The 54,282-nt window shown below is 43.1% G+C and overlaps 5 protein-coding genes and 1 pseudogene across 10 annotated transcripts; 2 read left to right on the top strand and 4 right to left on the bottom strand.

Annotated features, from left to right (window-relative positions):
• Nucleotides 1-2,562: 2,562 nt before the first annotated feature.
• LOC311104652 (kelch-like protein 3) lies at nucleotides 2,563-13,577 on the bottom strand. 2 transcript variants are annotated; one of them, XM_084146517.1, is made up of 15 exons: nucleotides 13,444-13,577; nucleotides 12,657-12,779; nucleotides 12,007-12,113; nucleotides 11,676-11,797; nucleotides 10,325-10,487; nucleotides 9,786-9,895; nucleotides 8,971-9,087; nucleotides 8,069-8,218; nucleotides 7,419-7,536; nucleotides 7,108-7,305; nucleotides 6,888-6,989; nucleotides 5,471-5,599; nucleotides 4,563-4,703; nucleotides 4,304-4,447; nucleotides 2,563-4,116 (listed from the first exon to the last, which is right to left on the bottom strand). In XM_084146517.1, the coding sequence occupies exons 1-15, from the start codon at nucleotides 13,461-13,463 to the stop codon at nucleotides 4,088-4,090; spliced, it is 1,773 nt and encodes a 590-aa protein (XP_084002643.1). In that variant the 5' UTR covers nucleotides 13,464-13,577; the 3' UTR covers nucleotides 2,563-4,087. The 2 variants fall into 2 exon arrangements, with proteins under 2 accessions (XP_084002643.1, XP_084002642.1); XM_084146516.1 differs by lacking the exon at nucleotides 13,444-13,577 and having other exon boundaries at nucleotides 12,657-12,847.
• Nucleotides 13,578-19,673: 6,096 nt separating this feature from the next.
• On the bottom strand, nucleotides 19,674-22,228 carry LOC311104654 (heterogeneous nuclear ribonucleoprotein A0-like). The gene has a single exon (XM_084146522.1). It carries the CDS (start codon nucleotides 21,757-21,759, stop codon nucleotides 20,905-20,907), a length of 855 nt encoding a protein of 284 aa, XP_084002648.1. The 5' UTR covers nucleotides 21,760-22,228; the 3' UTR covers nucleotides 19,674-20,904.
• Nucleotides 22,229-22,871: 643 nt separating this feature from the next.
• Nucleotides 22,872-29,407, bottom strand: LOC311104653 (heterogeneous nuclear ribonucleoprotein A0-like). 4 transcript variants are annotated; one of them, XM_084146519.1, is made up of 3 exons: nucleotides 28,225-29,406; nucleotides 26,959-27,091; nucleotides 26,270-26,626 (listed from the first exon to the last, which is right to left on the bottom strand). In XM_084146519.1, the coding sequence occupies exon 1, from the start codon at nucleotides 29,330-29,332 to the stop codon at nucleotides 28,400-28,402; it is 933 nt and encodes a 310-aa protein (XP_084002645.1). In that variant the 5' UTR covers nucleotides 29,333-29,406; the 3' UTR covers nucleotides 26,270-26,626; nucleotides 26,959-27,091; nucleotides 28,225-28,399. The 4 variants fall into 4 exon arrangements, with proteins under 4 accessions (XP_084002647.1, XP_084002645.1, XP_084002646.1 ...); XM_084146520.1 differs by lacking the exon at nucleotides 26,959-27,091 and having other exon boundaries at nucleotides 26,270-26,380; nucleotides 26,525-26,626; XM_084146521.1 differs by lacking the exons at nucleotides 26,270-26,626; nucleotides 26,959-27,091 and adding an exon at nucleotides 22,872-23,777 and having other exon boundaries at nucleotides 28,474-29,407.
• Nucleotides 29,408-31,294: 1,887 nt separating this feature from the next.
• On the top strand, nucleotides 31,295-34,028 carry LOC311104787 (protein Spindly-like). The gene is made up of 5 exons (XM_084146702.1): nucleotides 31,295-31,589; nucleotides 32,271-32,426; nucleotides 32,710-32,886; nucleotides 33,228-33,323; nucleotides 33,489-34,028. The coding sequence occupies exons 2-5, from the start codon at nucleotides 32,271-32,273 to the stop codon at nucleotides 33,513-33,515; spliced, it is 456 nt and encodes a 151-aa protein (XP_084002828.1). The 5' UTR covers nucleotides 31,295-31,589; the 3' UTR covers nucleotides 33,516-34,028.
• Nucleotides 34,029-38,391: 4,363 nt separating this feature from the next.
• Nucleotides 38,392-44,391, top strand: sil1 (SIL1 nucleotide exchange factor). The gene is made up of 9 exons (XM_084147022.1): nucleotides 38,392-38,651; nucleotides 38,799-38,937; nucleotides 39,543-39,651; nucleotides 39,797-39,908; nucleotides 40,066-40,248; nucleotides 41,020-41,141; nucleotides 41,277-41,373; nucleotides 41,566-41,730; nucleotides 41,809-44,391. Exons 1-9 carry the CDS (start codon nucleotides 38,547-38,549, stop codon nucleotides 42,169-42,171), a joined length of 1,395 nt encoding a protein of 464 aa, XP_084003148.1. The 5' UTR covers nucleotides 38,392-38,546; the 3' UTR covers nucleotides 42,172-44,391.
• LOC311105040 (serine protease inhibitor Kazal-type 1-like) lies at nucleotides 43,604-46,902 on the bottom strand (annotated as a pseudogene). The gene is made up of 4 exons (XR_014615828.1): nucleotides 46,793-46,902; nucleotides 45,915-45,955; nucleotides 45,703-45,812; nucleotides 43,604-43,775 (listed from the first exon to the last, which is right to left on the bottom strand). The product of XR_014615828.1 is annotated as a serine protease inhibitor Kazal-type 1-like (transcript).
• Nucleotides 46,903-54,282: the final 7,380 nt, after the last annotated feature.

Genomic DNA, 54,282 nt, shown 5'->3' with positions numbered 1-54,282 from the left:
CAGTATGACAAGTGGCTTGAAATGTAATGTACAAGGCCACAAACACGGCTGCTGAGCTGATGGCATTCACTAATAAAGTCACTGACAACTACAGATGTCATCCTCATACACTCCCAGTCTGAGTCAAACACACACACACACACACACACACATCTCCTACCAATCCACCTTCCTAACAACATCTTACAATGGTGGCTCACATAGTCAGCTGCATAGTCCAAGTTAATACAAATCCAGGTTAGTTTCAGTAGCAATGAAAGTGTAAAGTAAAACTGCTCATGGTGATTTGGAGGTGACCTTCGTTCTATGATGAGAGGCGGATTTTCTATACATTAAAATGACAAATGGAACCACCATAACCATGTTTCCAAATACAACCACCATAACCATGTATCCTCATAGAATCACAGTAACCATGTTTCCAAATAGAACCACCATAACCATGCACCCAAATGGAACCACCACAACCATGTATCCAAATGGAACCACTGTAACCATGTACCCAACTGGAACCACCGTAACCATGTACCCAAATGGAACCACTGTAACCATGTATCCAAATGGAACCACTGTAACCATGTACCCAACTGGAACCACCGTAACCATGTACCCAAATGGAACCACTGTAACCATGTATCCAAATGGAACCACTGTAACCATGTACCCAACTGGAACCACCGTAACCATGTATCCAAATGGAACCACTGTAACCATGTACCCAACTGGAACCACCATAACCATGCACCCAAATGGAACCACCACAACCATGTACCCAAATGGAACCACCGTAACCATGTACCCAAATGGAACCACTGTAACCATGTACCCAAATGGAACCACCGTAACCATGTACCCAAATGGAACCACTGTAACCATGTACCCAAATGGAACCACCGTAACCATGTACCCAACTGGAACCACCGTAACCATGTACCCAAATGGAACCACTGTAACCATGTATCCAAATGGAACCATTCCCTGAACAGAGGACTGATGCTCAAGAGAATTCTAAAGGTGGTACACACAACAACGCTCATTATAAATGCTATTTACTATAATTTAATATCCACAATAAAATCGAAAATATTTCACTGACCTTGATATAATATTTAATATACTTAACATTATACAAGTTGCCTATGTCCTGCATATTTCAACATTGCTCTGGGGTGGCTAACCATAACCATAGTAAACTTACAGATTGTGCAGTAAATATAATAAATGAAAATACCAGAATCTTAGTGAACAAAATGACAGTATAGGCGTAGAAAAAGACAGTAGGGGTCAATTCCATTTCAAGTCAAGAGATTCATTATAATTCAAAAAGTGAACATTTAATCGTGGCTTAATTCAAAGAGGATTTTTCAATTCATGAATTGAACTTCAATTCACTTCTTGAATTGATGAGAGTTGAAATGGAATTTAACCCAACCCTGGTAAAAGATGTGCTGAGCTTGAAATAATGTTAACCAGAATATTTTGCCTGATCCAGAAGTTGTAAAGTAGTTTTTTGGTCATGTTACAGGAAATTAGCTTTATACAAAACAAAAGGGTGCTTATGCATTCATTCTTGGACATGGTGTTCATTGTCTAAAGTAGTTTTGCATCAATTTGGCACGTCTCCTTCAGAGAGAGACAAGGTTTGCGAACAAACCCCCAGACACATTATGAGAACATTATGGCACATAGAGTACACCAAGAGGAGACTGACAGCATGTTGGTTATCACTTTGCAGTTGTCTTTACAGTGCATTTAAAACACTACATTAACATGGTGCCCCATTGCAGCCAATTCCAATATACAGGATCGATTCAAAATTGGAAATTGTACTTGAGGCATGTGGATCCTGATGAATGCTGGTCCAGGTTGGTCCTCCAGTCCGCCTGCTAAGTTCTTCAGACCAGTAGTCCAGGTGGTATTAAAAGGGAGGGCCCACTCAGGCTGCAGACAGAGTGAAAGCCTGTTGATTTCACCTTGGTAGTGACCATAGCCCCTCAGTCCTGCAGTCCATAGGTCTCCAATAGAGAACAGAGAGACTGACCTGATCATCAGTGCATTTCTACATCAGTAGTCGAGTCACTAAACCTCGAGTCCGAGTCGAGTCCCAAGTCCCCTGTGCTCGAGTCCGAGTCAAGTCACGAGTCCCTATGGCTGAAGTCCGAGTCGAGTCCAAGTCCGAGTCACCAATGGTCGCGTCACGAGTCGAGTCACTAGTCCATCAATTTATTATAGGTCTTATTATGCAATTGTTTCTAGTTGCTACCAGATGGCAGTATATCACCACTCCCTCATTTTAAAAAAACATCTCACTTACTAATTATCATTACCTCACAAGTTCTACTCAATACCTGTGTTTCACTACTTATTTACTACATAAATTAATGGTAAGTCAGGCTCTCAGCTACCCCACACTGATATTTGAGTAGGTTTTTATTGCAGAATGAAAACTAAAGGGAGACTTGTCAGAACCAGGGGTATAATCATTACACCGATTCTGTTGCAAAACTTTTCATTTACATTTACATTTTAGTCATTTAGCAGACGCTCTTATCCAGAGCGACTTACAGTTAGTGAATACATATATATATATATATATATATATATATATATATATTATTATTATTTTTATACTGGCCCCCCGTGGGAAACGAACCCACAACCCTGGCGTTGCAAACGCCATGCTCTATCAACTGAGCTACATCCCTGCCGGCCATTCCCTCCCCTACCCTGGACGACGCTGGGCCAATTGTGCGCCGCCCATGAGTCTCCCGGTCGCAGCCGGCTGCGACAGAGCCTGGATTCGAACCAGGATCTCTAGTGGCACAGTTAGCACTGCGATGCAGTGCCTTAGACCACTGCGCCACTCACTTTTCCAAACCGTTTATTCCAAACGGAAAATGCTAACGAGAGTTTCTATTGGACAAATTCAGGTAGTTCCTTCCCCGTTTCGTTTGCTCCGTTTGGTTCTTAAATGGTTTCCGTAATGAATACACCCCTGGTTCCTAAACGGTAAACGGTTTCCGTAATTAATACATCCCTGGCTATGGGATGCGGGGGGGAGTGGGCGGCTAGAGCGAGACGACAAATTCAAAGACAGCTTACTTTTCTATCCTCAAGGGGAGAGAGAGACAAATAGCTAGACTGTTGTTTACTATTAAACTCAACACTAGTATTGTTTTATATTTCATAAAGCAGTTTGTGTTTCTTAACCAGGCAAAGCTAAATAGTAAGCTGGTGACTGGTGGTTACGGGGAAGCAAGAGTGTTGCTTGCGCGATGTGTAGCGGGCAATGATCGGAGGCGGAGCCTGCCTTCCGGTCTTGCTCCTCCGCAGCTCACCAGCTGATGTAGGCTGTGTGTGGCACGTCCTTCCCACTGCTAGGGAACAGAACCCTTGCTGCTCTGCGCACCCAGTGTTGCTAATATTCTCCTTATCATAGTAGCCTATCCAGTCCTAGTGCAAATACAAGTCACAAGAAGGCAATTCCGAGTCACAAGTCATGAAAATCAGGACTCGAGTCGGACTCAAGTACTACAACACTGCCAGAGCTCATGGTTGGTTTGAGAGGCCCGTGTTAGCACAATGTGTGTCTGCACGGTCACAGTCTCACAGGCCAATCAACAACCACCTTCTTGGTCTTAGTTCAGTTAGTCTATCCCTTAAAACAAGGTCAGTTTATTCCCCCCCTCTGTTCAGTTGTAAGGAGTCTGAGGAGAGTGAGGCCCTCCTAATACTAATGTAGCTAAATGGCCCCCTGTGAGGCTGTAGGAAAACAGCCCCCTCCAGTCTTAAGACACTTTGCTCCAGGCAGCTTTGTTGAGTCTTGGGGTCATTTTGACCATGGAAGCCGATGTCTCTCTCAGGCCCGCTCTGCCTGGAAGGAATGCGGTTAGAGTTACAGGGCTGAGACTGCAGCGCTGCTCTGCAGAGCTCTGTCTGGGCTGGGGTCTCCCTCTCTCCCTCCCTCCCAAGCCACCTGTCAGGCTAGTGTTATTCCATGGAGTTGACTGTAAAATCAGACGTCTGTGTGGCTCCCTTTGATTGCTGCCTGTGGCTGTGGGGTCCTGCTGCCGTCGGGGGCTGATAGTCATAAAGGCTTGTCTATAACGGATACACCTGGAGTGGATATAGCAGGGTACATCAGGACATAAATTAATAACACACTAAATGAACCATATCACATTAAACACCAAACCATCTCACAATCAACATGTCTTAATTCTTCAAAGGAGAAGGTTCTGAGTTTGGATGCAGAGACAAGCATTTGAAAGGTGGTATGAAAGGTCAAAAGGTGAAAGGTTACCTGCATAGCTTCGGCCATTGCTCATGTTGGTAGGGAGGAGGCTCCACTTGTCTGTGGCAGGGTTGTAATACTCCACTGAGGAGAGGTTACAGGAGCCGTCATCTCCTCCGATCACATACAGCAGTCCGTTTATGGCGCATACTCCTGCATGAACACAGTGGGAAGAGGTCAGACACACACACACACTCTAGAGACAATGATATGCAGCAGGGGGTCATATTTGGGCATAGGGGAGTGTGTGTTGCATCAGGCTACTCACCAGCGTTCCTCCGACACATGTTCATGTCACACACCTGTCTCCAGTTGTTACTAGGTGGGTCGTACACCTCCACACTCTTCCTCACCAGGGGCCCATCATGACCCCCTGCTGCATACAGCTGCCCGCTTAGCACCCCAACACCTGCACACACACACACACGTCTGGTTAGATCTATTCCCATATAAACACATATACTGGCAGTGCATTAAAACCACATCCTGTGAGTATTGTCTTATTTGTACTGATATGGTTGTGCTGTTCCCTCCTAGCTCCTGCTGCCAGTAAGTTAGTTAGCAGTAGAGTACTGGATGAACCCAGGCAGTCTGTAGGAATCAAGGGGCTGCATTGTGTTGGTGCTACTTCCTCTGGCCAGCTGAGCAGACTACACAATGAGCACAGGACACTCAAACACATCCCGAGCCAGGAGGCTCACACACAGAGGCCTATGGACCTCCACCAGATCACATTCACAACAACAACCTTCACTGAGACACAGAGACACTCTCACAGAACCAACGTAACAGAATGGGAGGGAAAAAACACAACAGAACCCTTTGAGAAAGAGAGATATCATCCCAAGAATGTTTTTATTTACAAGACATTGGGTCTTGGGACACCTTGCCTATTTCCAGGAATCTCTGTAGGCAGTAAAAGTTAGTGTGTGAGGTTAGTTGAGCCCTTTACAACTCTATATATAGTCCTATACCACATATCATATTGCACAGCTCCATTCCACATTCCCTGGACTTAAAGTCACAGCACTCCCATGTTACCATGTCTCTGTGGACACTGACAGTGTGAGTGTAGTGTGTCCGCAAGCCACAGAGGTAGCATTGCCTGCTTCTAAACATGTAGGATAGCTAGTCTGTGATAAGGAGAGGGTTGTTGATGGTGAGGAGTGTCTGTACCTGCTCCGCTGCGTCTGGTGCTCATGTCAGCCATGTAGCCCCACTGGTTACTGACTGGGTTGTACTCCTCCACCGTGCTGAGACACTGGCGTGAAGCCCCGTCGTAGCCACCCACCGCATACAGCTTCCCTGTACAACACAATACACACCGACTGAGGAATACAACGAGGAACACATACAAAGAGATGCTCAATGTACAACCGCAGACAGGAAACCAACACACGCCCACTGACAAATACACAGGCACAGAAACACACAGCTCTATAGACACTGAGTGGACAAAACATTAGGAACACCTGCTCTTTCCATGAAATAGACTGACCAGGTGAATCCAGGTGAAAGCTATGATCCCTTATTGATTTCACCTGTTAAATCTACTTCAATCAGTGTAGATGAAGGGGAGGAGACAGGTTAAAGAATACGTTTTAAGCCTTGAGACAATTGAGACATGGATTGTGTATGTGTGCCATTCAGAGGGTGAATGGGCAAGACAAAAAATGTAAGTGCCTTTGAATGGGGTATGGTAGTAGATGCCAGGCGCACCGGTTTGTGTCAAGAACTGCAACGCTGCTGGGTTTTTCACGCTCAACAGTTTCCCGTGTGTATCAAAAATAGTCCATCCAGCCAACTTGACATAACTGTGGGAAACATTGGAGTCAACATGGGCCAGCATCCCTGTGGAACGCTTTCAACACCTTGTAAAGTCCATGCCCTGACAAATTGAGGCTATTCTGCGGGCAAAAGGGGGAGGGGGGGGGGGGGGGGGGGGGGGGGGGGGGGGAGGTGCACTCAATATTAGGAAGCTGTTCCTAATGTTTGGTATACTCAGTGTATACTCTGATGAGAAGCTCTATATAGACTCTGAGGAGAAGCTCTATATAGACACTGAGGAGAAGCTCTATATAGACACTGAGGAGAAGCTCTATATAGACACTGAAGAGAAGCTCTATATGGACACTCAAGAGAAGCTCTATATGGACACTCAAGAGAAGCTCTATATGGACACTCAAGAGAAGCTCTATATAGACACTGAGGAGAAGCTCTATATGGACACTGAGGAGAAGCTCTATATAGACACTGAGGAGAAGCTCTATATAGACACTGAAGAGAAGCTCTATATGGACACTCAAGAGAAGCTCTATATAGACACTGAGGAGAAGCTCTATATAGACACTGAGGAGAAGCTCTATATGGACACTGAGGAGAAGCTCTATATGGACACTCAAGAGAAGCTCTATATAGACACTGAGGAGAAGCTCTATATGGACACTGAGGAGAAGCTCTATATGGACACTGAGGAGAAGCTCTATATAGACACTGATGAGAAGCTCTATATAGACACTGAGGAGAAGCTCTATATGGACACTGAAGAGAAGCTCACAAAAAGCACTGTTGACACACACGATTCTTCTCTTACCGTCCACCACTCCCACTCCGACACTACTGCGTCTCGTGTTCATGGGAGCAACAAGAATCCACTCATTGGTCTTATAGCTGTAAGCCTCCACTGACGACAGGCCTGAGATGGAGGGAGAAAGGCTCTTAACAAAGCAGCTCTAATGTACCTTCTGAAAGCAGGGCACAACACTGGGCGAGGGGAGGAGAAGAGGGTTAAGAGGGGGGTAAGGACTGGGTACCTGTGCTCCCGTCGAAGCCCCCCACAGCGTAGAGCAGGTCCCCCAGCACGGCTGCCCCCAGAGTGCTGCGTCGCTCTTGCATGCTGGGTACTGTGGTCCACTGGTCTCTCATCCCGTCGTACATGTCCACCGTTCTGACTCGCAACGAGCCATTGAAGCCTCCCACAGCATACACCCTCCCTGCCATGAACACCACACCTGAGAGAGAGAGAGAGACGTTAAAGGCTTTTAGGTTTCCCCAGTAGAACAGACAAGTCAGAGAGGAGTGTGTGATTTCAGAGGTAGTAGTGGCCAGAGGGAGGTGTGTTTACCTGCCCGACAGCGTCTGGACGGCAGGTCAGCCACCTGGTACCAGCGGTCCTCCAGGAAGTCATAGCACTCCACACTACGGATGGCCTTAGGAGCCTGCCCACCCACCACTATCATCACCTAACACAACAATAGGGCTCCGGTTGGTTCAGATAATGTCAAAGTCAGAGGGTATAAATAACTTTGTGTGTGTGTTTTTGGCCTTGTATTACTCTCCTCGTGGGTACCGGAAATCCCCACAAGGGTAGTAATATAAGGAACATCCTCCCTCCCATTTCCCAGCTCCAACAAGTAAAAAATATTTTAGGCTTAGGGGTTAGGTTTAGGGTTACAATTAGGGTTAGGGGTTAGGAGTTAGGGTAAGGGTAAGGGAAAATAGGACTTTGAATGGAAATAAATGTTTGGTCCCCACAAGGATAGTAATGTGTGTGTGTGGTTTGGATTTACTATCCTTGTGGGTACCAGAAGTCCTCACACGGAAAAATGCTATTTTAGGCTTAGGGGTTAGGTTTAGGGTTACAATTAGGGTTAGGGGTTAAGGTTAGGTTAAGGAAAATAAGATTTTTTATGGGAATAAATGTTTTGGTCCCCACAAGGATAGTAAAACAAACGTGTGTGTGTGTGTGTGTGTGTGATGCACGTGTTGTCTGACCTTGGGCAGGCTGATAGGCGTGCGTGGGCGTGTCCGGTCGGTCTTGATGAGGTGGCGCTGGTCAGCGGGTAGGAGGTGGTACTTCATGGCCTCGATCAGGAAGTCCTTACAGGAGTTGTTGTTCTTAATCAAGGCCTCCTTCTCCACTATCTGCTCCACAGGACACAGCACAGTGAGCAATACAGACACACGAAACAAGCACAAAGTTCACCATCTGTCAAGTTCACCATCTGGAATAAAACAATGCAGTGGGTTTTCACATATCACAGTTTGATTTGTATGATGGAGCATGTGGGTGCTTGATTAATTATTAATGCTATGTGACAACAAGGTGAATGGTGGTGCTGAGTGACCCACCTGTACTAGGAAATCTCTGGACAGAAGGACCCACCTGTACTAGGTCATCTCTGGACAGAAGGACCCACCTGTACTAGGTCATCTCTGGACAGAAGGACCCACCTGTACTAGGTCATCTCTGGACAGAAGGACCTACCTGTACTAGGTCATCTCTGGACAGAAGGACCCACCTGTACTAGGTCATCTCTGGACAGAAGGACCTACCTGTACTAGGTCATCTCTGGACAGAAGGACCCACCTGTACTAGGTCATCTCTGGACAGAAGGACCTACCTGTACTAGGTCATCTCTGGACAGAAGGACCCACCTGTACTAGGTCATCTCTGGACAGAAGGACCCACCTGTACTAGGTCATCTCTGGACAGAAGGACCCACCTGTACTAGGTCATCTCTGGACAGAAGGACCTACCTGTACTAGGTCATCTCTGGAAGAGAAGGACCCACCTGTACTAGGTCATCTCTGGACAGAAGGACCCACCTGTACTAGGTCATCTCTGGACAGTAGGACCCACCTGTACTAGGTCATCTCTGGACAGTAGGACCCACCTGTACTAGGTCATCTCTGGACAGTAGTGGCAGACGAACGTGCTCCATTAGCTTTGGCATGTGCTCCAGACGAGCGTCCTTGTCGTGCTTTATCCAAGCAACAATGGCCTCAAATACCTGAGGAGAGAGAGAGAACACAAAGGGTTAATTACATTTACCAGGAGGGGAACAGGAACTGAATGTAACTGGTGCTGTGACTCCCCTCATTTATCTGAAGACAGACTGAGACAGCCATCTGCCATCCCTCTCTCTAGCTCATCCAACCTGCTCCTCCACTCTCCTGCTCTATTCCCTGAAGATAGATAGGATCAGAGCTGTGATTGGATAGACAGGAGACGGGGGGCCAGATAATAGAGACAGGACTGGTGTCATGTTGTTGTGTACATGTGGGTTGAAGAAGAGGGAGTGTTGGGGCCTCTGTTGTCACGGTGAGTGATGAGGAGTCTGTTGTCATGGTGAGTGATGAGGAGTCTGTTGTCAGTAGCAACAGCAGTGGCAACAGTAGCAGTAACAGCAGTATCAGAAGTAGCAGCAGTAGTAGCAACAGTAACAGCTCAGGTCGAGCTCTCTTTCTCTCTGTGGTAAGTCACTCTGGTCCTCTTACAGCAGGAGGGAGTGATGGGGACTCTAGTCACGGTGAGTGACGGGGACTCTGTTGTCACGGTGAGTTGCCGGTGTGCACTTGTCTTCCATAGTTATGGGAAATAAAGTAGTCCTCACTTAGGATAGGATATGAGCCTGCAGTGTGTCCCTGAACAGAAAGGAAGCAGAGGGGTGTTTGGGTTTGGTTTGGGATGTTCTGGTGGCTGGCCTACCTTCTCCTCTGTGGACACGGTGAGTTTGTCGCTGGATATGAGACTGCACACCTGCTGCAGAGACAGGCCCATGAACTCCTCTCCCAGCATCACCTCGGAAAAATGCTGCTCTGTTAAACAAACACAAGCACACGGTTAGACAAACACAAACACATAGGCTGTTCATGGTCCGTTACACCCCTGAGCAATGACAAAGGTTATCAGCATACGGCCAGCAAGCCCCAGCAGTTTACCACGTCTCTACAATGTAAGGTCAAATTTGATATTCTGTTGACATTTAGATGGGATAGAAGGTTTGCGCAGAACAATGTCCATGCAAAACAGGACCAGGGTGGGTCACATCTTCTAAAAGCAGTCTGAGTCAAGAACTCCCTTCACTTGAAGCTCAAAGTAGTCTGTCATAAATACCCACTGTATGCTTTTTAACGGCAATCTGTTGGTACTGACTGACCAAGACAGAGGGCAGTTTCTCCATCCCCTCCGCTAAGCTTACTCTCTCTGCCTGGTGAAACCTAGAAGTGAGGTGGGGCTCCACTCACCAGCATAGGCATGGGACTGGTTGAGGAGCTGTGTGCAGGTGTGGAGGTCGGCAAAGGCTCGAATGCCCAGACAGTTGGTGGGGTGCAGCTGGCTCTGCAGGAACTCGCAGCACACCTGCCTCACGTCCATCAGCTGCAGGAGGCTGGCTGCAGGCAGGAGCACCTACAGAGACACAACACAGGGGTCAGAACACGCAGCAGGAGACTGGACACTCTCAGATCAGCCATCAGAGAGAAGGCAGGCCCAATACAAGACAATATCATCAGGTCAATTAATAGAATACATAGCAGGAAAATGATCTCCTTGTCATTCATTTCTAATGCCAAGCAAATCTCCACGTTTTCAATTAGAATTCAGAGGATTTTAATACTATTCAGTGGTTTGAGGAATCTATGGGAGGCAGACTCATTTCAATTCAATTCCAGAGTAGAGTTAATACCATAATTAAGGGCAACCCAAATGGAGCCCAGACTTTATCTACAGGGGGCCATGATCCATGATGTCAGTGCCACTCACTGGACAAAGGGTCAGAAACAGCCACATATTTACTAGGATATGAGCTTAAGCTGGGAAAAACCCAAAACAGAGACAGCAGGGATTACAGGAGAACTCTGCAGCCCTGGCTCTCAGACTATAGCCGGACAACTGGAATAATGTGTACTGGTGGTACACAGTGGTCAATTCTAAAGGAGACATTTGGCTTCTCTGGTTTATTAGCCTCTAGCCTGCCAGTCCTTCAGTACTATTTTGTGCTTTTACAGGGAGCCCAGCGCTCCCATTTGTCCACATCCCCACACAGGCAGGCACACAGAAACTAGGTCACTCTGCTAGGCTCTCCTTTAATTTAGGCATGTGATTTTGTTTTGGCCTGTTGCGCTTAGGTCTGAACAGGGAGCTGCAGGCTGACTATTATAGGTGGGTGTTTTCAGCAGTTGTGGCCCACACATTCTGAGAGAGCCCACACCGACAGTACCGTAGCACCACACACACATAATTAAAAATGATCCAGTCTTACGACAAGGCTTGGATGCCACTAAAACACACACACACACAAAGCAGGCATGTTGCAAACATTGAGAGGATTTCCTCTCGCTTCATGCACATTTCCTGAGTCAATAATAAGAGGAAAAGCCCTGCCTGCTGAAACCCTGGCCTTGACAGCAAGGAATGAAGGAGCAGACTGTCAATGCTGGAGAAAGGGAATGGACTGGGGAGGGGGGAGACAACTTTATGCCACATAAAAAGTCTAATTCTGAAGAGACCAATGAAGGAATGCCAAAGCAACATGAAAGAATCCATTGACTCCACTTAAACATGTCGGAGGACACAGATAGGGAAGCTGTAGCTCACCTGAACGTTGTCCTCAGTTACTTCAATCATAGCTGTATAGATATAGTCCACCAGTTTTTTTAGTGTCTGGCCATCCACATCCCTGATCTCCACCTGCTGGGCTTTGCTCTCACTCATGTCCCCTGTCCGCCACACACAGTGAGAGAACCCACTTGAGAAGGTTTTATGTGACATGAGGAAAACAATCATCTCACTGTCACAATAAAGTGGGCTTCACTTTCACAACATGTTTCACTTGACCCACGGCTTTCACAATGATGACAAATGTAGCCTATACACATAAACGTATACAGTACAGTCTATTTACCATGAACTGTAGGAAGGCTAATACCTGTGAACATGGCACAGAAGTAGGGGCTGCAGGAGGCTAGCACCAATTTGTGAGCTGTCACCTCTACGTTTCCCGCCACCAACAGAACATCGCACAGCATATTCTTACTGTAAACACAAAAGATGATGGTTGAACAGTGTTTTCCCAAATCACCATACTGATGATTTGTAAATAACTGTCAACATCATACTGATGATTTGTAAATAACTGTCAACAGAAAGAAAAAAATGTATGCACTCTGGATAAGAGCGTCTGCTAAATGACTGTAGCTCAATTGGTAGAGCATGTCGCTTGTAACGCCAGGGTAGTGGGTTCGATCCCCGGGACCACCCATACGTAAAAATGTATGCACACATGACTGTAAGTCACTTTGGATAAAAGCGTCTGCTAAATGGCATATTATTATTATTTATTATATTTAAAATGTTAAAATGATATAAGTGCTCCAGCTGTGTGCAGAGGTCACTGTAGTACTAGGTCATTCATTGCAAAGTAGGCTACTCAGTGCCAAGGATAGGCCATTATGTATAATGTGTTGGCTATTACTGTGTATAATGACACTGGGTTATATCAACATCTTACAAAGGCCATTACGGCTTATTTTCAGTGATGAAAAAAGGGGACCCTAGGCAGGGGTGAAACCAACCTACCTCCTCATGTCATTCATCAGCTGAAATGCCTTTCTCATATGGGTGTGGTTGAAGGTGTGCATCCCCACATCCATGGCATCTTCCTCGGAGTCACAGGTCGGCTGCTGGTCACTAGATTCTCGACTGGTCACGGATAATAAACTGGACATGAATAGGCATACCCAAGATACCTCAAAGATCATTAACCTCAGTCATAACCCCAGCCCTTTGACTTGTACAAAAATGGTAGTAGCAAAATCCCACTGTCATTCCAAAGACAAAGCTGGAGTTAAGTTAGTGTTGCTCAAAATAACTGAACGTGCATTTTAAATTACAATAAAGTATTGTAATGACATTGTAATGTATGCTTCAATACAGTAGCTACAGTTGCTAGCTGGCTAACGTTAACGCTTGTGTATGCTAACACAGTAGCAGCTGATGTTCGTCACTAACTAGTCATTTGGCAGCTCTTTCGCTAGCTAGTACTTGGTTACTAGAACCACGCTACAATAAGTATGTGCCACTCTTATTGACAAACGTACTAACAACGTACATAGGTAACATACAGCTGTCTTGGGCTTCCTTTTGCTCACGCTTTTCGCTTAGATTGCTAATACTAGAACCACATCGACAAACCAATGAGGCAGTGCAGTACAGTAACGTGAGTTAGCTAGCTAAGCTAGCAAGTCATCCAGCTATTCATAGAAAATGCCAAATCTCTCTAAATTATGTAGCAAGTTATCCGACAACATCTGTACGGAATTCATCAGAAGGGTACACTTTCATCCCGACGATTATGGCAACTTACCCCAAGGTTACACAGTCCATGATATCAGATGTGCTGCATAGGTACAGGGGAGCGGCTGGCTACGGGCCCATGCACAAAATGAATCGTCCAAACGAAGTCCAACACAACACTAGAATGAAATAGTTTATTATCGAATCTTGACTCATTCATTAGCTGACAAATAAACCTAGCTAATAATAAACAGGCATCTTCCCACTGCTTCTTTTCTTTTTACCCTAAACTATTACAAAAGGTGTTATTTTCTGACAACTGATGAAGGAAGGGCAGAGAATGTTTTCCCTAGTCACCACTGCTGCTTCATCCGGCCCCCTTTCAATCCGCAAAGACATGTTCCACGGAGAGTAACATCTTGGTTCCACTTGCTCCCGCGTTGCTAGGTTACGGCGTGTCAGGGGTGAGGATAAGAAAGATCCATCCAAGAGATGTCCTTGGGACAGTCGGTTACAAAGTACCTATTCATGAGGTAACTTTATAGCTAATAATATCAACATTAATCAGATCACCTTTAGAATATTGATATACAGTGCATTCGGAAAGTATTCAGACCCCTTGACTTTTTCCATATTTTGTTACATTACAGCCTTATTCTAAAATAGATTACATGGTTTTTTTCCATCATCAATCTACACAAAATACCCCATCATCAATCTACACACAATACCATTTTTGTACAAAAAAAACGGAAATATAACATTTACATAAGTATTCAGACCCTTTATTCAGTACTTTGTTGAAGCACCTTTGGCAGCGATTACAGCCTTGAGTCTTATTGGGTATGACCCTACAACCTTGGCACACCTGTATTTGGGGAGTTTCTCCCATTCTTCTCTGCACATCCTCTCAAGCTCTGTCAGGTTGGATGGGGAGCGTCGCTTCACAGCTATTTTCAGGTCTCTCCAGAGAAGTTAGCTCAGGTTCATGTCCGGGCTCTGGCTGGGCCACTCAAGGACATTCAGAGACTTGTCCCGAAGCCTCTCCTGCGTTGTCTTGGCTGTGTGCTTAGGGCCGTTGTCCTGTTGGAAGGTGAACCTTCGCCCCAGTCTGAGGTCCTGAGTAGGTTTTCATCAAGGATCTCTCTGTACTTTGCTTCGTTCATCTTTCCCTCGATCCTGACTGGTCTCCCAGTCCCTGCCGCTGAAAAACATCCTTCAGCATAATGCTGCCACCACCATGCTTCACCGTAGGGATGGTGCCAGGTTTCCTCCAGACGTAACACTTGGCATTCAGGCCAAAGAGTTCAATATTGGTTTAATTAGACAAGAGAATCTTGTTTCTCATGGTCTGAGAGTATTTTGGCAAACTCCAAGCAGGCTGTTGTGCCTTTTGGCAAACTCCAAGCTGGCTTCCGTGCCTTTTACTGAGGAGTGGCTTCCGTCTGGCCACTCTACCATAAAAGGCCTGATTGGTGGAGTGCTGCAGAGATGGTTGTCCTTCTGGAAGGTTCTCCTATCTCCACAGAGGAACTCTGGAGCTCTGTCAGAGTGACCATCGGTTTCTTGGTCACCTCCCTGACAAAGGCCCTTCTCCCCCGACTGCTCAGCTTGGCCGGGCGGCCAGCTTTAGGAAGAGTTTTTGCTCTGACATGCAGTCTACTGTGGGACATTATATAGACAGGTGTGTGCCTTTCCAACTCATGTCCAATTAATATAATTTACCACAGGTGGACTCCAATCAAGTTGTAGAAACATCTCAATGATGATCAATGGAAACAGGATGCACCCGAGCTCAATTTCGAGTCTCATAGCAAAGGGTCTGAATACTTATGTAAATAAGGTATTTCTGCTTTTAATTTTTTATAAATGTGCAAAGATTTCTCAAAACCTGTTTTACTTTATCATTATGGGGTATATTGTGTGTAGATTTATGAGGATTTTTTGTATTTAATCAATTTTAGAATAAGGCTGTAACGTAACAAAATGTGGAAAAAGTCAATGGGTCTGAATACTTGTATTAGCTAAACAATATGAGGTTATTTGAGTGAATTATTGTGAATAGCCTAACTATCTCACTCAAAGCTTTAGCTAGCAAAATAGTGTAGAAGCTATAGTCTAGGGTCAACTGAGTGAGGGTCAGTAAACTTGAAATGTGAAAATGTGTTTCACTTTGTTTACAAGCCATGGTTCAAGGTGGCTTACAAGATGAAACAGCATGCATCTAAAATGACATCAAAAGTAGCTTAGTACACTGTCATAAGCACCACTTTACATTTGAGAAGAATTAAGAAAGTATAGGTTTCAAAAATATAGATATTTATTGAATCGACTAATACATTTACATTTACATTTAAGTCATTTAGCAGACGCTCTTATCCAGAGCGACTTACAATACCATCACAGTACAGTACAAGCAGTGCAATGGAATACAAAACAAGGATACACATCTGAATGATTCAGTGAAAGTTTCAACCTTCCCAACAGATGGATATTAGGTCCTTAAAAAAACTCCTGCATCTCACATTTACATTTTAGTCATTTAGCAGACGCTCTTATCCAGAGGGACTTAGTTAGTGAGTGCATATATTTTCATACTGGCCCCCCGTGGGAAACGAACCCACAACCCTGGCGTTGCAAGCGCCATGCTCTACCAACTGAGCTACACGGGGCCCATTTTACAGACATATTTCTTCATCCTGTGATGACAGGACCACAGGAGCTGGATCAGCACAGTCTGGGGTCACATCTATCAAAATACATTGGAATAGATAACCATTAAAACTATTTCTCAAACCCATGTAGTATCCAGCTAACTATCCATTGGCAATTTAACCAAATTTAACCAAAATAGTCATTCACCCTTTATGAGCAAAGAAATGCTGCCCTCCTTAGGCTAAAGACAAAAAACATAAGGAAGTTCCTTGACTTAAATGAAGCACTGTGAATCAATGAAAATGTGTAGGCCATATCGAAGTACATTACAAAATGGCTCTGTAATAAGCAAATTAGTAAACTCACCTTAGTCGTCCCGATGCCATAGAGTTTTCCTCCTTATAGGAACTTGTCCTCATCTTGGTCCAATAAATCCCTGGCGATCCTCATCAACCAGCAGGACATTGGAGGAAGAATGTGTCATAATCTATCCATTTTGACAACTCTGTGGAAAGTAAGAGAGAACATTTTGAAATTGTCATCCAGACAGGAAAAAAATCTGTTTCCCAGTGAAGTGGAATAGGCCCAGGACTATTTCAATGATGCATGTATTGTAACAAACCTGATATCCTATGGAAGCATATCCTATGGACTTTCAGCTGGAATTCTAGAGCTCGGAGTACCTTGAGATTCCCATGACGTAGAAGACACAGCTAAGGTATCCAGCCTACTTGTTCACCAAGGGCCCGATTCCGACCCAAGTGAAGCACGTGTAAATGGAACATAATTCCCTTTTTATGCACTTTTCTCTCTATGCGTATTCTGACCTTGACTTAATTCTCTAATAATTCCACCACCTTTACGCGTGAGGAAACCATGAATAAGGTCTAGCAAACCTACCGGTTTCAATTGGAAAAAGCATCTACTTAGAAATAACATTGACTGTCAATTACAACTTAATAATAGCTAGGTAAATGAGTAATCCGTTTGGATAAGGGAATTTTAAATATAAATTACACTCATTTTAGATTTATTTTACCTTATAATCGCTGGAGAAAACTGTAAAACCAGTCATATGGCAGCAAACTGAAGCATATCAACTTTCCTACAGTGAAGTTCACGAAATGCTGTGCCATTATGCATAATTTAAATTGTACGGCCTTTTAACTTGCAGGGATGGGCACTCAAATGTCTTAATTATAGTCTACCCCTACTTTCTCAGTTTCCTATTTCTATCATGTTAAATATTAGCCACTTACAGTATTGACCGTCAGTAGGCCTAATAACACATATTCAACTGCCAATTTACTGTTAGTTCCCTTCAGTTGGTATAGCCTACATTATCATTCCATTTAATTACATTGTTTCGTTTACCTTCATTTGCCTCCTCTGTAAATGCTGTCACGGCCATGTGGTTGTTGCTGAGGATCATTAGTAACAGTTGATTATATACACTACATGACCAAAAGTATGTGTACATCTGTTCATTGAACATCTCATTCCAAAATCATGGACATTAATATGGAGTTGGTCCCCCCTTTGCTGCTATAACAGCCTTCACTCTTCTGGGAAGGCTTTCCACTAGATGTTGGAACATTGCTGCGGGGACTTGCTTCCATTCAGCCACAAGAGCCTTATTGAGGTCAGGCACTGATGTTGGGCAATTAGGCCTGCAGTCGGTGTTCCGATTCATCCCAAAGGTGTTTGATGGGGTTGAGGTCAGGGCTCTGTGCAAGCCAGTCAAGTTCTTCCACACCGATCTCGACAAACCATTTCTGTATGGACCTTGCTTTGTGCACGGTGGCATTGTCATGCTGAAACTGGAAAGGGCCTTCCCCAAACAGTTGCCACAAAGTTGGAAGCACAGAATCATCTAGAATGTCATTGTATGCTGTAGCGTTAAGATTTAACTTCACTAGAACTAATGGGCCTAGCCCGAACCATGAATAACAGCCACAGACCATTATTCCTCCTCCACCAAACTTTACAGTTGGCACTATGCATTCAGGCAGGTAACATTCTCCTGCCATCAGCCAAACCCAGATGTGTCCGTCGGACTGCTAGATGGTGAAGCGTGATTCATCACTCCAGAGAACACATTTCCACTGCTTCAGAGTCCAATGGCGGTGAGCTTTACACCACTCCAGCCGACGCTTGGCATTGCGCATGTGTGCGGCTGCTCGGCCATGGAAACCCATTTCATGAAGCTCCCGACAAAGTTATTGTGCTGACGTTGCTTCCAGAAGCAGTTTGGAACTCAGTAGTGAGTGTTGCAACCGAGGACAGACTATTTTTACGCGCTACGCACTTCAGCACTCTGCAGTCCTATTCTGTGAGCTTGTGTGGCCTACCACTTCGCGGCTGAGCCGTTGTTGCTCCTAGACGTTTCCACTTCACAATAATAGCACTTACAGTTGACCGGGGCAGCCCTAGCAGGGCATACATTTGACAAACTGACTTGTTGGAAAGGTGTTATCCTATGACGATGCCACGTTGAAAGTCACTGAGCTCTTCAGTAAGACCATTCTACTGCCAATGTTTGTCTATGGAGATTGCATGGCTTTGCGCTCGATTTTATACCCCTGCCAGCAACGGGTGTGGCTGAAATAGCCGCCGAATCCACTAATTTGAAGGGGTGTCTACATACTTTTGTGTGTATACATATATATGACATGTAGGCTAATTAAATCGTTATGGAGCAGAGCGCAGACCAAGTCATAACAGTTTAATTCCCGACACACGGCGGAACACATGGCTGTGTCATCACACAGTTCCATGGTTAGTGCAGGCAATAGATAAGGGTATAACCTACTATTGTACACAATTCTCTCTATTATTACAGTCTCCCGAGTGGCGCAGTGGTCTAAGGCACTGCATCGCAGTGCTAGCTGTGCCACTAGAGATCCTGGTTCGAATCCAGGCTCTGTCATAGCCGGCCGCGACCGGGAGACCCATGGGGCGGCGCACAATTGGCCCAGCGTCGTCCAGGGTAGGGGAGGGAATGGCCGGCAGGGATGTAGCTCAGTTGGTAGAGCATGGCGTTTGCAACGCCAGGGTTGTGGATTCGATTCCCACGGGGGGCAAGTATGAAAAATAAAAAAAATAATGTATGCACTCACTAACTGTAAGTCGCTCTGGATAAGAGCGTCTGCTAAATGACTAAAATGTAAATAAATGTGCTTGAATTAAATGTATTCAGTGCGCGCAAGGGAACCACGCCTGCAAAGCCTGTTTCACACCTTCATACGGTAAGTCTGAATACCAGCTACCGAGAAGTGCATAGGTGTCATTTCCTAAGTCGGAATCGGGCCCGTAGAGTGTTGGAACAGAGCTCTAGCATTGGAAGAATAAAGACATTCTGGACATAATACATATATGGTCAAAGACATAGAAAAATAGTCTATTCATTACTCTACCAAATCTGATTGAATAGAAATGTTTTGCCTAAGAGCTACTTGAATATCAAAACATGAGTGGCTAGCAAATCCAATTAGTATTAAGAATACATTCATAGAAATCTAGGAATTAATTTCAAGGCGCTTAACGCACAAACCCTGATAACGTTTTCCATACCACAGCAGGTTACTTACTGTTGTTTCATACCCTAAGTTTTACCTGATTTAATTCAAAGTACTTAAGGTCTAATTAATTTCTATATAGAAGGGTTTATTAGATGGATATATTACACACAGTTTACTGAAAAACAATAATACGTTTAACTCTGTTCACCAAAAATACACAAGACAGAAGCGTAAAGATAAATCCTTACTGAAGTCATTTGTGGTTCTACTGTAAAATAGACAAACTGGAAAGCTTAAGTAACATCTGTTTACAGAATTTGAAGTAGTTGAGAATTGAGAATATGTTCATGGTAACAACTATAACAGTGATCATAGTAATGTTACAAGTATTTAATATTCATACTAAATGGGAATCACAAGTCAAACACTACAACAAATAGCCTATATTTGGGTAACAGCAGTGAACCTAGAATATTAAAAAACGTGACCTAGTCCTTATAGTCTAAATACTGTGTGGAGATTTCCCTTTGAGACCAAATGGCATTGGGCAGATTTGTCATATACTTTGGTATAGTGCTGGGGCAAGTAAGAAATGTATGGGCAAAATAACTTAAGTTACCTTTAAACTAATTAGATGCAGAAAAGGATGCCATCAAGTTCACTGCAATTGACTACATGGCTAAGTCAAACATGGCATCCCATATTAATAACACTCCAACTTAAATGCAAATATTTAAAACAAAATGTAACTTAGTTACAACACATTAAAGCAAAAATAACAGATCTGCGATAACAAGCAGAGAGGTATTATTAACTTAATTTCAACAGCATCTTGGCAAAATACAAACAGTGGTCCACTGCTCAAAATAAAATAATCCAAAGGAGTAGTCCTATTAGTTGTGGTGGATGTATAATGGCCATTTAGAGCTAAGTTATTTGAGACCTTTGGAGTGAAGACATCTGCCTCCTAGAGCTCAGTAGTTGCTATGGGGGTGAAGACATCTGCCTTCTAGAGAGAGATCTGTAGTTGCTATGGAGGTGAAGACAGCTGTCTCCTAGAGAAATGTAGTTGCTATGAAGGTGGAGACATCTGCTTCAGATATCTGTAGTTGCTATGGAGGTGTAGACATCTGCCTCCAAGAGAATCTGTAGTTAGTTGCTAGATGGCCCTAACGTTGCCTATTTGGGTCAGCCTTGAATAGTGAATACTGTAGTAACTTTCCTGTCTGAACCACTTGGGCTCAGTGTTCAGTCACTCTCGTGCCATTATAGAATGCTTGGTGGGAACTATGTTATGAAGATGTAATCATTTTTGTTAAGGGAACGGGGCTGCTTTGAGTAAGATTTGATGGGCTCTAATATGCGCCATCGTACCCCCCCCTGCCGTAACCACCACCACCACCTCGGGTGTAAGGAGCGCTGCTTCTGCCCGAGTAATTACCTTTCATGGGGCCATAACTAGATGACTGCTCGCTATAGCCACCTCCAAAGTCGCTGTAGGCGTTCCCACCGTAGCCACCCATTTGGTCGCCATAGCTTCCCCCGTAGCCACCACTGTACCCCACGCCGTATCCGCCGTCACTGCCCCCATAACCTCCGCCATAGCCACCACCTCTCCCACCACCGTATCCATTTTGAAACCTTCCTCCCCTCCCGCCACGGGTTCCAGCAGCCTGCATTTCTTGCTTGGTGAGGGCTTTTTTCACCTCTACTTTATGGCCATTAATATTGTGGAACTTCAGAACCACCGCTTTGTCGGCAGAATCATAATCTTCGAAATAAACAAAACCAAACCCCCTCTTCTTACCAGTTTGATTATCGCTAATAACCTCGGCCTTCTCGATAGTACCGAACTGAGAGAAGTAGTCGTTCAGATGTTCATCCTCGATGTCTTCTTTCAGACCCCCGATAAATATTTTCTTAACCTTGGCCAGAGCCTCTGGTTTTCCCGCATCTTCACGTGCCACTGCTCTTTTCAGTTCAACGTTGTTTCCATCCAGGGCATGAGGCCGCGCGGACATTGCAGCTTCTGCTTCGTCAGCAGTAGCATAGGTTACAAAACCAAAACAGCGAGACCGCTGTAGTTGCTGGTTCTGAACAACTACGCAATCGGTCAGCTGGCCATACTGTTCAAAGTGTTTACGAAGACCATCGTCAGTGGTGTGAACATTTAGTCCACCAATAAAGAGCTTGCAGAGTTGATTTTCCATCTCGCTTTGATGCAATTTATCTGGCTATGTTAACACATGGACTTTTGACGGTCCTTCTCTCGGTGTCTAAAATGGCGGATGTAGACAAATGGTTGGCGTCGACGTAATGATTACATGTCTACGAGCCTCCTAGAGGCGAGCTATTGTAAATTGTAGTTTAATTGGGCCTATACATGCCAGCAAAAAGGTAAACGCTAACATGTATTTTGCAGCTTTCCATAATCATAAGGACCTAATGATCGGGCACATTGTAATAATCTAAATTAAGTCAGCCACTTTCTTTCAATTTGAACAGGACAACCTAGAATGATATACGGACTCGTTTACGTTTGGCAATGTATGCAGCAAGAAAACCGGGTGTTGATAGGTTTTATAAACTGGGTGGTTCGAGCCCCGAGCTGATTGGCTGACAGCAGTGGTATACCACGGGTATGGAAACATGTATTTGTACTGCTCTAATGAAGTTGGTAACCAGTTTATAATAGCAATAAGGCACCTGGGGGTTTGTGGTATATGGCCAATATACCATGGCTACGGGCTGTGGTCCGCGTTGCGTCACGCTTAAGAACAGCCCTTAGCCTTGGTATATTGGCCATATACCACACCCCATCGTGCTTTATTGCTTAAGTATATCAGATGTACTTGAGAAAAATCACAATCCTCACTGCTATCCAAACAAATTGAGTGTCAGACAAATTTGTCAATTGCCATGGGATATGTTACCTGCAAAACCCTAGTCCCTGTACAAATGTTCATTATAAACCAAAAATCCCTCATTGATTCAGAGACCTAGTTTTAGAAAAGACGCCCGTTGGTAGTGTAACAGTCTTGCCTTGCATACCTCCAATCACGTTGTTGGTCACTCCTCCCTCAAGGAAGACTGGTTGTAGACAGAACAGGAAATTCTGGAGGGTCTTTAAAAAAAGTATGCCTGTAGGCCAGTTTTTCCACAGGGTGCCAGTTTAGTCTATTCCTGAACAGGAAAGTAACCAGTGATAGTGTTTCAGTCTGTAGGGTGTGCAACTGCCTCATGATAGAACAGTGATCCTGAATAATCTGAACCCTTGACCTGGCTCTCTTCCCTTATAAAACAAAATACCACATGGTTAAACTGACATTAAAAAAACTTTAATACAGGCAAAGGAGTGATGCTCGAGTCAACTAATTCAGGATTTTAGTAACATTCCACAAAACTGCATTGATTTACAAGGTATTAAACAGCACATATTGGACAGAGGAAAGTTTTAGGAGGTAACCATTAAAAACAATAACCATAATAGTTCTTTAAATTCCTCAAAATACTTTAAAATATTATGATCTTAAACCACTCAAGCATTCACTAAGACTGCTTTCAACTCCATTAATACCCCTGAGTTTCATGTTGCAAAGCAATTTGACTTGTTATTAACCTTGCTCGTACTAAGGACATACAGCACAGGTGTCAACCTCATTCCACAGAGGGCCAAGTGTCTGGTGTTTTCACTCCTCCCTTGTACTTGATGAATTATGGTCACTAATTAGTGAAGAACTCACCACACTTTGAAGCCTAGGGCGTAATTGAATGGAGGGAAAAACCTGCAGACACTAGGCCCTCCATGGAATGAGTTTGACACCCCTGACATACAGTATCATAGGAAAGTCTTGAAGCAGGGACGTTAACTACAATTTAATACAAAAAAATGTTTAAAATAATCACGAAACTACATTGACAAGTCAGAAAGTTGAACTGGTAAAAGTCCATGTCTTTAGTAACGCCGCCTAGGGACAATGGTGTAGTCCAGATGGAGGGAGTAGGATAGGGGTTAAATCAGGGTGGGTGAGGGGCGCGAGTCCTTTTAAATTGGAGCAACAAAGAAATACGGCACTCTGGCCCGTGTGTGTAAATTCAGTTCATTGAATCAGAAATTCTGAACATTTCAAATTTTGGGGTTAAGAGGTCAACGGTGTCTAATAACCACCATATCCACCCCTGCCATAGCCACCGGCGCCTCCACGGGAGTACGGTGCAGCGCTCCTGCCTGAATAATTACCCCCCTTCATTGCACCATAACCAGAAGACTGCTGACCATAATCTCCGCCAAAGTCATTGTAACCGTTCCCACCATAACTGCCCCCCATTTGATCACCATAACCTCCTCCGTATCCCCCTTGGTTACCGTAACCACCTCCGTTGCCGTATCCTCCACCGTAGCCGCTATCGTTTCCTCCATAGCCACCGCCATAGCTGCCGTAGCCGCCACCTCTTCCGCCGTCGTAGCCATTTTGAGACCCCCTCATTCCTCTACCTCCCCGGCCACCACGACCACCGGCTGACTGCATCTCTTGTTTGGTGAGGGCCTTCTTCACCTCCACTTTGTGCCCATTGATGGTGTGGAACTTCAGCACCACCGCTTTGTCGGCAGAGTCATTATCTTCGAAGTAGACAAAGCCGAACCCCCTTTTTTTGAAAGTCTCTTTGTCGCTGATGACTTCGGCCTTCTCAATTGCGCCGAACTGAGAGAAATAGTCATTCAGATGTTCGTCTTCGATGTCGTCTTTCAGCCCACCGATAAATATTTTCTTTACTTTGGCGAGTGCCTCTGGTCTACCGGCATCTTCACGAGCAACGGCCCTTTTTAATTCCACGTTGGTCCCATCGACGACATGTGGCCTGGCGGCCATGGCTGCGTCGGCCTCCTCCGCACTTGAGTAGGTTACAAAGCCGAAACAGCGGGATCTTTGTAGCTGCTGGTTCTGGACCACTACGCAGTCGGTTAACTGGCCATACTGCTCGAAATGTTGACGAAGGCCATCGTCTGTAGTCTCGACGTTCAATCCACCGACAAACAGCTTACAAAGTTGGTTCGTCATGATTACTAGCAGAGTTGTTTTACAGCAAATAAAATTTAACCTGACAAAATCGCACCGCTTTAAAAGAAGCTACCGGCGACGCAATGACGTCTGACGTAGGTTTGGAAAATACGTCAACAGTTCTGATTGGTTGTTCCACTCAAATCCCACCTCATTTTATTCAAATAGCCATTCTCATAATTCGTACATTTATCCTTCTCGTTTCATACAATCTCCTCTTTATATGCAATGATCTGAATATCCATTATCTACTTAGAATTTTCTTTCACTAATCCAGGTCTTTTTCACATCAGTACTCTAGTCATTCGTGTCCACTCATGTCAGTTCTAGCACATCATGACACTGCTGTGTGCATTTAAAGCACGATTGATGCCAATGATTTTTGGTTGATGCTCCTCAGATTGTGGACGACCTTTCTTTCCGAACTACATCTGTTACACCTTTATTTCCCCTAACCATTAAAAGACTGGCATTGCACTTTCAAGTGTGAAAAAATAGCCATCTTTAATAAATTAATTCAGCAGACACTCTTATCCAGATCGATTGCATACATTTTTCATACTGGTCCCCTGTAGGAACTAAACCCACAACCCTGGCGTTGGAAACGCCATGCTCTACCAACTGAGCCACACAGGATTAGTGTGAGTGTAAAGAAAGATTAAGGGGATAGACCATTACATGACATACAGATAATCCTGGCACTGCTCAGCAGGTCACAATGTTGTTGAATTTGCATATAGAAATCAATTTTGCCTAAAAATTATACAGGTAGAATAAGAAAAAGTTAGCCGTCTATTCATGACAGGTTTGACGTCTATCACCAACGTCCACATGCGTAACATGCCCTGGGATGTGATGAGGGCAAGAGATAATAGGACATGTAGGATAATGGTTTGGGGTTAGGTTTTAATCATATGTAGAAATCAGAAAAGGTATTCCCGATGTCATTTTCTGAAAATTCTACCCTGTCGAATACACCTCAAAAGTGGTCCAATGCCAAGAACCCATATTACATACACCACCTGTAATGGAGCCAGCTCGAGAAGTCAGTCACAAAAAGGGCACTGTATGGTGTCCATATTTCCCATTGTCAGGCTTGAGGCATACAACTGCAGATGCCATGCAACATGGACCCATTTCAACATTGTGGTTGAGATTTGAAAAACTTTAATTTGAACTAGTTTAGGCGTAAATGTGCATCAATGACTGTTAAGACAGGCAACCCAATTCTGATAATTTATTTACATTTGTCATTCAGCAGAAGCTCTTCTCCAGAGCGACTTAGAGTGCATAATTTTTCCCCCCACATACTGGTCCACCGTGGGAAACAAACCCTGGCATTGCTAACACCATGCGCTACCAACTGAGTTACACAGGACTATCACCATTTCAATTTGACCTGCATTGTTGGAGCGCAGAGTTTAAGATTCACTGTACCCTGCAATTACACCTGCAACACCGTACATGCGACTATTAAACTAAAAAAAGCTGAGATTGCTCAAAATACCAAATAGTGGACAAATAGAATTGGGATGCATGTCCAAACATAGCATAAATTTTATTTAAAAACATTGGAAGTGTAAGTGCAATTCTAGGGCAAAACTACCATGCAACAATGTTCCTTCAAACCCATTGTAGCTGTTCCAATAAAACAAAGTCAATCTTTAAAAAAATAGTTTTATTTAAATTGAAACAAATAAGCATGCCAAGGTAATCATTGGTGTCCATCTTTCCATAGTATGCGATGATCTAACATTCATGCCCAACTTTCCTACAACAGATAAGAACAGAACAAGTCAATTACATCAACCACCTAGCTTGACTAGAATAAGCCCACTGGCCATCATTGCAACCTGGTAAATACAATAGATTTTTATGTGCACATTAGGCAGAATGTCCAGGGGTTCCAAATCACCCGTGGCAGTGGGACAGCCTTTGCTGCAGTCCCCCCCAAGGTCTTGAAGGAAACCACGGCTTTGCCAGATTGGTGTCCTGGCAGTCAGGTCACCATGGCTACCTGGAGGAGAGAGGAAAAGGGTAAAGAATGAGACAGTGCCGATAAATACGTCAAGCCAAGTCAGGAGGTAACACCATGTGCCATTCCATATATTTGCATTAATGTAGGAAGTGCACTTAGTCTCCTCAGCCCATTATTTTAGATTATTTAGGACCAAGTAAGTGCAGTAAAATCCCCTCTTAAAACTAAAGATGCATAAGGCTAAAGAGCAACTATTGATAAATGCAAAGACGATCAATAAATGAATCCTAATCAGTACGGTTGAGTACCATTTCAAATCCATATCTTTAATACTTGACCAACACATAGTGAAGACAGTTTGATTTACATACCTAGTTTGCTGATGTGATCCTAAAGAGATATTTCAGAGTCCTATGACAATCGACCCCAGGTATAGAACAGGGTCCCTGTATAAAGTCAAACTGCTACTGCTATGTTGACGTACTTGGATAACAGTATGAACACCTAAATGTAGGAATCAAAGATAAATATGAGAGCCCTCAGGTCCACAAGTTAAAAGTCTGTTAACTTTATGGAACAATATGTTATTGCCAACCAACAAAGCCTCCATGCATTGGCCATGGGCAAACTTAACTGCAATCGATTCTTCACCCCTTAGCTGGGAAGAGCAATGAAAGAAATGCCATGAAGCTAGTATTAAATATATTAAAATAAGTCACATAATATAACCAATCAGAAGTAGACTTACACGGATAGTTCGGGATTTTGGCAACGCGGCCCTTTACTTCCCCAGTCAGATGAACTCGTAGATACCATTTTTATGCACCTGCGTGCAGTTTGATGGAAGTTGCTAACTAGCGTTGGCGCAATAGTTAAGTATTGGCGCTCGATACTACCAACTTCCTTCATACTGGACGCTGACGATTACAAGTGGTATACATTATTTGACCCTGAGGAAGTAGATCAAGCTATGTAAAAATCCCCGAACTATCCATTTAAGGCATCCTGGTAAAATGAGTAAAATAACTAGCTAAGTTTGTTTAACTTTTTATTTAAAATGAACATACATATCCATACCAATGCTTAACAATTGTAGTTTGATCTTCAGACAGATTATACAATATACATGAGATATTGCTGAAGTAAATGAAAGGAACATTAAGCTGATAACTGGACGCTATGTGTTGGGAAATTACTGTGACGTACTTCGTTGATTTACAAAACATTGTCAAGAAGAATGAAACGTTTAAACTGGATCCGCCCCACCACCTATGCGTCACCTACAACCTATAGGCTAGTAGTGGATAGAATACAAATTTACATCAGAGTCATAGCGAATAAATACAACTCCATAGCACATGCTTCCCATTCCCAATACATTGAAAAAAAGATTAGATCCCAGGGAAATTCGGAACTAATTGTTTATAATGTAGATAAGATAAAGTATAGTATCAAACAAAACAATCCTTGACTAAACTTAAACGAATGTACGCAAAACTATAATAAAATAAAAAAAAGCAGGCCAACTAACGACAGCTACACGCCCTCAACTTGGAACATAAATGAGAAATCGAACTTTTCCTACAGCAACAGCTGGTCGTGCTAATCAGGTTCTGGGTCGGAAGTCATCTTCCTACCTGTTTGGTTTTGAGGTCTTCTTAATGATTAGGTTTCACAGTGTCGGCATTTTGCCAGATGCTTTATGGCAGATGCCCGATGACTGATTTTTTTTTAGTTCTGTTTGATGTCGTCCGATCCGACCGTTGAGGGTGTAAGAGATTTCTTTGCAAATAGTCTGTCGTAGCCACGGGTCTAGTAACCGCCATAAGCCCCTCTGTTGTAGCCACCGGCACCGCCTCTGGGGGCGTATGGAGCAGGGCTCCTACCGGCATAGTTGTTGCCGCCTTTCATGGGCCCATACCCGGAGGTCTGCTGGCTGTACCCACTGCCAAAGTCACTGTAGCCATTGCCGCCACCATAACCTCCCATCTGGTCGCCGTAGCCACCTCCGTAGCTTGCGCCTCCATAACCACCGCCATAGCCTCCACTTCCGTAGCCACCGCCATATCCGCCGCTATTGCCCCCGTAGCCCCCACCGAAACCGCCCCCATAGCTGTCGTAACCACCTCTGCCGCCACCGAAGCCATTTTGTCCTCCTCTCATGCCTCTCCCCCCTCTTCCTCCCCTGCCACCACCACCAGCTTGCATCTCCTGCTTGGTGAGGGCTTTCTTCACTTCCACCTTGTGCCCATTGATGGTGTGGAACTTTACAACCACTGCCTTGTCGGCGGAGTCGTTATCGGTGAAGTGAACAAAGCCGAATCCCCTTTTCTTTCCGGTTTCCTTCTCCGCGATAACTTCGGCCTTCTCGATCTCGCCGAACTGGGAAAAATAATCATTCAGATGTTCATCTTCGATGTCGTCTTTCAGTCCACCAATGAATATTTTCTTGACCTTGGCGAGTGCCTCGGGTTTACCGGCATCTTCGCGAGCGACCGCTCGTTTCAACTCCACGTTGGTGCCATCAACGACATGTGGCCTAGCCGCCATTGCTGCATCAGCCTCCTCCCCGCTCGAGTAGGTAACAAAGCCGAAACAGCGGGACCTCTGTAGCTGCTTATTCACAACCACAACGCAGTCGGTCAGTTGACCGTACTGCTCAAAATGCTTGCGGAGCCCGTCATCGTCGGTATCTACGTTCAATCCACCAACAAAAAGTTTGCAAAGTTGATTTGCGGCGTCCATTTCTTGACAGAAACTACTGCGTAGCTAGCTCGACGGAAAACCTGTATCAGCAAAGCTTGGAGGTAGGGAAATGGCGCCCAGGCCGTATTTATAACAAAGTTATAGTGACGACAGACTACAGCAACACCACCGTTACGCCCCTGACATTGGGCTTGTTCAGGAGGGTTAGGTTGTAGCAAAACGCTGCGCCGATTATTTGATCTGTAGAACTTCCAAAGTACTCCTTTCAACGTAATTCATATGTAGGGTAGATTAGTGCATTGGCGCAGCACGTAGTCACCCGTTGATCGTCGTGAATAAACGGATGATCTTTTGTTCTTGTTTGGGTTGGAAAGTAATTTAGGAAATAAAGTTTATTTTAATTTTATAATTAGTTTCTTATTTATGTCTGTAGAACTTGAGTTTGTTGTGATTTAGCGAATTTCTACCCCCCATTCACATCATTTACGCAAATTCCCCTCCTTGTATCGCTTCAAATTGCCTATATAAATTGCAGTGTAAATGATACCCCAAGCCAGCTTCCAACCAGCTATTATATGTTGAAAGAAAAACTGTTTAGAGTGCCTTGATGTCTACTTCAGACTTACAATTTGAGAGAGAGATGTCCTATGAAGTTAGTGAAAAACAATAGCCTTTAACTTTTACATAATCTAAACTGCAATTGGGGAAAATGCATAAAAATAGGAAAAGGTTACAAACTGTTTTATTTTCAAGGTGCACTATGGAGCTAGTGCATAAAACAAAAGCCATAATTGAACAGCATATAACCTTTACACAATCTAAAATTGAAATGATGATGTTCCTGATGTAAATAGTTAGACTGATTGGATGTATTTGCACAACAACAGAGGTAGCGTCTGTGGTCAGCTCCTCAGACAATGGCATGGTATCACCCTATGCTGCTGCTCATTTGTGTTTGAATGGGGAGGCCCCTATTCTCTGGAGATGCGAAAATGTCCTTGCCGGGGCAATCGAGGCTTGTGGTGCCACTAGCGTTCAAACTATTATTTTCACTGATGAGCAGCCTTCATCATGTGCATCGTCTTCCTCAGTTTGATTGAAGTATTCTGTCTCTCTAATTGTTCCTGCTTTTATGAACTGGTGGGTTAGAGACTGTTCAATGCGCTATATATAATTCACAGTGTACAATCTGGAACTATGTGATGTTAATATTGATATTCAGCGACAACTCCTTGTCAAACAATTATTTTAGGCCTACATTAGTTAGACCCAGACTAGATGGTAAGAAATAACTATTTCTTTCCAATTATGGTTAGAATATAAAAAGCAAGCATCATATCAGAGTAGTAATACTTCCCTCTAGTGGAACACATTTGGCAACTCTGCAACACTTAAGTAAGAGGTAGTACAAATGAGATAAAGTATATCCGATCTGCTAAACCTACTAAATAAGTATAATAGTAAGCATTCATGATTAGATTATTAAAATATGTTTGAGTAATTACATTTAGCTAAAACCAGTTGACCAAGTGGCACAGGGTTAACATAGGTTCTGTTCTTAAATGTGAGGTTTGTGTGCTACTTGTATTTCATTTTTTTATTTTAAATGTTTTGGTGTTTAGTTCTGTAGTCACTATAGTCTGAGCTTTAGTGATTTGCAAGAGTTTGGAAGGTTGGACGTGGTTTCAGTGTGAGGTGAGAGACTGCATATTACATTTAATTTCCACCACAACAAGGGATATATCACTGGACATGTTTCACAAAGGTTATGTCACACCCAGAGATGCATGTGAAAGTGTCTGGTGATCAAACCATCTAAAGCACCAAATCAATAGGCCTAGCCTACATTGTTTACCATGTCTGTTTGCTCAATGACTGTAACCTAATGCCTAGAATAAAATACAATATGTTAAAAAGACAATGTAAGTATTGTAATAGGGTTCATATTTGAAGTAAAAATATAAAATAAAAGATATATCGCCAGCAATGCATTGTCAAGAAAATGACACATTGACACACCTGGGAAAATAAAATCAGATTATGGGATAATATAATCATAGCAATAAACATGTTTGACTGTATTACATGTTCAGAACATTTTCAAACACACGTTGTGCATTATTGACATAAAGTATTGATCCTTGTAGAAAGGCAGATCAACAGACGTTTCATTATCTGTCGCGATATTTGGCTTGTGGCTGGAGCAGAATTCAAATCGTGTTCCGTAGACGGTGGAAAACAAAAAAATATGTGAGGTGTGGTGGTACTGTGCCCTTTTTGACGGCATGGTGGCAAGGTATGCTAACAAGCAAGGTTGCAAGCTAAACAGCTTGCCAGTTATCCTCTTAATATATGATCACTCTGAGGGTAACTGCGCAATCAACAGTAAGCTTGCAATTTTGCAAGCTAGCTAGCTAATCTAGTCCACAGGCTCAATTGCCAGAGAGAGCCGGCTGGTGGACGAGATTACGAGTTTAGCTAATGGAGCTAGTGAACTCGAATATCAGGAGGAAAAAAAGCTTGATATCTAGTTACTAGCTAGCTATGAGGCCTAGCTTGTCAGATACACATATTTTATCTAATGTTAGTGTTGTTTATCAGTTGTATGCTGCATTGTTCACTAGAAAGCATATGTATACCATCGTTTTATCCAGTTTCGTGCCTACTAAATAGGACCCAGTTACTGAGTCCCAGTTGTAGAGCAGTTACTACTAGCTACATTCTTTATCCATTTTTCTCGCAACACGGTTTAGCTCCGGGTTTGTCTTTAGTCCACCATTAGACTAATCTATTTGGCATCCTTGTTTGTTCTGTTCATTTAATCAGATATTATAATCACAGAATAGCCCACATGCTTTACATAATTGAACAACTATCCCACCTGACGCCATTGCTGTACTTAATGTGTGTCCCACACCTTCCTTAATAAGTGCTCCTGTAAAATTTCTCTCTTGTTGCTTCTCTTCAATTGTGAAAGATGTCTACTTCAGGAGATGATGCGATCCAGCGACTACAACACAGGTTGAAAGAAGCAGACGGTGCACTGCAGAAAGCAACCCAATATGGCCTTCAGCTGCTGAATCTGCAGAACAAGTTGGATGAACAGCGGATAGAGATGACCAACACTGTGGAGGTGATCATTCACACTGGGCAATGATTGACATCGTTAAAGGCAGCTGTCTTCTTGAAAGTTGATGAATAGGCTATGACAGCAGCAGTATAACTCATTACAAAATAAGACAACTGCTTTCCATAAAAACGACCAATATTAATGGTGTAATCATCCTTATATTGCATGACAGGAATATTGTTACTACTGATATTACAGGAATGTTGAACAGGGTTTGAATGAGAACACAGATGGAGTGGGTTGATGTTAGAGGTATGACTATAGTCTCCTGTGTGTCGGTTCTCAGGCCCAGGAGCAAGAGAAATACTCTCTGCAGCGGGAAGTGGAGCTGACAAGCCGTGTGCAGGACAGCCTGCGCTCCGACTACGACTTGGTCAAGAGCCAGCAGAGGCTGCAGTGGGAGAAACAGGAATCCCTGCTGGAGAGGACCCATGCTATGGAGCTCAATGAGTGCAATAACAAGGTTGGGCAGCCAGTGATGGGGTTTGGGTTACCTGTACATCTCTGTACACCATTTGCAGTATTTGGGGGATATGCTGAATCTAGACAAGGAAGAATGTATGCAAAGTTACTTTGTTGTGGAATTCTGCACACTGAAATCATCTCTGCTAAGGACATCAGGAGTTGTTGCCTTTGAGTCAATTCGTCTTTCTTGTCAATACGTGGTGCCCAGTCATTGTAGTGAATGAATGTGATTTGTGGTCAATTCAAATCCAGAACACTACAACATGTGATAGGGCAACAGATTCACAGTATGCAGTGATTGTGTAGTTATGTCAATTGTTGGTTACTGTGTCTATGCAGATGACATTGAAGGCACAGCCCTCTGCAGCCCCAGTGGAAACGGACAGCGGGGATGGGACTTACTACACTGACCTGAAAATGCAACTTTCAAACTGTGTGAGTTATCTCTGGTTTTAGTGTACAGTTAGTATTTACATGCTGAGTGGGAGAAGACCTTCAGTTTGCCCATAAACGGTCCACATTTAAAGTTCGGCATAAAAATTGGAGCTGTCATACCTGCGTCAGCATTTGATTGTTGTGATTATGTGTGTGTGTGTGTAGGAAGGATGCAGAGCGACTGGGGGATGAGTTGTCCATGCAAAGAATGAAGTCACTCTCTGAGAGTCAAAGAGAACTGGAGCTGGAGAGAAAGCTTTTCAGTGCAGTGAGGGCCCTCAACCAGAGCCAGAGTGACAACATCAAGCTGCAAGTGGAAGAGTTTAAGTTTAAATATGAGCCCGATGGTAAATTTGCCTATATAGTGACATTTACTGGAACACATAGGTGCAGTGATTACTTACATATTTTAAACATTTAGACAATAGGTAAGAGGTATTAACTCAATCATATGTTGTGTTTTTAGAGGTGAATAAAAAATATTATTCAGAAGCGCAAGTGCGAGAAACTCCCTGTAGACATCTCTAGTGACTTCCCAGAGGTGAAGAAAGAGGAGCCCATGGTCCTGGAGATGGAGCTCCCCAAGCACATGAAAGACGAAACGGAAGCAGAGGCCCACCCTTGTGTAAAGGAGAGGCCCACCGTTACCCCTCTGCAGCCCCAAGCCTAACCCTGCCTTGCCCGGAGACAGCAAGTGTGTCCGCATCTTTGGTTTCTTGGTCGTCTTCTTCCTGGGTTTTGTTCGGGCTCTCACCACTCGTCCACCACTGCCTACCCTTCCCCTGTCTTTCGGAAGGGCTGTCACAGGGAAGAGTCTGCACTGATTTGCCTTTGACTTCCAGTAGGGGCAAATGTGCTGCCACCTGACCTAAAAATTGTATTAAGATACCCTTTTATAAGTATTGTACTTTCCGGGACATTATTCCTACAAAGCTGACCGCCTGTATTAAGGTTAGAATTGCTATTAGGAGAACAGTTGTAATTTACTGTATACTCTGTACCATGAGTCAGTGTGTAACTTGTTCTTCCGTTGCATGCTTTAGATGCATGTAATTTAAGTACTAATAATGGTTTACAGCCTGCTGCCTTTGGGAACAGTTTCAATGACGTTTATCATTGTTTTAGCATTTTCCTGTTCTTATTAACACCTACTTTAATTTGGTCAAGTTGTTTTGGAATTAACCTGTTTACCATCAATCTAATGGGGTGGATTGTATGGCGTACCACGTAGGCCTAGAACATTTGTTTGTAAATGAATCCTTTGATATTTGTACTATAAATGAAGACGACAGGAACACCTACGTGAGAATGCTATTCATTGACTACAGCTCAGCGTTCAACACCATAGTGCCCTCAAAGCTCATCACTAAGCTAAGGATCCTGGGACTAAACACCTCCCTCTGCAACTGGATCCTGGACTTCCTGACGGGCCGCCCCCAGGTGGTAAGGGTAGGTAACAACACATCTGCCACGCTGATCCTCAACACGGGTGCCCCTCAGGGGTGCGTGCTCAGTCCCCTCCTGTTCACCCATGAATGCATGGCCAGGCACAACTCCAACACCATCATTAAGTTTGCCGACGACACAACAGTGGTAGGCCTGATCACCAACAACGATGAGACAGCCTATAGGGAGGAGGTCAGAGACCTGGCCGTGTGGTGCCAGGATAACAACCTCTCCCTCAACGTGACCAAGACAAAGGAGATGATTGTGGACTACAGGGGAAAAAATGAGGACTGAGCACGCCCCCATTCTCGTCGACGGGGCTGTAGTGGAACAGGTTGAGAGCTACAAGTTCCTTGGTGTCCACATCACCAACGAACTATCATGGTCCAAACACACCAAGACAGTCGTGAAGAGGGCACGACAAAGCCTATTCCCCCTCAGGAGACTGAAAAGATTTGGCATGGGTCCTCAGACCCTCAAATTATACAGCTGCACCATCGAGAGCATCCTGACTGGTTGCATCACCGCCTGGTATGGCAACTGCTCTGCCTCCGACCGCAAGGCACTACAGAGGGTAGTGCGTACGGCCCAGTACATCACTGGGGCCAAGCTTCCTGCCAACCAGGACCTCTATACCAGTCGGTGTCAGAGGAAGGCCCTCAAAATTGTCAGACTCAAGCCACCCTAGTCATAGACTGTTCTCTCTGCTACCGCACGGCAAGCGGTAACAGAGCGCCAAGTCTAGGTCCAAAAGGCTTCTCAACAGCTTCTACCCCCAAGCCATAAGATTCCTGAACAGCAAATCATGGCTACCCGGACTATTTGCACTGCCCCACCCCCACCCCATATTTTTACACTGCTGCTACTCTTAATTATTTATGCATAGCCACTTTAACTCTACCCACATGTACATATTATCTCAACTACCTCAACTAGCCGGTGCCCCCGCACATTGACTCTGCACCGGTACTCCCCTGTATATAGCCTCCCTACTGTTATTTTGTTTTACTTCTGCTCTTTTTTTCTCAACACTTTATTTTACTTTTTTATTAAAAAATAAATGCATTGTTGGTTAAGGGCCGTAAGTAAGCATTTCACGGTAATGTCTACACCTGTCGTATTCGGCGCATGTGGCAAATACATTTTTATTTTATTTGACGGTTGTATACCTCATCTGTATGGTTTTGCATTTGACAACACCTTTATACCAACGGAATGGTTTGCAATTGCCTTAAGGTCTCTTAGCTGACTGTAAAATCAAGACGATGGAGAAGGAAGGTGGAGGAGAGAACAGAAGAGATGAAAAGAAAAAGTAGCTAAAATCAACAAGTCATCCATGTTACCTCGAAGAAAACACTGGAAAACCAGTATGCTCAGCAGAAGTCTATACACTTTTTTTATTCCTTCAATCAAGTACTAACATAGTATACACTGTGTTCAAAACATTAGGAACACCTTCCTAATATTGAGTCGCACCCCTATTTGGGTTCAGAACAGCCTCAATTTGTCGGGGTATGGACTCTACAAGGTGTCAAGCTTTCCACAGGGATGCTAGCCCATGTTGACTCCAATGCTTCCCACAGTTGTGTCAAGTTGGCTGGATGTCCTTTGGGTCATGGACCATTCTTGATACACACAGGAAACTGTTGAGCGTGAAAAACACAGCAGCGTTGCAGATCTTGACACACTCAAACCAGTGCGCCTGGCACCTACTGCCTTACCCTGTTCACAGGCACTTAAATATTTTGTCTTGCTCATTCACCCTCTGAATGGCACAAATACACAATCCATGTCTCAAAGCTTAAAAATCCTTCTTTAACCTGTCTCCTCCCCTTAATCTACAGTGATTTGAAGTGGATTTAACAGGTGACCTCAATAAGGGATCATAGCATTCACCTGGTCAGTCTGTCATGGAAAGAGAAGGTGTTCCTAATGTTTTGTACACTCAGTGTATATTTTAACTGTAAATATATTAATAAAATGACCACAAAATATGGATTTCAGTCTGATTTAATTTAAGTGTTAAAATGAAATATTTGGTGAGATGCCTTTTAACCCCCTATCTGATATCAAAGTTCATTAAATCAGCATTTAGATAATTTTTGTATTTATTGTTAAATTAGTCTATGGGCAGTATTGGGAAGTGCTCTATCATCACATAGTACCTAGATGATAACTATCACCAAATTTCACACACAACAATTAGACCCATTGAGAACGTTTTTTAGTTGTATAGTCATCATACAATATATTAAGCCAGGATTAAATTATATTGAACAAAAACATAAAGCAACATGTAAAGTGTTGGTACCATGTTTCATGAGCTGAAATAAAATATCCCCAAAATGTTCCATACGCACAAAAAGCTTATTTCTCTAAAATGTTGTGCACAAATTTGTTTACATCCCAGTTGGTGAGTATTTCTCCTTCGCCAAGATACTCCATCCATCTGACAGGTGTGGCATGTCAAAAAGCTAATTAAACAGCATGATCATTACACAGGTGCACCTTGTGCTGGGGACAATAAAAGGCCACTCTAAAATCTGCAGTTTTGTCACACAACACAATGCCACAGATGTCTCTCAAGTTTTGAGGGAGCGTTCAATTGGCATGCTGACTGCAGGAATGTCCACCAGAGCTGTTGCCAGATAATTGAATGTTCACATCTTTACCATAAGCTGCCTCCAACATAGTTTTAGAGAATTTGGCAGTATGTCAAACCTGCTTCACAACCACAGACCACGTGTAACCAAGCCAGCCCAGGATCTCCACATCCAGCTTCTTCACCTGCGGGATCATCTGAGACTGAGGAGTATTTCTGTCTGTAATAAAGCACTTTTGTGGGGAAAAACTCATTCTGATTGGCTTGGCCTGGCTCCCCAGTTGGTGGGCGGGCCTATGCCCTCCCAGACCCACCCATGGCTGCACCCCTGCCCAGTCAAGTGAAATCCATTGATTAGGGCCTAATGAATTTATTTCAATTGATTTATTTCCCTATATGAACTGTATCTCGTAAAATCGTTGAAATTGTCGCATGTTGCGTTTTTTTCTTCTTCAGTGTAGATCAGGGTTAACCCGCTATAACCGACACATTAGTCTCTTCTTCTCCGGCTTATCTGTTTTCTGAGAATAAATAACCATAGTTACTTTTTCATATGTTGTAAGATTCATATACTCTACATGTTTACAGTACCATAACTGTTTTGACACACTGGTGTGATATTTTCTATGTAGGCCTACAGTTACAGTGATCTGTTGCCTCATTATGGAATATTCGATATCTTGAAGAACCTCTAGAGGTTATATATCAATTTTATCAGGGGCTTGTGGGGAACAATTTAATGCCATCAAACCTTTGCCACCCCGAGATTAGCCACTTTTTGGTATGTCCCATGGACTATATGTACAGTTGTCAGTTCATGTAATAATATGAAATAAAACTACCAAAAAAGACTGATGAAATGTAATATAATTGCGTCACAGAGATCATACAGGGAATCTCCATTAGCCAATCCGATTGCATAGATTTGAAAACGAGTGACACTCTTTTAAATATGATTGGCTCCCGGTCGTGATGACAAATACGGTGGGTGTGGTCTAATTTCTGACAAGTATCAACGTTACACGTCCATGCTTCAATCTGAAATGGTGCGGTCGGGTAAGTAAATAGTGCAGTGCGTCATAGCTTACTTTAATTGTATTTGTTACCCTTTAGTGTTATGATATCGATATTGTCACCATCAGTATATTAGTTGTGTTAGCTATACTACAGCCAGTATGTTGACCGGATGCCTGAGAAAAGGAAGTAAATCCACCAGGCTGAAGATAGCACTCATGCTCTTAGTATTGAGTTGTCAATTCGTCCATGTTCTCAGCGAAAAAGTGAGTAATGAATGAGATAATGATTTACCTATACTAATTGTTATACTACTGTATACATATATTGTTAAACAGTTTGTGTGTAGCCTAGCTGAGTTTGATGAGAGTCTGTAGCCTACACGAGTCTGATACAATCCCCTGGCCCTGTAGTCTTCCTCTGCTCTGACTGTTGTGGAGAGTACTGAGACCAGCCTGGATGATGAGGATGCCCACCACATGGAGGAAGAGGGAGATCCTGAGGATTTGGAGGTGTTCCATCCCACGGATCAGTGGCAGACTCTCAAACCAGGTAATTGTTTTGTTAAAGTAGAAATGCACAGGTGTCTCATGAAGTACACATAGTAGTAATACATGTATTTTTAGTTGTATTTTATTAAGATCCCATTAGCTAGTGCTAAAGCAGCAGCTACTCTTCCTGGGGTCCACACAAAACATGACCTGACATAATACAGAACATTAATAGACAAGTACAGCACAAAGACAGAACTACATACATTTAAAATAAGAATACACCCGTTTATACATTTATGCCTTAGCATTCCATGCATCATGTACTCAGTATAACAGCAAGCCATTTATTTTCCCATATATTGCAGTCCTTTGCTCTACTGTTACAATTGCTTTGTCTAAGCAGGTCCTGATATCCTAATCTCACAGCACCAGTTGTTCTGTAAACACCAGAGAGAATCTCACAACATCATTACATTTGACATTTTATGAACCATCCGTGTCCTTGGTTCTTCCGTTGGCGTCAATAATAACAATATGAATAATCATGTGATTCATAGATGCCACAGAATGCAAGTGCAACACACGGAAACAAGAAACGGCATGGAGTATTAATGTATATGGCAGAATCAAAAGTATTCACTGTACAATATTGACATCACTCAGGCCAGGCGGTCCCAAGGGGCTCTCACGTAAGGCTAAACCTCCAGACAGGACAGAGGGAGGTCAAACTTGGGGAACACCAGATTCTCAAATACCAGATAGATGGACAAAGGTAGGGATCCTGTTGAAATGTTTCTGTCAGTTGTATGAAACACCATAGATTTTTTTTGCCATGTAGCTATTGTACAGTAGAGGGCCATACTACGTTTGCTAGAGATTACATCAGACTCACCACAGATGTTTTCTCTGTGATTCAGACAGGGGAAGGAGAACACACCAGGCCCATCCTTCAGTGCTGAGGAGCTGAAGAAGGCTCTGAAAAATATAAAAGAAGGAGTGGATCCTGAAACTAGTGACAAAGAAGAGAAGGTACGGCCTGATTTGATGTGTCTGTAGTCTCTTTTCACGGTGGAGACAAGCGGCTGTGTAAAGAGACGAATGCCTCTGTGATCCCATCTATCTTTGATTTCCCTCTCGGTCTGCAAACTATTCGTTATGGTTCTAGTGTGTTTCCCTGTGTGTTTAGGAGGCTCTCAGGGCCCAGTTTCGTCCCATGGAGGAGCTGAAAAGAGACATGGCCAAGCTGGACATGCTTATGGAGTCAGACTTCCAGGTTATGAGCAGACTGGTGTCCCAATTCAATTGCTCAAATGCCACTGTGGAGGAGAAGATGAAAGCTCTACATGACATAGAGTACCTTGTTCATCAGGTGAGCCCCCCCAGACTACAGTTAGGGAGTCAATTATGTACTAATGAGGTGGGAGGCAAGGAGATACTAATGAGGTGGGAGGCAAGGAGATACGAATGAGGTGGGAGGCAAGGAGATACGAATGAGGTGGGAGGCAAGGAGATACGAATGAGGTGGGAGGCAAGGAGATACTAATGAGGTGGGAGGCAAGGAGATACTAATGAGGTGGGAGGCCAGGAGATACTAATGAGGTGGGAGGCAAGGAGATACTAATGAGGTGGGAGGCAAGGAGATACTAATGAGGTGGGAGGCAATGAGATACTAATGAGGTGGGAGGCAATGATACAGTGCATTCGGAATGTATTCAAGAAGACTCAAGGCTGTAATCGCTGCCAAAGGTGTTTCAACAAAGTACTGAGTAAAGGGTCTGAATACTTATGTAAATAAGGTATTTCTGTTTTTTATTTTGAATATTTTCAAAAATGTCTAAAAATCTGTTTTCGCTCTTTGTCATTATGGGGTGTTGTGTGTAGATTGAGGACAAACAATAATTTAATTCATTTTAGAATAAGGCTATAACGTAACAAAATGTGGAAAAGGGGAAGTGGTCTGAATAGTTTCTGAATGCACTGTATACTAATGAGATGGGAGACAATGATATACTAATGGTTGGGGAATATAAATTGTTGAGACAATGAAAGAGATACATCGATTTTTTTTTTTTATGTTAACCTTTTCATTTGATTGTAGAAATAACATTATAATTAGTTTCCTTGTTATCTGTGTTGTCAGGTGGACAATGCACAGAACCTGGCATCTAGGGGAGGATTGAAGCTTGTGGTTGATGCTTTGAACAGCACAGACTATCGCCTTCAGGAGAGTGCTGCTTTCGTCTTGGGGTCAGCTCTGTCAAGGTATAGCAGTCTCCATTAACCCATACGAACAGTCTAATTGTAAATACCAGCCAAAAGACAGAATGTTTTTGTTTGTATTTGTGTGTGTGTGTGTGTGTGTGTCAGTAACATTGTCATTCATTATATTCTTTCTAGTAACCCAGTAGTGCAGGTGGAGGCATTTGAAAGTGGTACCCTACAGAAGCTGTTAATGTTACTCGCCACTCCACGACCCATGTCTGTTAAAAAGAAGGCAAGTCTTGTTCCCAGTTCCCACATAACCAAATCCATTCATTAGTACTCTGATTCTACAATCAGTCCAGTATATGTAGCAGAGTTTATAATCCAGTAGGAGACCCTCTTTCAATTTGCTCCGATTTGATAACTTGGAAATCATAATTCTCTTCCTGGCACTTTACTGATGCTAATGTTTGTCTGTATACAGGCGTTGTTTGCTGTGGCCTCTTTGCTACGTCACTTCCCCTTTGCCCAAAGCCACTTCCTGAAGCTGGGTGGGCTGCAGGTGTTGGGGGATATTTTCCGAGCTTCCGGAGGCGGGGCTGTCCGTGTGCGGATTGTAACCATAATCTATGACATGATCAATGAAAAGGTGAGGGGTGCTCTTTAAATAATTGCAAAGCTAATCATGTGAAATCAAATTATGTGAATAGCACATTCTCTATTCTAGGAGCTGATCTCTCAGACTGGACTTGACCCCATTCCAGATGCTTCTCACAACGAGCGTTTGCGGCAGTACGCACAGGTCTCCCTCCAGCCACTGTTGGCAGAGCAGGGCTGGTGCAGCCTGGTGCCTGAACTGTTGGCCTCCCCAGAGCACGACTGGAAGGAGAAGGCCCTGAGAACTATCCTGGCCATGATGCCTCACTGCCAGACTCAATATCGGCAGGACAATGCCCTGTCTTCCTCCCTCAGCGCCCTACAGGAGCAGTACCAGGAGCTGGTGCTCACAGAGCAGGTCCTCGGAGACGAGGATGGATACTTTGGGGAGATCCTGGCCCTGTTGGAGACAGTGGTGCTGAAACTGAAGTGAGCATAGGGCTGGGTGAAAAAACCCATCAAAGGACAATAAAAACAAGTCTGCAGTTCTGTAATGTAACATTTTTATTTTGAGGCTGTGTGATATGATCACACATCTGCAAATCACAAGGTTGCCTTTTAGTTGCTGCCTCAGAGGGCTTAGCCTTCCTTACACCTTTTTTCTACATCTGTGATGCATCATGCTTTGGCTTGTCTCAAAATAAGGCTCTCCAGTCCTCCCTGAGGAATACATTTAGCTGGGCTAAAGGACATTATTTTCCCTTATGACATTTGTGTTTCTTATTCACAGTGTGCTCTATCGATCTTCTTAGTGGATTGCCCACTAATGAGAGACTGGTGCCCATGTGGGTGGCGGGTAGAGCATTGGGTCAGTAACTGAAAGGTTACTAGTTCTAATCCCGAGCTGACTAGGTAAAAAAGCTGCCGATCTGATCTGCCCATGAGCAAGGCACTTAACCCTAAATGCTCCAGGTTTGGCTGATCCCATGCCGTGACCCCACTCTCTGAAGGTGTCTCAGGGGGAGTGGGATATGCAACAAAAACATCAATTTCACACCACACACTTTTACATGTGTGAAACGGGACAAATAGAAGCACCCCCTATTTGACCTGCTGTTAACGGTAATGAAATCAGAACTATATTGAACAAAAATATAAACGCAACAATTTCTACGATTTTTCTGAGTTACAGTTCATATAAGGAAATCAGTCAATTGAAATCAATTCATTAGGCCCTAATCTATGGATTTCACATGACTGGGCAGGGGCGCAGCCATGGGTGGGCCTGGGAGGGCATAGGCCCACCCGTTTGGGAGCCAGGCTCATCCACTGGGGTGCCAGGCCCAGCCAATCAGAATACGTTTTCCCCCACTTTATTACAGACAGAAATACTTATGTGGAGTTCCTGGGCTGGCGTAGTTACGCGTGGTCTGCGGTTGTGAGGCCGTTTGGATATACTGCCAAATTCTCTAAAACGACGTTGTGGTAGAGAAATTAACATTAAATTCTCTGGCAACAGCTCTGGTGGACGTTCTTGCAGTCAGCATGCCAACTGCACGCTCCCTCAACTTGAGACATCTGTGGCATTGTGTTGTGACAATTGCAGATTTTAGTGGCCTTTTATTGTTCCCAGCACAAGGTGCACCTGTGTAATGATCATGCTGTTTAATCAGCTTCTTGACATACCACACCTGTCAGGTGGATGGATTATCTTGGTAAAGGAGAAATGCTAACTAAGAGGGATGTATAGAAATGTGTGCGCAAAATTTGAGAGAAATAAACTTTTTGTGCGTATGGAACATTTCTGGGATCTTTTATTTCAGCTCATGAAACATGGGACCAACACTTTACATGTTGTGTTTATATTTTTGTTCAGTATACTTCCATAAAATTCTATTAGCTTTCATAAGAGAAGAGACTACATGTTCATGCTTCATAATTTTATTAGTCTACAGTTTACTACAGATTTAGAAAGCTGGTGTCCTGTGATACTCCTCCTTACTCTGGATAATTCTGGCAGGAGAGGTGTCCAGAGAGACTTCTTGTTATGCCTCACACACTCCTCCATGCTTGACCAGGACTTGCTTGTGTTTAAGCCTGTGAAAAAGAGATTGTGTTCTGTTAATGACTTGAAATGGAAGGTTCAAATGTGGCACCTTCAATTCAAAAGTGCATGATTGAATGTAAAATGCTAAACAGAAACCTCAAGGATTGTTGAGTATAATATTGAGTCTACTTCTCTCAAATACACACTTTATTCTAATGATTTAATATTGCAGATCGATTGTAGCTTCCATCAATGTAATTGTGTGCTTCATTTCCAATCCCCCATATATACACTACCACTCAAAAGTTTGGGGTCACTTATAAATGTCCTTGTTTCCGAAAGAAAAGCAATTTTTTTGTCCATTAAAATAACATCAAATTGATCAGAAATGCAGTGTAGACATCGTTAATGTTGTAAATGGCTATTGTATTTGGAAACGGCAGATTTTTAATGGAATATCTACATAGGCGTAGAGGCCCATTATCAGCAACCATCAGTCCTGTGTTCCAATGGCACGTTGTGTTTGCTAATCCAAGTTTATCATTTTAAAAGGCTAATTGATCATTAGAAAACCCTTTTGCAATTATGTTAGCACAGCTGAAAACTGTTGTGCTGATTTAAAGAAGCAATAAAACTGGCCTTCATGAGACTAGTTAAGTATCTGGAGCATCAGCAATTGTGGGTTTGATTACAGAATCAAAATGGTCAGAAACAAATAACTTTCTTCTAAACTCGTCAGTCTATTCTTGTTCTGAGAAATGAAGGCTATTCCATGCGAGAAATTGCCAAGAAACTGAAGATCTCGTACAACGCTGTGTACTACTCCCTTCACAGAACAGCGCAAACTGGCTCTAACCAGAATAGAAAGAGGTGTGGGAGGCCCCGGTGCACAACTGAGCAAGAGGACAAATACATTAGTGTCTTTTTTGAGAAACAGGCGCCTCACAGGTCTTCAACTGGCAGCTTCATTAAATAGTACCCACAAACACCAGTCTCAACGTCAACAGTTAAGAGGCGACTCCGGGAAGCTGCCTGTTGAGGATCTGTGAGGCGTCTGTTTCTCAAACTAGACACTAATGTATTTGTCCTCTTGCTCAGTTGTGCACCGGGGCCTCCCACTCCTCTTTCAATTCTTTTTTTTTGTTGTAGTCATTTAGCATATATATTCCTTTATTATTTTCTGCCACCCCTTCCCTAATGAGAGTAAACTAATGAACAACACTTAGGCTTCTACTTCCAGCTTAAACATACTATATAGATTTTACAGACACAATCTATTTTACAGTAGTTATCTTTTGTTTGTTTTTACTCCTATCCTTCCGCTACCCTCAACCCCTCCCATCTATTTGTGAAGACCATCCAGTTTGATTTCTATTTGAAATGTCTTAACTAATGTCTAAGTTATTTGTTTACTGTTAAGTGTGGTTGATAAGAATAAATGTATCGGGTAAAAGGCATGATCTGCCTTTAACTGAAAAATGTTTTAATCTTTAACAAACCCTACTACATTTCTAGCCAGTCAATAGGTAAGATACGTGCATTGTGCGTCAGTGGCACGTCCCTTTCCTGATAGTGCAACTGTTTCTAGAACATGGTCACGAAAAGTTACCTCACCGAAACTGGGGTAAGGTTGGGAGGTCAGTATCATTGATTCTAGGTGCATCAAGCACCTGCTTCATCATCTGATTTTCTCAGACTTCTGGTTAATTTTTTCTTATTGACGAATTGCTTAACCTTTCTGTTTTGTCTGGCACCACCTTGCCAGTGTTTCCTAGTGATTGATGCTGTCTGAGGCCATTTCAATCATCTATATTCTATAGGGAATAATTCTGAAACGTTATTTACAGCAGGTAAATAACCTCACCCTTGAGCTTTATACTTACATTACAGCCCATAGTAGGATAGGTATAATAGGAATAATACTCTCTCAGAAACCATATTTACACAAGGTAAATAACCCATGTGTTTTATACTTACTTGTTCTCTTTACACAGCACACACTCAGTGGTGTAAGTGTTGCCATCGCTCCCACACACAGGATCAAACTCTCTGGAGCACATGCCGCTTTCATACACCTCACACTGAGGCTATTGTAAGCAGGGGAAGAGCAGTCCTTACTATTATAGTTATTTTGACATACATCCTAATAGAAAGCATTGTAAAGGCCTTGTTTCAATAGAATAACTCACCTCTCTGGGCTGTGGGGGTCTTTCTTCATCCATGGCAAAAACTGTACAAAACATAAAGAAAGAAAAGGGTATTAACTTTTTCCTTGATGTGATTCACAATATTCTGTGTGGGGAAAAAGGTTGACTGAATGTTGCTCAACAACTGTCTGAAAAGTATGCCTTCTTTTATTATTGGTCTTTGAAACAAGATCACATTCCACTTCTTTAAATACCTTATTGTTTTCCAGATGAGCTCTTGACTAGAGAGAATATCACCTAGACAAATGACTGTTCCTTGTTGAACTTCCTTAATGTTTTATCTTTAGCTCTATGATGAACAGCCAGTGAGATACATGCCAGTAACCCCAATGTCAAGGTATCTATCTTGGAAATAACTTTTATCTTGGGATTAATGGCATGGGGTCTGAGACTGTTGTCCATATTCTCACCAGTGTCCTGTGACATGCATATAATTAGGAATTACAATAATTATTCATAGGAATTTAATAGGATCTTGGCTCCCCACACAAAGCTCTCCCACAGTCAGCTTCATAGAAATGCCTGAGTAGACAAAAGGATATCACCTGACATTATTTTCTTGGTGCTGCTCTGACTTTCCCTTTGTGTGGGCTCTTACAACTGGGTATTGTATCCTAAACAATGTATCCGTCACCACTTCCTTATAGGCTACTCTTCATTCTTACATTCAGTCAAAAGCTTGTAACCAATTGAACTAGCATCGTTAACAATGAAGAGTTGTCTGATTATTCTCAACCTCATTGATCTAAGTTCAGAATAAGGTGAAATGTTAAATGTTAAAAATATCAAGCAATTTTGTACATGTATGTCAAAACAGCTCGTAAGTGCTGTTGCCAGTTGGTTATGGTAATAGTACTCACCAGAGAGAGAGAGGAGCACGATAGCACAGAGCAGTATTGTCAGCTTCATGGTCTCTGTGAAGGTATGGCTTGGCGCTTGTGAGTCTGCAGGTTCGTGTTTCCCTTGCCATCTAGCCTGCCTTTTTATATGGGGCTTTTGGGGCTTGACCTGTCAGTCAAATACCACTCCTCCCACCTCTCCATCTCTCCTCCGAGCTGGTTTGTTTGTTATTGCCACTGAGTTTTTGTCACATAGCAGTGTGTTGGCCAGCAGGGGCCAATGGTGATGTGTTCCAATGTATTCTGTTGCTTCCTGACTGCATGGTCATCATGACTAACACAGATCTGGATCATTTACATTTACGTCATTTAGCAGACGCTCTTATCCAGAGCGACTTACAAATTGGTACATTCAACTTAGGATAACCAGTAGGACAACCACCCTATTTTTGTTTTTTATGGGGGGGGTAGAAGGATTACTTTTATACTATTCCAGGTATTCCTTAAAGAGGTAGGGTTTCAAGTGTCTCCGGAAGGTGGTCAGTGACTCCACTGTCCTGGCGTCATGGGGGAGCTTGTTCCACCATTGGGGTGCCAGAGCAGCGAAAAGTTTTGACTGGGCTGAGCGGGAACTGTGCTTCCGTAGAGGTAGGGGGGCTAGCAGGCCAGAGGTGGATGAACGTAGTGCCCTCGTTTGGGTGTAGGGTCTGATCAGAGCCTGAAGGTAAGGAGGTGCCGTTCCCCTCACAGCTCCATAGGCAAGCACTATGGTTTTGTAGTAGATGCGAGCTTCAACTGGAAGCCAGTGGAGTGTGCGGAGGAGCGGGGTGACATGAGAGAACTTGGGAAGGTTGAACACCAGACGGGCTGCAGCGTTCTGGATAAGTTGCAGGGGTTTAATGGCACAGGCAGGGAGCCCAGCCAACAGCGAGTTGCAGTAATCCAGACGGGAGATGACAAGTGCCTGGATTAGGACCTGTGCCGCTTCCTGTGTAAGGTAGGGTCGTACTCTGCGAATGTTGTAGAGCATGAATCTGCAGGATCACGTCACCGCTTTGATGTTAGCGGAGAACGACAGGGTGTTGTCCAGGGTCACACCAAGGTTCTTTGCACTCTGGGAGGAGGACACAACGGAGTTGTCAACCGTGATGGTGAGATCATGGAGCGGGCAGTCCTTCCCCAGGAGGAAGAGCAGCTCCGTCTTGCCGAGGTTCAGCTTGAGGTGGTGATCTGACATCCACACTGATATGTCTGCCAGACATGCAGAGATGCGATTCGCCACCTGGTTATCAGAAGGGGGAAAGGAGAAAATGAATTGTGTGTCGTCTGCGTAGCAATGATAGGAGAGACCATGTGAGGATATGACAGAGCCAAGTGACTTGGTGTATAGAGAGAATAGGAGAGGGCCTAGAACTGAGCCCTGGGGGACACCAGTGGTGAGAGCGACCTGTCAGGTAGGACGCAATCCAAGAGTGAGCAGCTCCGGAGATGCCCAACTCAGAGAGGGTGGATCATGGGCCCACAAGATAAAACTAACAAGAAGTACTGCAGTTTTATGTTCTTGTGTATATGTTCTGCTTTCATTTGCTCAATACTTATTTCTTAAATCTCTGCAACAAAACAAACACAGTATATATCTTCCCTTTTTCAATTCACATTGTCAGAATAAGATGTACTTATTTCTAAATAGGGTATTTTTCTATTGTGTCTGTATAGGAATAAAAAAAGAGACAGACCATTATTTTTCAGGCAAACCCCAGTTTCACTACACAGCTCCCAAAGTGAATGACAGTTGAGTGGTAGATAATGAGTGGAATGACTGGAAAAAGTTGGACTTGCTTTCTAAAGAGGTCAATTGTGCTTTGAGACCTTAATAATGCAGGATGTCAGTCATCCTTTGTCTTTGTCAATGTAATTTGTAGTCTAAATGAAAATGTGCATCCACAAATGACTCAGCTAGAAAGATAAACAAGTCACACAGTACACCTTGTGCATTCTCAATTGAATAATTTCTCAAGAAGATAATACTGTATATTTTAGAATGAATAGAAGTATCAGAGTAATATGTAGCTAGGCTACTAATTTCTAAGACATCTTTACAACAGGTCACATGCGGCAGGCTTTGTCGGAGTTTAATCTTTTTTCCTCTTTCATTTTCAGACGACTTTAAACATGGTTAATACTAGATTTTTGATGCCATGGATGGTCAGTCCTTGCATCCATAGCTCTGTCTATGAATTTGACATTGGTTACATTCTCCAGGCCCATCCCTCAGCTTTTTACCAAAACAGAGGCAGTTAATCACTTTGTTATTGTTTCAATTAAAGGTAGACTCAGCGATATGACGTAGATGCAAAAAGTCAACAGCATAGTGGGTCAATTTCCGCAACAACTAAGAGCGTTGAAGCGTGAGGTTCAACTTCTCCTGTTTTGTCTGCAATACATGTATCTCTGCAATTTCTAAAGTAATGCACCCCTCCGTCCTTGACTTTAACTAAATTAGTATTTTGAACACACCTGTTAGAATTTCGATATCACAAAATTTGTGTTATAAGCAGTTTTAGGAGGACATAATTTTTTCCCGAAGCACCAAAAAGTTACTTTTCCTAATCCTACTCATACAGGTAAGATGTTCTGGTTTCTATATAGTATCAGAAAGAGCAGATTCTGAGTTTTCCAACACATTTACCTTTGCCAAATAACTCTCAAAATTGAAGATATGAGCTCTATTTCATAATATCACTTTTTTCCAACAATAACCACTGTTCCTTTGCGCTCCACAGTGAGCATGCAGCAGTAGATCATCTACAGTAACATAAACTAAGGAAAATGCTATTGTGTTCTTATTTTATTTTTTACCCAAGACCTTTATAAAATCAACCAAGTTATTATTTCCCCGCTAGCATATATTTAATGTATTTATTAGACTGTTAGAATGTTGCAAGGCTCGGCCCAAAACCCTCAGCCCTTGAATTACGTTTTACATCGTCACATCCGACTGAGTGTACCTTAAATGTCCCTTGCCCAAGCGAGGGAGTGATGTTTGGAGAGGCAACGTCCTTGGTGGAAATCTTACAATTGAGCTTAAAAACAACCAACCTAGAGCTATGAATGTACCTATCAAGCTAACATAGCTACCTAGCACTCCTGTCAGGTAGCTAGCTACAGTTACCCATAGCTGGCTAGCTAGTTTTATAGTTTGGTCATTTATTCCAATCAATTTCAGAATTCCAAAAAATATGTTTATGAAGCTAGCTACATTTTATAGGGTCCTCACTACGAGACTAAGCCAATTTGCCAACGCTTAATGTAATCTATATATTTTTAGCAAGCTAGCTTCATAATTTTGTCTGACATGCCGAAAATGCAGCCGCGTCTTACTCTGGCCATCGGAGTATGACAAGTGACTACAGTTTGCATTGAATTGTGGGTCATATCAACCCCACAAGTGATCATGGTTCTTCACCAGGACATGCTTGCAGTTGAGCCTGTGAAAAAGAAATGGAATGTGGCACCTTCAATTCAAAAGGGCATGATTGAATGTAAAATGCTAAACAGAAACGTCAAGGATTAATGAGCGTAATACTGAGCCTACTCTCTCTTGAATTACAATATTTGTCTAATGATTTGATGGTTCTTAACGAATGATGATGTCTGTAAGTTATTTGTTTACTGTTTATTTAAGCATGGTTGATGAGAATAAATGTATCAGGTAATGGATTGCTCATGATGTGTCCCTATCCCAAAATATGTTTTCATTTTTTAAATCACCCTACTGAATTTCTAGCCAGAGTCAATACATAAGATAGAAATGTGCGTCAGTGGTCCCTTTGGTGATAGAGAAAATGTTTGTAGAACATGGTCGCGTAAAGTTACCTCACCGAAACTGGGGTAAGGTTGGGAGGTCAGTATCATTGATTCTAGGCGCATCAAGCACCTGCTTCATCATCTTATTTTCTCAGACTTCTGGTCAATTTTTTCGTATTGACGTATTGCCTAACCTTTCTGTTTTGTCTGGCACCACTTTGCCAGTGTTTGCTAGTGATTGAAATGGCCTCAAAGACAGTATCAATCATCTACACTACCGGTCAAAAGTTTTAGAAAACCTACTCATTCAAGGGTTTTTCTTTAATTTTACTATTGTCTACATTGTAGAATAATAGTGAAGACATCAAAACTATGGAATCGTGTAGTTACCAAAAAAGTGTTAAACAAATCAAAATATATTTTATATTTTTGATTCTTCAAATAGCCACCCTTTGCATTGATGACAGCTTTGCACACTCTTGGCATTCTCTCAACCAGCTTCATGAGGTAGCCACCTGGAATGCATTTCAATTAACAGGTGTGCCTTCTTAAAAGTTAATTTGTGGAATTCCTTTCCTTCTTAATGCATTTGAGCCAATCAGTTGTGTTGTGACAAGGTGGGGGGGGGGGGGGTATACAGAAGATAGCCCTATTTGGTAGAAGACCAAGTCCATATTATGGCAAGAACAGCTCAAATAAGCAAAGAGGAATGACAGACCATCATTACTTTAAGACATGAAGGTCAGTCAATACGGAACATTTCAAGAACTTTGAAAGTTTCTTCAAGTGCAGTCGCAAAAACCATCAAGCGCTATGATGAAACTGGCTCTCATGAGGACCGCCACAGGAATGGAAGACCCAGAGTTACCGCTGCTGCAGAGGATAAGTTCATTAGAGTTACCAGCCTCAGAAATTCCAGCCCAAATAAATGCTTCACAGAGTTCAAGTAACAGACACATCTCAACATCAAATGTTCAGAGACTGTGTGAATCAGGACTTCATGGTCAAATTGCTGCAAAGAAACTACTACTAAAAGACATCAATAAGAAGAAGAGACTTGCTTGGGCCAAGAAACACAAGCAATGGACATTAGACCGGTGGAAATTTGTCCTTTGGTCTGGAGTCCAAATGTGAGATTTTTGGTTCCAACCGCCGTGTCTTTGTGAGACGCGGTGTGGGTGAATGGATGATCTCCGCATGTGTATTTTCCACCGTAAAGCATGGAGGAGGACGTGTTATGGTGTGGGGGTGCTCTGCTGGTGACACTGTCTGTGATTTATTTAGAATCAAGGCACACTTAACCAGCATGGCTACCACAGCATTTTGCAGCGATACGCCATCCCATCGAATTTGGGCTTAGTGGGACTATCATTTCATTTTCAACAGGACAATGACCCAACACACCTCCAGGCTGTGTAAGGGCTATTTTACCAAGAAGGAGAGTGATGGAGTGCTGCATCAGATGACCTGGCCTCCACAATCCCCCGACCTCAACCAAATTTAGATGGTTTGGGATGAATCGGACGGCAGAGTGAAGGAAAAGCAGCCAACAAGTGCTCAGCATCTGTGGGAACTCCTTCAACACCGTTGGAAAAGCATTCCAGGTGAAGCTGGTTGAGAGAATGCCAAGAGTGAGCAAAGCTGTCATCAAGGCAAAGGGTGGCTATTTGAAGAATCTCAAATATAAAATATATTTTGATTGGTTTATCACTTTTTTTGGTTACTAGATGATTTCTTATAAGCGTCTGGATTAGTGTCCCGCTCCTTGAAAGCGGCAGCTCTAACCTTTAACCTTTAGAATTTTGATGTCTTCACTATTATTCTACAATGTAGAAAATAGTTTAAAAAATTAAGAAAACCCCTTGAATGAGTAGGTGTTCTAAAACCTTTGACCGGAAGTGTATATTCCATAGGGAATAATTCTCTCTGAAACTTTATTTACTGCATGTAAATAACCTCACCCTTGAGCTTTATACTTACATTACAGCACATAGTAGGATAGGTATAATAGGAATAATACTCTCTCAGAAACCATATTTACACAAGGTAAATAACCCATGTGTTTTATACTTACTTGTTCTCTCTGGAGCACATGCCGCCTTCATACACCTTACACTGAGCCCATTTTAGGGAGGGGAATAGCTGTCATTCTCTCATAATTATGACTTATATACTGTATCTCATAATAATGTCTTACTATCTCATTATTATAACTTACATATCTGGATGAGCTCTATTTGAGACTATCCTATCAACGTGATCTGAAGATCTGTAAGATCCTATATTTCTCAGAGTTGTGGCTGAACAAGAACATGGTAAATACAGTGCCTTACAAAAGTATTCATCCCCCTTGGCGTTTTTCCTATATTGTTGCATTACAACCTCTAATTTAAATAGATTTTTATTTGGATTTCATGTAATGGACATACACAAAATAGTCCAAATTGGTGAAGTGAAATGAAAAAAAATTACTTGTTTCAAATCATTCTAAAAAATAAATAACGGAAAAGTGGTGCGTGCATATGTATTCACCCCCTTTGCTATGAAGCCCCTAAATAAGATCTGGTGCAACCAATTACCTTCAGAAGTCACATAATTAGTTAAATAAAGTTCACCTGTGTGCAATCTAAGTGTCACATGATCTCAGTATATATACACCTATTCTGAAAGGCCCCAGAGTCTGCAACACCACTAAGCAAGGGGCACCACCAAGCAAGCAGCATCATGAAGACCAATGAGCTCTCCAAACAGGTCAGGGACAAAGTTGTGGAGAAGTACAGATCAGGGTTGGGTTAAAAAAAAATATCAGTGACTTTGAACATCACACGGAGCACCATTAAATCCATTATTTAAAAATGGAAAGAATATGGCACCACAACAAACCTGCCAAGAGATGGCCGCCCACCAAAACTCACGGACCAGGCAAGGAGGGCATTAATCAGAGCGGCAACAAAGAGACCAAAGATAACCCTGAAGGAGCTGCAAAGCTCCACAGCGGCGATTGGAGTATCTGTCCATAGGACCACTTTAAGCCGTACACTCCACAGAGCTGGGCATTACGGAAGAGTGGCCAGAAAAAAGCCTTTGGTTAAAGAAAAAAATAAGCAAACACGTTTGGTGTTCGCCAAAAAGCATGTGGGAGACTCCCCAAACATATGGAAGAAGGTACTCTGGTCAGATGAGACTAAAATTGAGCTTTTTGGCCATCAAGGAAAATGTCTGGCGCAAACCCAACACCTCTCATCACCCCGAGAACACCATCCCCACAGTGAAGCATGGTGGTGGCAGCATCATGCTGTGGCGATGTTTTTAATCGGCAGGGACTGGGAAATTGGTCAGAATTGAAGGAATGATGGATGGCGCTAAATACAGGGAAATTCTTGAGGGAAACCTGTTTCAGTCTTCAAGAGATTTGAGACTGGGACGGAGGTTCACCTTCCAGCAGGACAATGACCCTAAGCATACTGCTAAAGCAACACTCGAGTGGTTTATGGGGAAACATTTAAATGTCTTGGAATGGCCTAGTCAAAGCCCAGAACTCAATCCACTTGAGAATCTGTGGTATGACTTAAAGATTGTACACCAGCGGAACCCATCCAACTTGAAGGAGCTGGAGCAGTTTTGCCTTGAAGAATGGGCAAAAATCCCAGTGGCTAGATGTGCCAAGCTTATATAGACATACCCCAAGAGACTTGCAGCTGTAA

The sequence above is a fragment of the Coregonus lavaretus genome, assembly GCF_964263955.1.
Source record: "Coregonus lavaretus genome assembly, chromosome: 29".
In the NCBI taxonomy this organism is placed as follows: Eukaryota; Metazoa; Chordata; class Actinopteri; order Salmoniformes; family Salmonidae; genus Coregonus; species Coregonus lavaretus.
The sequence above is the reverse complement of the archived record's forward strand: the minus strand, read 5'-3'. Positions and strand labels throughout refer to the sequence as shown.

What these genes read in the sequence shown, in the direction of transcription:
- LOC311104652 (XM_084146516.1), bottom strand. Translation starts at nt 12,838, where the DNA reads ATGATCTTTGAGGTATCTTGGGTATGCCTATTCATGTCCAGTTTATTA. An exon ending in CTTCTGTGCCATGTTCACAG is followed by an intron (nt 11,798 to 12,006) that starts GTATTAGCCTTC and finishes TGTGGCGGACAG; the next exon opens with GGGACATGAGTGAGAGCAAA. An exon ending in CATGTGTCGGAGGAACGCTG is followed by an intron (nt 4,448 to 4,562) that starts GTGAGTAGCCTG and finishes GTGTTCATGCAG; the next exon opens with GAGTATGCGCCATAAACGGA.
- LOC311104654 (XM_084146522.1), bottom strand. Translation starts at nt 21,759, where the DNA reads ATGGAAAATCAACTCTGCAAGCTCTTTATTGGTGGACTAAATGTTCAC.
- LOC311104653 (XM_084146519.1), bottom strand. Translation starts at nt 29,332, where the DNA reads ATGGACGCCGCAAATCAACTTTGCAAACTTTTTGTTGGTGGATTGAAC.
- LOC311104787 (XM_084146702.1), top strand. Translation starts at nt 32,271, where the DNA reads ATGTCTACTTCAGGAGATGATGCGATCCAGCGACTACAACACAGGTTG. An exon ending in TCAATGAGTGCAATAACAAG is followed by an intron (nt 32,887 to 33,227) that starts GTTGGGCAGCCA and finishes GTGTCTATGCAG; the next exon opens with ATGACATTGAAGGCACAGCC. An exon ending in AAATGCAACTTTCAAACTGT is followed by an intron (nt 33,324 to 33,488) that starts GTGAGTTATCTC and finishes GTGTGTGTGTAG; the next exon opens with GAAGGATGCAGAGCGACTGG.
- sil1 (XM_084147022.1), top strand. Translation starts at nt 38,547, where the DNA reads ATGTTGACCGGATGCCTGAGAAAAGGAAGTAAATCCACCAGGCTGAAG. An exon ending in CTAGTGACAAAGAAGAGAAG is followed by an intron (nt 39,909 to 40,065) that starts GTACGGCCTGAT and finishes CTGTGTGTTTAG; the next exon opens with GAGGCTCTCAGGGCCCAGTT. An exon ending in ATGACATGATCAATGAAAAG is followed by an intron (nt 41,731 to 41,808) that starts GTGAGGGGTGCT and finishes TCTCTATTCTAG; the next exon opens with GAGCTGATCTCTCAGACTGG.